A 70,622-nucleotide genomic window follows, 5' to 3' on the forward strand; every position below is an offset into this window, starting at 1 on the left:
ATTTTTGGTTCGATTAATTCAGTTTTTCTAAAAGTATAGAATTCGTTTGGTTATTTATAAAATTCAGTTTGAGTTTGATTCAGTTATTTCGATTTTTCGGTTTAGATAACAAAATTGAAAACAAGCTAATATCCTGAGAATAAAAGTGACGGATTAGAGTCATCTCCCGAGTCTATAGCCATTTAAAAGAATGCTGCAACCATTGCATTTCATTATGGATCATGTATGGCAAATTCAGAAAAGAAAGGAAAATCATATGAAACTGAAACCCCTAGAAAATAACAATAAAGTAATTATTTCATTCAATTGAAGAAGAAAGAGAGGAGATGCGACATTTGTTTGTTCGAATCATGTTTCTATGTACTTTTCAAATGGACTGTAACAATTCTTTAATTTTCCTAATTTATATATGAGCCAGCATCAATTTATATAAAAAGGCCCAATAGCCTAGTCTAGGATACGAAAAAGACTAGTCGATGGCTCGATGGTGGGAAAGCTTTTTCCATTTTCATACAAGTTTTGTTTTAAACATATCAGTTTCTAGAAAATAAAACGAAGATTTAAACAGTTGGGCTAATCCTAAATAATCGGGCCTTGGCTGTATGTTGTATCTTTTTATTCCTTGGCAACCAGCCCACAAAAAGAAAAAGAAATTGAAAGATATTAGATCCTCTTTCTTTTTTTTAACAACAATTCACAATAGAGCCTTGTCGTGTTTTCTTTTTGTTCAAAAAAAGAGTGTGTACAAATGTAATATTCGAGAATCTTTGTAAAAAAGACTAAAGTATAAGTAATCTTAATATTGACTGGATATAATATGCAAGCTACCTCCCCATACAAAACTTTTCATATATACCTCTACTAAAACCATAAGTTTACATCGTAGGAATAAACAAAAAAGTTTACACATCCAGTTAATAAATAATAAAACTGTAGTTATAAAGTGAATTAGATATACTTGTATATATTTGAAATACAAATATTTGAGCCGTAGATGAAAGAATCTAAAACCACCAAAATGATAGAAGCCAGAAGGGATATGAAACACATTTGAAGCAAACACTTACTTCCATTCCGAGATGAAGACACTCCTCCATGAACTTAAACCATGTGTAGACATAGCTAAAAGCCTAAAACAAAAGCAACATATTAATTTTCATACAAAAATCTAAAATTCTTTTGTTTAATTTGTCCATATGACATGCCCTGTTATTGGGATATGTAAGGATCCCATATACTAAGATTGAGTCATATCTTTATTATGTAAACTTTCCTATAAACTCAGGAATTGCATTGTATATATACGATCACCTGTTCAAAATACAACTCCCAAGATTGTATAATCGGCAGTTCAGCGTTGATTGAAGAACCGTGGTGATTTTCTCTAATTTGCTACAAAATCGGATCTAAACAAAAACAATTCACTTTTCTAAATTGTAAAGTTTAAAATCATTGTTAGGTTTAAACATATGACCTATAGTAAAAAAAAAAGTGAAATGCTGTGGGAAATGAAGATACATCATTCTCTTTTGGAACCTATGACCTGGAAAACTGTTAAACACCCACAAATCACTAGACTACGCTATGTGTTTTAAGGTCTTTATACATTTTTTTTTGTCAATAAGGTCTTTATACATTTAATATATATTATAAAAATAGACAAAATTATTATTATTTTTTTGACCGAAGGCATTCTACAGACAAAATTAGTCTCCTGATGATTCCGATTAAACTCCACTTTTTACAACAGGCTAAGTTCCGAACAATCTGAACTGAACACATATTTGTGTGTGTGTGTATATATATATATATTAAATTATAAAATATTTTGTAGATAAAAGAAAATTTTAGTACAACAAAACCTAATCAGTTAAATGAAGAGAAAACGAGGGTTTTGTCTTAAAGCCCACCAGAAAGATACGAATGAGAAAAATTAGGTCCCCACACCACACCCCGCATGTGGACACATTTCACCGTTTTAACAGTGACACCCAAACCGTAACCATCCATCTTCTTAATTGTAAAAACAGTTTTTTTTTCTAAAGTTTATTTATTAAAATAAACTATGACAGATAAGGACCTCAGCAACATACTTTTCTTTTCAAAATCATATATATGACATTAAAAAGAAAGTAGAAAACACAAAACCGGAGAGAGAGAGAGAGAGAGAAAGAGGTAGGGCTTTGTGTTATATACCATACAATATACATATATATACATATATTAGAATAGTGTCTTCTTCTTCATCATCTTCTTTACCATCATCATCATCATGCATGCATCTTCTTCTTGGTCCTTTCTTTAGTTCCGATTTATAGCTTTTTGACTATTTTTCCTTCTTCTTCTTGGTTGCTTTCTCTTGATCTCAGGTACCTAAAAAAATCACAACTTACAAATCTCTCTTCATTCTTTCAAAAGCTTACAAACAAAAGTAAAATAAACATAAACCCTTGATTTGTTTTTCTTTGTTCCCTTTATGTCTTTTAGCGAATTGTATTTTTTAAATTCTTCATGTCGTCAATCTATATGGACTCTTCCTGTTCTTAATTACTCTCTTCTTATTCTTCCCAAAAGATAATTTGATTTCTTTCACAATTTTTTAACTCTATTGTATGGATTAGTTGTAGATTATTACGTTCTTCCACGCAAAGAGGAAGATCTAAAGATGTCATCATCATCATATAATACAAGCGTTGTTCCTTCATCATCCTCGACTCAGCCGTTCTTCATCACCGGCTCCAGCGCCGGAGATAACGCCTTTGACCGGAAAGATACTTATATGTCAATGGTTCAACAACCTAACTCCTCGGCTCCACAACCCAAGAAACGAAGAAACCAACCGGGAAACCCAAGCAAGTACCTCTTATTGACATACATATATATACATCACTGAGTTTTAATAGATAATTAGAAGAACTAATAAACAGAAACCCTAATCATTTATATTCTTGTATCAAGATTTCATTATCATAAACCTTTTAGGAAAAGAAAGAAAAAAAAAATTCATTATATTGCTAGCGTTAGATCAAATTATATTATGAGTGTGTGTGTGATTTGGTTTACTTCTGTTTGTAATTGTGTGTCTTATTGGCTTGATGTAATCCTCATATATTAACATCTTGAATCCGGATTGGTGATTAAGCTTAATTGATCAAACAGATCCTGATGCGGAAGTGGTAGCGTTGTCTCCAACGACACTAATGGCTACAAACAGATTCATATGCGATGTATGCAAGAAAGGGTTTCAAAGAGAACAAAATCTACAGCTTCACCGAAGAGGACACAATCTTCCATGGAAGCTCAAACAGAAGTCAACCAAAGAAGTGAAGAGGAAAGTGTATATTTGTCCGGAACCCACGTGCGTCCACCATGACCCCGCACGTGCTCTCGGAGACCTCACCGGAGTCAAGAAGCATTACTATCGTAAACACGGAGAAAAGAAGTGGAAATGCGACAAATGTTCTAAGCGTTATGCGGTTCAATCGGATTGGAAAGCTCACTCTAAGACTTGTGGTACTAAAGAGTATCGATGTGACTGTGGTACCATCTTCTCTAGGTACGTAACTGATCTCCATCCATTTCATTTAAATAATTTGTCTGTATATGGGCTAAGTGATGAAACGTATAATATATATACGTGTGTGTAGTATCTAGATATACCCTCTTATCTAGGTAAAGGATATGACAGTGGACCATCATTTCTTTTGTATTATACTGATACTATTCTAAGTAAAAAGATGCATTCAACACTGCATGAAAACTTAGCTTATATACTAATTTAAATGAAAATATATACCAACTATATAAAATATCATCTGTAACTGAAATCTTATATATTCAGCCACGTAATTTGAACCTCGAGTACACCGTCCATAAAATGTTTAAAGTGACTACGTACATAGAATCTATCACTGATTCACAGTATTTTTTTTTTGGTTATTGTTTTCTGGGTCAACTATTTGTTTGGTTACTGATGAGTAGTGAATAGAGAAAGACAGTGAAGAGAAAGTAAGAAAGTTTAAAATATGCTAAATTTGGTCAGATGTATGAGTTGGATCTGTTTTTCCATTTCCCACTTTTGTTTTCTTCTTCTTCACTTTGCAGGTTCCCCTTTTTATGAGACTCCTCTTCTTTTGTGGACCCTGTCTTATCTCTTTCTCTCTCTAGACATATACATACATATATATTTGGTAAGAGTGCGTTACTAATTTCAATTTCATCACAGTGTTCTGGTGAAGACTTTAATGCCGTTCTAGGGTTTCTTTCTGTATTTTCATGGTTTGTGTTAAATACGTTGTCGTAGAATGTCACTGACTTGTATAACATTCCTGGGGTTTGCATTAAATGAGAAGCTCTTTCATTAAAGTAGCAATTGACTCGAGCTATAAATTCTTCTATGATTCTTTCCTATAAATGGTAGCCACAATAACTATTAGCATTCATTAAGATGATTCACGTCAATATATATATATATTGCAAAATCATATATATGCCAATAATTTTACATCCATCATTTTCTTGTTTACATATTTGTGTGAATTTTTTTTGCTAAGTATATTTGTATGAATTTTGGGTATTTATTTTGTAGACGCGATAGTTACATTACACACAGGGCTTTCTGTGATGCATTGATACAAGAAACCGCTAGAAACCCTACCGTGAGCTTCACGTCAGTGACAGCTGCTAGCAGTGGCGCCGGCTTCCGTGGATTTCATGGGAGACTCGAGGGTGGCAACGCTCTCTCCCACCACCATTTGAGTGACCATCCTAACTCCGGATTTTCGTCTTTCGGGGGTTACAATCTAAACATTGCATCTTCTGAAAATAGCAGAGACTTTGCTCCGCAAACGTCAAACCCTAACTTCTTAGTACAGAGCCAAGGAATGCTGACTCAACCGAACAACAACAACAACGATCAGAGTTTCATGAACCAACAAGGTCTGATCCAGTTTGATCCAGTCAACAACATAAACCTCAAGAGTAGCACCACCAACAACAGCTTCTTCAATCTCGGATTCTTCCAAGAAAACACCAAGAACTCAGAGACGGCTATTCCTTCTCTATATAGCACGGACTCTCTTGTTCATCACAGCGAAGAAAGCTTGAACGCGGGTTCTAACGTGTCAGCCACCGCACTGCTTCAGAAAGCTACTCAGTTGGGTTCAATCACAAGCAACGATCCTTCTGCTTTGTTCAGAGGCTTAGCTTCTTCGTCTAACTCGTCAAGCGTGGTTGTTAATGACTTTGGAGGAGGGCAGATTATGGGCAACGATAATAACGGTAACCTTCAAGGTCTAATGAACTCACTAGTGGCCGTAAATGGCGGTGGTGCCGGTGGATCCGGTGGCAATATCTTCAACGTGGACTTTGGAAACAATAATGTAAACATGAGCGGCTCGGACAACTTAACTTTAGATTTTCTTGGAGTTGGAGGAATGGTGAGAAATGTAAATCGCGGAGGGGCTGGTCGCGGCCGTGTTCGTGGAGACGTTTCTTTGAATGGTGAACTAAAGTTTCCGGAGTAAAAACATCCATTTGTAAGAACTTAATATTGCCTTATTATTATAGACTTTATCATTAGGTGATAACTTTGCTACCTTCGTTTGTTGTTTTCGTAATCTATATAGTATATATTATTAGATCTTTCTGAACTCTTTATGTATGATTTTGATTGGACTCTGTCTTTGTTTAGCTGTTATATAATAAAAAAAGGATGTAAATTTCGAGGGTTTACGGAATAGAAAGAGTTATGGGGCAAAATGGTGAAAGGTTAGTAGCTTCAAACGAAACTTTTAATTAATATGTTAGAATGTAAAAAACATATAGTATATCGTGGCCAAAAGTTTTCGAATATTCATTCGTATGCATGTATATTTAAATTAACATCCTTGTTAAATACTTAGTAATGTTTTGAACGTGATAGTGACTGCAAAAGTTAACTCCGCGGATGAAACTGGTGAAGACATCGCATTTTTACACATTTAAAAAGGCTAACTATGATGGTCGATGGCCAAATTTCATAAAGGTTTGATTGGTAACCCAATTTAATACGGCTGGGAGAATTAGTTTAGACTTCAGCTTCTTATGTATATCATTGATCCATGTTTCAATTTCTAATAACATGTTTGTGTGTCGATAGTAAGTTCGCATTAAATATTTGTTTGTTTATGTAGACGAAGATATCTTCTCTTTACTTTTTCTGGTGTGTTTTTAGATGAAGGTGCTTCAAGAATCTAGAGGCGTGGATCTCCATTCTTGTTGACTATTTTGGTAGCTCAGTTTTTCTGTCAGCGGCTTAGTCTGCGTATGAAGGGTGCAGCTGAAGGCGGCGGCGGCTGTTTATGTATATTGATATATACTTTATTAGAAAATATGTGTATATAGTGTACATGTTATTATATCTAAAAAGTATAAATTTATGTTTTTTTAAACCAACATGTATATCGACTGTGTAAATTATCGTTGCACCCCGTTTTGTTTTACAAATCTGATTAAAATAATTCATTTAATTAATGCGAAATTGATTATATGCATCACTAGAGTATAACTATAAATATAATTTGATTCATAAACTAGATTCGCATCCCACGCTGCACATGCAACTATAGCACATTCAAAGTAATAAAACGCCAACCGTATCGGATATATTCCAATATAAAGTCCAAACAGAAGCATCCAATATCTCCCTGTTATTCATATCATGTCGTAATGTATATTCATGCTATATAATATTAATAACTAACGAGTAATATTCTATATGTTTTGTATTACTTTATCTGTCCGGTTGGTTGCTTACTTGGTCATGACCAGTGTTCAAGAAAGTCTTATGCGCTAAGCAGGCGACTATTCAATTATTATTCACTGCCTAGCTCCTAAAACATTTAATCAGGTGCAGATTATTAGTTAGATAATTTAGGTTTGTAAATTATAATAAAATATTAAATATCTAATTTCCAAATTATAAATTTATAGTATTTACTTTTATAAATTTTATACTATAATATATTACCTATAAGATTATAATAATAAAATATATAATTTATAAGATTATAATAATATATATATAATTTCGTATTAAATTACATTTTAAAATTAAATGATTTTATAATTTTGTGGAAATATATTTAGAAAAAAAGTTTAATAATATTAGGGTTTAACTAGTGTAAATGTCGCGTTTGCGGGTGCGGCAGTGCATGTTTGCGGATGTATAGGGTTGCGTTTTAAGCTTTATTAATCGATTTGTACGACTGATACATCAGCTGAAAATTAATGCGTTTGTGGGATACTTGTGACTGATTTGATTATCAAACACATCAACGGCTTAACAATAAATTAACACCATTAACACTTTATATAATTAAATAATATTAAAATCATATTATTATAGTAAATATAAATAAATATATTTATAAATCATAGTATTGAATTTTTAAAAAGATTTTTTTTGGGTTTATATAAGTATATATATATATATATATATATATATATATATATATATATATATATATATGAATGACTAAAAATTTACATCAAATATTTTTGTTTTAAATTTGTATAATATAATTAAAATATAATGTATATTATGAGTATTTATATTATTTCAATTTGAAAATTTTCATTAAATACTTTTATTTGTATATTTATATATATTTTTTTAAGAAATATTTTTCTTCATTTTCTGCAACCATTCGTAACTAGACGTTAGTTAAAATTAGCTTTTTATTTTGAAACGTTTAGAACAGTGAAAAGTAGTATATAAATTTTTTATAATTTGTAAAATGCTAAGAACCGATATCACCCACAAACGTATTATATGTATGCTCTGATTTAAACGATAATATATCAACTTTTGGTTCTCAGTAAAATATATATTATCCGCTTTTAGTAAAATATATTATGATTGGTTAAGTATTTTAGTCTTATAGAATAATGGTTACAATCTTTTTTTTGAAGTATAATATGTGACAAATTTGACCTAAAACCTAGCTACGTGGAAAAGGCTATAACCTAATGGGTAATAAAAAAGTCGGCTTGGGGCCTTCGTATTCTGAGGACCAGTCTTCTCTGTACGCTTTAATTTTACCAACAAAAATTAAGTTTCACATGTATAATTTGTTTAAAGATTATATAGCTAATTAGGTTGCAGGATAGAACAAATAAAAAAACAATATAATGATATTGCCTATCAATAAAATGAACAAAATTAATTTGGCATACTTATTTTAAATCTGTCATAACTCTCATATTAGACATTAGTATCTTATATTTTTAATCTATTACGAAGAAAATTTTTCTAATATAGAATACGTTTTCGGTTTGTACATTTAAATACAGTATAAACTCTTTAAATTAATACTCTATAAATTAATATTACTAAAAATTTATATAAAATAATATAATTTTATAATCCCAAATTGAGTTTTTGGTTCAGTTAGTATATCGATAAATTAATATCCTCTATAAATTAATAAAAGAAATTATAGTTTTGGTATAGTCCCAACATTATTAATTTATAGAGGTTTTACTGTAAATGCACCTGGACCAAAAAATCCTAAAATGTCTATGGTAACTGGATATCTTCAATAAAATTCAGATTATATTACAATATATTCAACCAATTGAAACTCGGTAAGAGAATACAAATCGATCCCACAAAGATTTTAAATAGTGACCAAATGAATAAGGATGAACATTGTTTTCTTAACTTTCATAAGAAATAATACTATCATCTATAAGAACTATTTTTTTCCTTCACACTCTTTTGTATTCTTTGTTTAGAGTATTACATTGCAATTTTTCACTGAAGGTCTAACCGACAATCATAATAAGAATACTATGAAAAAATAGGAAAAAAGTAGGAAAGAACGGATAAGAATAAATTAGTAAAAATGCAAAAATGATGCTTTCTTCTTAAATTTAATGTAGAACAAATTTTCTCTTAATACCTTATAAATGAATGAAAAAAATGAAAAAAGTATTCCTCATAGATAGTGTAATTTATTAGAAACGTTAAAAAATTAGGATTTGAATAGAGAGTGGACGAACCACATGGTTCAGACAAAAAAATAGACTATCCACTTTCACATGGCCATTCACCCAAAACACTGATACACTAAAATTACATAGCATAAAATATTTAATAGTGAACTGTACAATATTAATTTAGCCGTACAGATTTGTAAGAAAACATATAAACAGTAAGTGATTTTTGAAGTTTGTCATTTTTGTAGTGGTTTAAGCATTTTTCTACGTATCAGTTATGTATGATTACTGAAAATATAGTACTTATTTATTATAAATTAACTGTATGGTTATCTTTTTTTCTTTTTAATGATGTGATATTTTCTTAATTATATCACAAATTTTTTTATCACCATTGTGTTATTTCTTCAGAAATGTTAAACTATTTTACCAAAAATATAATTTTAAGGCATCTAAAATTATATATATATATATATTCAATTCAAAATCTCAAAATAATTATATATATGCTTAAATTAATTTTCTATGATACTTTGGATAAAAATTATATTTATCCCATTTATAAAGTATTTTTTAAATAACTACTTTTAGTCGTAAAAATAAATAGAAAATATGTTTTTGCTAAATCCATTTGATCCACTAGATTCATTCGGTCCGTTTAATCCGCTAGATTCGCAATTCTTGATCCACTTTTTCCATTCGGAGCCTTAGTTTTCTTCTCAGTTCATTTGGTCATCCACCACTCAAAACTTAAATTTGAGATTGAACAATCTTCATTCTCATTCCTACCATTTTTTTATTCGTTCCTAGTATTTATTAGTATTTATGTGATGGTTCCCAATTAAAATCTAAGTCTAATACAATTTGATTCACACTGGTTGTTTCTAAAAGGAAAAAGGGTCCGAATCGATATGATATTGATCATGCAATACGTTTTATTTTTATTTTCTAGCTGGTACATGATTGCGTGTGGAATTACAACCATGAAAAACGGATACAGCATATATGTTTCCTAGGGAAAATTTTCTGGTCCGGATTACTTACAGAGTTACAGATAAAAGTAAATAATTGTTGACAAAAAAAGTAAATAATTAATTTTTCATGTTTGGGAATCAGAGAAAATTTTAGATATATATATATTAATAGATTTATATTGATTAAGATGGATAAGAAAAAAAAAAGAGAAAAGCATGTGAATGGCAGAGTTGTCGCTCATGTGAAAGTTAGAAAAAAAAATAAAAAATTGGCCCGTGATGAAACTGTCGAGTAGAGTTTATGAATAGTACAAAAATTATTCAGATTTTCTTCTGCGTATTCTTGGTCCACTTCATTATGGGATAGAAATATATATACATACTGGAAAGACAATTGGAGACGATATTTGGATAGTTAATCACACCATGGTAGCTGTGACAAAAAAAAATTTTAAAAAAATACACCATGGTACATATATACAGTGTCAACCAAAACTACATATAGCAAGGCCAAAAAGTGATGAGATCTGATCAGGACGTCATACATCTACGTCCCAACCGGCAAAAATAGCTCTGCAAACAAAGCATATTATGTCGTCTCTCGCATATGATTTCAGGAGATTGGATTTACTATTTTTTGTGGGTTCGAATGTCTCAGTTTTTGGGTCCATCAATTCTTTCACACTGCGTCTACCACATGCAGACCGAGATTCTAAGGAAGGACGCTTCGCCAATATTTTTTTTATGGACATGTCGCGGTAAGGTATTAATTTATCAATTTTGAAGATCGAAGTTCTTTCTACTTGATTCTAAAAGATTAAACTCTTATTTTTTGTTCTTTAGTGTTAGATATGTTTTGAATCTTGTATGACGAGCCCAAACGATATAGGATCATTCATATATAGGTTGCGTATTTTCATCTAGTTTATCTTTTTTTTTTGTAAAATTCATCTAGTTTATCTTTATTAAGTTTAGATCCGTAAACTTTTTAGTGAGACAATTTTCGAACCGGGATACTTTTATTTATATTTTTCCTTGTGTATTATCAACGTAATCTAGCTTCCATTTAATAAAATTCTTCTTTCTCTATAGATGTACCCAATTGATGATGAATCACATTAAATATCTATGTAATTTACTTTCTTTTGTTTATTCATCTGTTTTTGCATTATTGTACAGCAACCATTATAGCATTTAGCGCCTACATTACTCTTATCTGATATTCTTCAAGGAACATGATCACCATAATCTTCTTTTTTTTTTTAAAAAAAAAGAAGAAGAAAATGAACACCATAATCATATGGCCGGTTCCTAAAATCGAACTAGAACAAAATTCATGTATTTTATTTTTAGTAACTTTTATCAATGAATTGAAGGTTGCCAATTTTAGAGGTGGAATATAAAAAAAAAAATGTAAAAGCAATAAACAATAATTCTATTAAAAATCAGTCTCTTGGTTCAAAGTTTGACTGCTACCTTCTCAGGACATAATTTGTAATATTCCATTTTTTCCAACGTAATATTCCATTATTACGTCGCCAGTTTCTGAACATAAACAAACTATTTTATCGTCGATGGTAACGATATGAATTGTTCTTCAAGTGTATTCAACTTTGGATATGATGAAATTAACATGTAGTTAAAAAAACAAGAGAGCGTTTTTTACATATAGATTTGATTAACCATTATATATACTTTGAACGCTTTTGATTTTTTGACAAAATATATATATTCAGAATGAAAAAGAAGAAAAGAGATGTCTGTTTTTGGTGAGACAACGGTACCACCTCTCCCTCTCGTTGCACGTCGATGGGCCTCCTTACTTGCATGTATATATGTCCTACATTGTATATATGATATTATCGTTATTGTTATTCCCCATTTAAATTATTACGACAATGACTTTATAATGCTATTATTAATATAACTAATTATTCCAATAATTCTAGATATTGTCAACAATAATGTATTTTTTTGGGCCAAGAAAACAATAATGTATTTTTTGGTCAAATAACCATAATGTATTTTATAACTTAATGGTTGTCAATTGAACCATAATGTTAGTCAAGCTTTAATCACATCCATATGGCTGGGATTGAAACTTTGTTTGTCTTAGTGAGTTCTTTTTAGTTTTTTTTGTGGCTCCCTAAGACACACTTGCTTTGAGTAGCGACTTAGATACAGTAGGTTTTGATTCATCAAGCTGAATGTATCTCTCTGCATCATTATTGATTTAATGAAAATTCACATACTTAACAAAAAAAAAAAAATTCAATTTTAATAAAACAAATTCTAGAAATGGATTAAAACTTCATAAATATACATCACTCTCCCGGTCTCCCTTTCCACAAAAAGAAGAAATATATATTAAAAACCTAAGAGGACAGACACCAAAGAGTTATTTGTCTCAGGGATTGGACTACACAAATGTGTTTCGAAGCTCTTGTAGTTCAGTCCGCGGCGGAGACGTCTTTGTACAGGTCAACGGTCCTAGATTTTGCGTTACAAAAAAGACGATTGTCTATGAACTGAAGAAAGAAACCGATCAAATATTGAACGGGTTTCAAAATGTTGAACGGGTTATGCCTTCACTCAAACAAACAAAAAAATTGAACGGGTTTCAAATTCAATTACATAATTTTAATTTCTTAGATATTTGAAAAACTCAAAAGAAATCTAGATCCAATGAAATCAGAAAAAAATATTATTTTTTGCAAGGACAAATTATATATTTAAGGAATACATGTTTTCAAACTAAAATCGGAATCATACCAAATAGATTTGCATTAGAATTAATTTTATGTTGATGCTACTTTTTAACCGAAAAATTATAGCATCAATAATGCAGACTCGTGAACGTTGAAACAGAATTGTTTATTTTGGACCGTTAAATTTAAAATATGATGGGGACAACCCTTTAGGATATGGTAGGAATATGTTACATACAAAGGCACATATTTATGCACATGTGACATGTATGTATACATGTATCGAGATATTTAGAAAGGGGATCAGAGGACATACACTCGTGACATTGCCAGCTAGTGAGGATGACAAATGAAAAGAAATTGAAGAATAAAAAGGCAAATAAAAGAAAATAAAAACAAAAAGACAAAGAAACTTAGCAAAGGCTGCTTGTACTCTCCAACTCATTGACTGCCCCATGCAATGATAAGACGATAAATGTGTCAGCCAAATATAAAAATCGAAACTGTTATTTTAACGAAATAAAATAATACTAAAAGCAGTATTCACATCCAAATTATTTGACCGTAATATACAGAACATAGACTTAGAATTGACTCCACAAATAATTAAATTATTATTTATCTGAACTACATAAGCCATTATAAATAATATTATATAATCTTCATAATCCAAGAGAATTTAGAACTGCAAAACTATGTAAAATATTATTATATAAAAAATTCTTCATTATGAAACAATAAACTATAAACTCTGAATATTGTTCAGGAGAAATCCATTTATATAAAACTATAAAGGCAAAATATTTTACAAAAAGAGAGCTGAGTTTAGATAAATGTAACTATTTATTATTACTTTTCTGATAAACTTAAATACTGAGAGACTACTTCAAATGGGATTTTGATGACGACATGCATACCTGAAAGATATAGCATGGACGTACTCGATGAATTCAAAACCTTTTAATTTTTTCCCTTGGCTAGAAACTTGCATGATGGATTCCATACGGTGGTGAGCTTGTCGAACCACCACCACCAGGATTCACATTCATGCTGTTTCTATCAGCGGAATCCGACGAAGAGCCAACTCTTTCTCTACCACCATTCCCATGTTGCTGCTGCTGTTGTTGTTGAAACCCTGCGCTTCCACTCATGCTTCTTACGATCTGTCCAACTCCAAGAAAGTCTCTAGTCATGTTCTGCTTATCAGCGCTTAGTCCTTTGTTCACTCCTCCGTACGTACCAAACTGAGAATCTACTCCATTAGCGCTGTTTCCAGTTGCGCCAGGGTTGGAGAAAGAGTTCATCAAATCGTGAAGATTACTCTCGTTTTCTCCGTACATTCCACTCCCAAAGCTTCTTAGAATCGACGAGGCATTGTTTGTATTGTTGTTGTTGCTGCTTGAGGTTGATGAACCCATTTGAGCAGCTTTCTGAAGAAGAGCAGTGGCTGACATGTGAGATGCTGAATTAGGGTTTTGCATTGACGAGCTAAAGAGTGAAGGCACTGCTCCTGAATTGATTCTGCCTGCTGAACTCATCAGATTGTTAGGGAAGAGACCAGTACTTCCTCCTCCGCTTCCTCCAACAGCATTTTCACCACCAAAATGGTTTGAAAGCATATGGTTAGCCGAAGGAACAGCAGCAGCATTAGGGTTGCTTGTACCAGAAGCAATTCCGTTGTTTCCAGATAGGAAGCTTAGATTGAAGAGATTGGAGGAAGGAGAATTATGGTTATCATTTGAGAACTGCATCAAACTCTGTTGAAAATTCATTGGAGATGGCTTGATGTTATTGCTTGCAGCCAAAAACCCTTGTTGTTGATGTTGATGATGGTCTTGCTGATCATGAAAGCTAGGGTTTTGCTCTTGCATGAAGTAACCTGAAGCATTTGCAGCAATGAGATCAGAGGAAGATCGTGAGGCGCCCCCTCCACCTCCTCCGCCGCTTCCAAGTCGAAGAACGTCACCGGACTGATGATCAAGATTTTGTGGGTTCCCAATGTGGGGCAAACCAAGGATCATGCTTGGCGTGTTGTTGTTGGAGTTGTTGGTGGTTTGTCCGTAGGGAAAGTGGTGACTTGGCAAAGAAGTCAAAGAAGTTGGGTGTCTCGCACTCTCTTGAGCCAACGCGTCACAGAAGGCTCTATGTGTAATGAAACTGTCTCGCCTGCGACACACCAAAAACAAAAAGAAGAGTAATGTAACAACGGAGTCTATTGGATCGTCAGGTATATTAATCAAATGACGAAATAAGAAGACATATTACAGTTTCAAAAAAAAAAATTAAGAAGATATATTTCAAAAAAAAAGACATATTTTGGGAAAGGTGAGAGACAAATATTTATAAATATAGAGAGAGACTCTTCATGTCACGTAGCTTCAAATAGATTCGCGTGTAATTATTGGATCTTGAAAAATAGATAGATGGCTAGAAAGTCACTCTCCTACTCTATGACACATCATATTATTATTTCAGCTATGTAATTTTAAACAGCTTGCACAATACACACTCACATGCCTTGATGTATTTACGAATAATGCACGTAAATACATAAATAGGAGTACAATGTTGTGTCACACTTCAACTACGATGATGTATGTCCGTGTCTATATGATTATGTGTACGAGCAACATGTATAAATCAGTATACATGCAGTAAGTAATGAACATAAATATTATTCAATTCCGACCAAATATTATGCCTAAGATATGCTCGTCAATGGAAACTAGTAATTTAATGTGTATGTATATGTTAATGTATATATATATATATATATCTAAATGAATACTTAAAAGAATCAAATAGGTAGGTGAAAAAAAGTTAAGTTTCACAATAGTAGCAGTATATGGAGAGAATGATTGTCAAATGAATATCTGAATCTGTCTTAATCCTAGATCCTGTAAATCCAATAAATGCAACTTCAGCATATATTCAATGAAGGACTAATATGTTATGCATAAATGGTTAAATAACTAATTATGTATATAATTATCTACCACCATATTTTTAATACCTTCGTTCCATTTATAGAACTCCTCTTTACTGACGCGCGCACACACAAACATAGCAATGCCAACCAAGACTGAAAAATACTCCTAATTTGAAAATGTTTTTAATATACTAGTTTTTGTTAAAATTTAATATATTAGTTATCACTTCTATGCAGTTTGAAGCCATTTTGTGCAAAATGTATATAGTAATTAATCAAAATAATTATGCGGTGTGTGGTTATATATGGTGCAGATTACACCCGATTCATGAAAACGAGTAATATGCTAGTAAAATTTGCACATAAGAGAACAAACACTGTAGCAACAACTCTCTAGAGATATTATATGGTTTAGCAGCACGTGAATTGCCCATATTATAAGAATCTTTTTAAATCTAAGAAAAAAAATCTAAAAATATATTAATAAATTTTATGACAGAAAATCTGGCGGTGTTTCCAAGGTAAAATATATAGAAAACACAATAAATAAAAAAAGAAATTAAATTGGTCCTCTTTGGTTTTGAGTTTCTGCCAGAAAGCATCTTATGAAATATGGCAGTTTCAGTCATATACATATATATAGGTATATGCACACACATTCACGTGTGCTCATGTATCCATTTTATTTTTATAATTTTAAGTTAAAAGGAAAAAAGAAAGAAATTACTGCACGAAAGAAAGCGATAAGAGCATCGAAGACTTCGAGGCGAAACAGAAAGCGAACCTAAGAAAAAAAACCCTAGTCTATGAAGAATGACCCAGACACACATTCACACCCATATCATATAGGATTAATTATAATTTAAAGAGTTCAAAAGTTCAGAATATTTACCTGGAGAAGAGTGTACCACAATCGCAACGATATTCTTTGGTACCACAAGTCTTGGAGTGAGCTTTCCAATCAGATTGAACAGCGTAACGCTTAGAACATTTCTCGCATTTCCACTTCTTTTCACCGTGTTTACGGTAATAATGTTTCTTGATTCCGGTGAGGTCTCCGAGAGCACGTGACGGGTCATGGTGGACGCACGAGGGCTCCGGACAAAGATACACTTTCCTCTTCACTTCTTTGGTCGATTTTTGCTTAAGTTTCCATGGAAGATTGTGTCCTCTTCGGTGAAGTTGTAGATTCTGTTCTCTTTGAAACCCTTTGTTGCATACTTCACATATGAATCTGTTTGTAGCCATTAGTGTCTTTGGAGATAAAGCTATCACTTCTGCATCTGAATCTAATAGAAAAGAACAAAACATTGAGGGTAAAATTATTAATTAATTAAAAGAGATTTTATATTGCATGGTATGTAACTAATTATAATCTCAATCTTGGAAAATCAATAACTTGTGTTTGCTAATTTGCTTATTTCAAGATTTGGAAACTGAGAAAAAGGATAGATGAAAAAGGGATCTCTATTTTTTACTACATAATGTTTTAAAAATTGATCACATGATTTTATAAGATTAAGATGATAAGATTTCAATTAAGGGATGGTAATTAGCTTACTTGGAGTTCTTGGTTGGTTTCTTTTCTTTTTCTGTGGTGGAGCTTCAAGGGGTTGCTGAGGCTGCGGTGGCTGGTGGTGAGGAGGAGGAGGAGGAGGAGGAGGAACGGCTGCAGAGGAATTAGGAGGAAGCAGGTGAGACTGTTCATCTTGTCGAACTCCAAAGAAGGAAGCAGCAGAGGATGAAGAAGCAGCCATGGATTCTTATGTGTTCTGTGTGATGGTGAGAGAGAGAGAGAGAGAGGAGACAAGAAAAAAAAAAGAAATGAAATGAAACTAGAGAGAAGAAACTCTTTAACATTAATTTTTTTTTGACTTCCACTGATATCTTATCTCAATAAAGCCCTAAAAATGGGATATTCCAGATTTTAAAATAATAATTATTAAATTTTCTCAGCGATTTTTTTTTTAAAATAAATAAAAGTATATGTCAGGTAATAGAAGAGAAGATGAAAGTGACAAGTGAAAACGAGTACTAGGCTAGTGAAAAAATGTTCACACCCAACTCAATAGCCTAGAGTATTAAGAGTTCATATTAAGTTTTTTAAGGGAATCTATATAATCAAATTAAATCAATCTACCTTTGTTAGTTTGGTGTAGGTTTAATCTCTTGTGTATATTGATCTATATTACATAGGATACTAAAACTATATACATGTTATGCATTTAAGAAAAAGTTTGTTTTGTTTGTTGCGCTATTGAACCAAACTATTATAATTAATTTGGGTGTCGAATATAGACACTAACACCAATACAGAGCAATTGATTATTTTCTTCTGAATATGTAAATTTTAGAAAGGAAAATGAGAACTACAGAGGTCGGTGGACCCAATCCTTTTGCCACATAACGACAGTGGATGGTGCGTGAGACAAAGCCTCAACAGCTCCTCTCCCTCGCTAACATATGTGAATAATAAATTAAAAGTGAAATCGGATCTAAAAAGTTTTTTATAAAGCAGATTACCATAGTGTTTGACACTAATTAAATAATGTAGAAGAGCAAATCAAAAGGTTGAAATGATCTGCGTACGTGATTTCAATACTGGAGTAGATCCAACATTGTAAAGTTTTCGAGTTTGAAAATGAACTAGCTATTTAAATTAACATAATGTAAGTTTTCTACTTCTTCATTAGCGGTTACTAAAACTAACCACTATATTATATATAACTAAAAATCACTAGTACTAATTCTAAGAAAATTCTGATTTATGGGTTACACTTTGTTTTTATCCTTTTTTGCCAAAGTGCATCCCATCTAGTCTAATTATTTTTGTAAAGTTTTACAAACTCTTCTCATATTTATATGAAATTCAAATCCTTGGCAAAAAAAAAAAATCGTCAACTCTGTATTTTTATCTAACATATATATATAGACAGGTCTCTCGACTTTCCAAAGGTTACTACACAAAGCATCTAATATTTGCTTATATTCTTAACAAAATAAGATTATTTGTCACAATCGTAATCATCATCTCATATGGGTCTCTTCTTTTTTTTTTTTTTATCAATTGGGGTCTCTTCTTTTTGTTTTAAAATGTTCCTATCATATCATATTACACTTTTATGAATGTATGTATATCTATGTGTCATGGAAGGTTAAAAAGAGCTATTCCAAAAGGTAAAAAGGACAAAAGGAAGAATGATTGTATATATTTTTCATGTATGTGGAAAGTAAAACCAAAAAGGATACTCCAAAATTTTAACTATATTTCGTTATATTCTCCCATATATATATTCAAGCAATTGGGTAAAAACAAATCAAACAACTCTATATTATGATTCCCGAGTGATAGATCCAAACATCTTTTATTTATTCAGATAAATTACAAAACAACTAAATTCACACATAATTTTTCATAACGTTGCTGTTAATGTCTATTAGTAATATTTTTCTTAAAGATGATATAGGTTTACAGCAACCGGTATATTGTGCAGAAAATTAATCTGACATACTGCTATTTAAAAATAAATTAGTTAAGAAATTATTATAAACTTTAATTTGCTTATATGTATGTTAAGATATTTACAAACAGTCTTTAACATATTTATTTAAAAATTCAGTCTATTCTCAAAAGAAAGAGATCAAGAAAATGAATCCATTGGTAAGAGTTTTAATTGAATATGTTTTTTTTTTGATGATGATGATGATATGACGTTATGGTTTTATTTGAACAATTATTTTTGCTATGCAAAGAATTTTTAGGAAAAGGAATAACAATTGCTATTCCCGATAACAATGACACTTGAACCGTAACCTTTCCTCTCACATACAGATTCGAACATAAATTCTTTCAAATCAACAGTAAGTACATCTAAAAATATGAAAACAGTGCAAGATTTAATATACGATAGAAAAAGAACTCCACCTCTTTTAGCTCGTCGAGTTTGAGGTAAGATTTGGAAGCGTTGCTATCAGTTGCGTGCTTCTAAGTAGGGATTAGAGGGCCATATATATATATATATACAAACAGCGTGTAATAAATGGGTATGAGCAAATTTAAGAAGAGTTAATACAGTTTTGCTAATCATTAATTACTTTAATAAATCACTTTCAAAGTTTTCATATTATTAGCTAAATTTCGATTTGAATAAAGTTGTTACTGTAACTACCATTCATAATTTCATTTATTAAAATTACTTTAAGAAAACAACAACAATAGGCTCTTTTTAAACAAAAAAAAACAGGCTCTTTAAATATTTTCCATTCTAGCCCCCCACTTGTGAGGAAATTAAAAAAAAAAGACAAAATGTTTTTTTTTATTCAATCAATTACTATATTTTAAAAATTACAACTCAATTTTTTTAACCAACAAAATCATCCTTTGTTAGACCATCTCCAATATCTTACTCTATTTTTACTCTAAAATAAAGTAACTCTATAATAGAGTTTGAGTTTGTTCGAATGGTATTCTATTTTAGAGTAAAAAATAGAGTGATAAACAATAAAAACAAATTACTCTATATTTTGAGTAACCCTATTTTACATTTTATTATAGAGTGAGAAATAGAGTACTATTGGAGCATTTTTTACTCTAAACTATATTTGAGAGTGAAAAATAGAGTGGAGTTGGAGATGTTCTTGTACACGACGCTATTCGACCAAAAAAAGAAATATATACAACGCTTAAATACGAATTTGGATGTGAATTTCTTTTTTTTTTCTTGGATGTCAAATTTCTTAATATATGACATTAACGTTGAGATGTCAAATCTTTTGCTAAAAACCCAAAACTTTAAATCTATATAGTCCAATTCCCTGGTTCCAATTGCAAACGAAATTTACACCAATGGGTGTCTATGACAATATTATGCTGTTGAAATAAGATTTTTTGAAACCATAATTATCTCGATCTCTATGAAATTTATTTTTTTACCACATAAAATTTTGAAAATGATGAAGTTAAATGATTAATTTGGGTCCTATGTAAGGAAAACAAATTTTTGAGGCAGTAACATAATTCAGATAAAGTTATGTAATTTTATATAATTTTCTGAAAACAGACTAATATATGGGTATTTTGTCAAATTTTATTTTGGAAGTTTATGTGTGATTATTACTAACAAGTTACAACAGTTAATGCCACGTGTAAGTCATGGAGAGCCTATAAAATTTTCATATCTATCTAAACATATGTTTTGCCACTTGTAAGTTAATGAAAAGCTATAAGTCTCTCATATCTTTTTAAGTAAAATATATAAATTATTAAGAAAAAATTGTGCCGGGTGTAAGTCATGGAGAGCCTATAAATCTTTCATATGTAACTAAGAAAGCATATGACCGCGTGTAAGTCATGAAGAGCCTATAAACCTTTCAAAGATGGTATCTTGAATAACAATATTGTCGCGAACGTTACAAAAATTGCCTTTTAATGCTAAACTTTGTTCTTCACTCTGAGTTAGTTTGAGCTTAATATTTCACTTTTTGTTTGTTCTTTTCTTTAATTGACTTATCTTTCAAGGTCAGAATCTTTATATCAACAAGAAATTGAGCAGATATTACAATAAACCAAAAACTAGTAGACCTTAAAATGCTAATTAATTGGCTGATTACATGAACTCATACCTCGAGATATTATATGGGAAAAAAAGAGATATTATATGGGTTATCATTACATAAAATGGAGGGAATCTTGTATCTGACGTTCAAAAGATTGCCTATCGTTTTAATGTGAAACATAACTATGCAAAGGCACTAAACATTACATTAATTCAGAAAGAAGTACAAAATTAAATTCGCTAATGTATCAAGCCGAATGCATATAGTGTCCTGTAGTTTGAATTTTGTTCAAGTAGTCTGCCTTGGGTTCGAGAGTTTAACTGAAATGTACATATAAGAGTGTTGTTGATGTATAGATCGCACGAAACAAAGAGTGCTGCAGAAGAATGTCAAATAAATCTTTAAGAGAAGTTTGATATCTTCAATCTAGGAATGTTCTTATTTACCTTCACATATATGGTTTTGTTGTCGGAACTATCTATGCGAATGAAACAAGTTCTTATAGGACTATCATAGACAAATCTTTTTTTAATATACCAATGATCGGTTTAATTAAAACAAATGCCCGATATGTTGTTAATATTTGTTCTAGTTTATTTCGATGCTTCTAATTCTTCACATTTAATTTCAAATATAAAATATTCCCACCGGTTTGGAATTGTGCAGACATATTAAAAACATTTAATTTTATACATTTTCTTAACAGAAACATCATAAACTATATAACTAACCATAATTAAACTAATAAAAATCAAGTTGCATAATATAAGAAGTCATATAGCATACAATCATTAAAGTTAACATTAAATTTGAAAACATCATGTAATTTGAAACAAAAAGTTTTCTTCAAAACATCATCTATTTAAAAACAAGGGGAGGGGGTATAGTTTTATTTTAGTTAATTAATGTAACCATGAACCAAGTTATTCACTCTTTTCTTCAGAACGTCAAGTTATTAAATATATGTGTATAGGCTGTTGACAAAAAAAAAGGTGTATAGGCTACGTGCAGGTTGTTGCGGCACATGGTGGTTTCTTCTCTTGGACTAGGGACGTAAATTTGTTAGTTCATATAATTTGTCATCACATAAACGTGTACCCACTTCATCATTTTTCATGTAACGATTTCCAGTAGATCACTTACATGAGAAACTTCTTATTTTATAACTCTGTTTAAATTTCATATTTCTTTCTGCCAGTTTTTCAATTGCATAAAACAATCTGGCATTAACCGTTTGTAGTTTGTCCACCAAGCGTCAATTTAAATCTTGCATGTTGAGATTACACTTTGAACACATAAATGTGCCTAGAAAATATTTGTTAAAAATTGCAAATATTAATGAACAAGTACTCCTCATTACTAGAGAAAATGGGCTCTTCTGGCACAACAAACAAGACATTTGCATTATGTGTTCCTCTTTGAGAACGATCGATGATTTTTACAGAACTTGGCTTCCATCATTCTTCTTCTTCATGTAACAAAAACAGATCTCTATATACATTTGTAAACACATACACACTTCACTCTTGGGATTCTCCTGGTGGCTCGCTCTCTTCGTCGTACATAGACTCATCATATCTCCGAAGTGAATCAAGACTGCAAACAAACAAAAACAAACATGATTTCCTTAAACAATCGCTAGTAGAAATAAAACAAGATGGATTCAAATTTTTAAAAAACCTGCAATTCTGAGGAACTTTCCAAGAGAAACCAGACTCCTGTTTAAGATGAAGTGGTAAAGCCATAAAGTCTCTCCAATCTTGAAGCATGATTCTAAGATCATGAAGCTTACTATCCATACCAAAGCAGCAATTCGCATGCATGGTACGAACCAGATTCATATCTTTGCTTGGCTCACAGAGTCCACCAAAATACGCCGTGTTCAAGAACCTAATCCTAAGCCCGATCCGGAAAACAAAAGGCTCCCTCTTGATGAAGTTAAGAACGTCCTGGTCGTGATACCCCGAGTACCTGATCCGTGAAGCGTACCAGTACTTGTAGAAGAGTATAGTCCTGTTATTAGACCGCACAAAGCTAAACCCTCCGTTAGGTCTATTCTCTAAATCATTCGACCTTCCTAAGTAATGGTCACAAGCGATCTGGAAGTCAGCGTATCTGTAAAACCGCGTAAAAGGGTTTCTGAACCACATCACATCAGCATCCTGGAGAAGCAAAGAAAACCAAATCATTTCAAGAACATGAAACCTGAACACACTCGTTCAAGAAAATGTTTATACCGTGAAGACAAAGTTGTAACCCAGTTCAAGAACAGAGCGCAAGAAGTCGATTCTTCTCCACATCATCTTCAAGTAAGAACGAGTCATGAAGTAAGCCTCCTTTCCCGAGAAATCAACACCTTCTGTTTCGAGACTGAAGCAATGCTTGTGAAGCTCTCGGCAACGCGAGTAAGCTTTAGCATCCAGGGCAATGATCACCAAATGGTTTAAAAGCATGCCTGTTCCTTCACCGATTCGAAAACTCTCGAAGAAGAGATCGATAACAGAGCCAGGAGCAGCCCAAGCTTCGTTCAAAGTCGTTAGAATCACTGTGTTGTCTCGAGTTGCAGCTCTACGAAGAACATCTTCAAGCTTAGGCTCCTCAAGCTCCTAACATCATAGCTTAGGTTTAGATAACATCTCCAAATCAAGAGATCAAACTCAAATGCTAAACCGGGGCCTCTAGCTCTGGTGGTAAAGGACCCTCAGCTGAGGTATCCGCCATTACGAATTCGAGTCCCGGCTATCGAGGAATTAAAATTTAGGCATCGCCGGCGACACAGATTAGTCTCTTGTGCCTAAGAAGTCTTTGGGGGAAACTGTGTATAATTAAAAAAAAAAAAAAAAAACAAACAAACTCAAATGCTAACTTAGTTTCTAAATTTGGGAATCTTTCTACATTTCTTGAATCATCTAACATCATAGATTCAATGAACCGATCAAAGCCTAAATCAAGAATCGTACTCTACATTCGTCGAATTTCAAAATGTTCTGGTGACAATGTGAAAGCGAAGAGGAGGAAGAAGCTAACCAGAGACTGGAAGGAATCGAATGAGGGGAAAATGCGAGAGAAGATCGAGGAGGAGGAGCGAGGGACGGCGTCGAGGGAATCAAGGGATCGGTAGAGGACGAAGATGGAGATGGAAATGGCGAGGATGAATGTAACGGCTCGGCGTAGGGGACGGGAACACGGCGGCATGACGAAAGAAGCTACGGCGGAGACGGAGGAGCGGTTAGCGTCGAGGGACGAAACGTGGAGCTTCGTCATCGTCTTGAGCCTCGAGGGAAGACGGTGCGATAGATTCATCTACACCGACCATCGTCGGCACCGACGCCAAAAACTTAATTTTAAGACTTTATTTGGGTTTTTTTCCTTTTTTTACTATTTTACCTAGAGAAATTACTGGATTGATGGGATATCAATAAATGATGTATAAATAACTTTTCTCTTCCCTTTTTAGTTTTAAATCTTCCAGATATGAAATAAATCAGCATATTGTTTTGATTATATGATTTAAGTTTTGGAACTGTGTTTTATTATTGGGTTAAATTCATTACTTGGTTTCAGTTTGACATTAACGTTTATGTAAATTTTATTTGTTTTGATTATATCAATAAATGTTGTATAAACGTCAAGTATAAACTTCCAAAAATGAAAAAAAAAATCAGCATCTTGTCTTGGTTAGGATTTAAGTTTTGGCTCTGTGTTTTATTATTGGGTTAAATTCATTATTACAGGTTTCAGTTTGATATTTAGTGTTTATGTAAATTTTATTTTCAAGATTTGCTCCATTAACTTTTAATCTCTGATAAACAAGAAATCCTAGGAGTTTAACAACAAAATCATCTGAAATGTTTTCACTGGGACTAATCTAAGCAGACAGATATTTATTTACTGGTTTCAGCTGCTGAGGAGAGAAACTGAAAGAGTAAGGTTGAGATCAATCTTTGGTGAAGAAGCAAAGCAATCTTTGAAGACGAATGGTGCAGAACAAGTGGAGACTGCTTCACTCGTTTCGCTCACTGATGACCCGTTGCTTCTCCATTGATGATGGTTCAAAGACAGAGACAGCGACAAATCTTCCTCTTCTTGTTCTTTCCCACTGTTCTCCCATTTGTTCTTCTCCTTCTCTGTCTTCTATTGAGGACAAGACAAACAAATAAATCAGCTTCTAAACCGGACAAGATTCGGATTGTGTTACCCCAATTTCAATAAACCTAAAAAGTTATAATAAACCTAAGCCGGAAAAAAATCTGAGTTCTAATGAACCTTAAGTTCCTATGACAACTAGGTAACTAAACCGGACACGACTCGATTTTTAAATTTCACCCAGTTTCAGTCAAACCGGTTAAGACAGCAAATCAAAATCTAATGTCCAATCTAGAATCGAAGGAGAAACATTATTGAACCGGCCTGGATTTAATTTTGCTTAGGCTTCAAAATTAAATCCAAAAGTATATAATGAGAGTATATTTTACTTTTTTTTTTCTGAACAACTAGAGTATATTTTACTAATTAGATGAAACTACACGTTGACATAAAAGTTAATAAAACATACCTTGTGGCATTGATGTGATGGAAACGCCGTCGTTTCTTTCGTCTTCTCCATGTTTATGATGTGAAGAAAGTCATCATCATCATCACCACCACCAGACTGTGAAGTCTGATTCTCTCTTCTTCCTCCTCTGTGCCAAAGTAAACAATATTAAAAAGTACAATTCAAATACAGACAAAAGGGTATATTATGATAGCTTCACTGATACAAAATTAAAAACATGTCAGAAAATATAAATGAATAAAAATTTACCTAAGAGAAGAATGTGAAGAAAGAGGAAACGAGTGAAACCCCAAAAGACAATCATTCCTTGAGGGTAAAGACAAGTTGTCATGAAGATAATCTTCTTCAGTGTCTTGTCTTCTTCTTATTGAAGATAAAGAGCTTTCCTCTGTCCCCAAAAATGAAAAAATAATAGACTATAATGAATATTCCCTTGATCAATAAAAATAATTTGTTTTAATATAAAAGAAAGCTATATGTATTTATAACAATTGTCTTATGAATCATGACACTAGACCAATAGTACATACTACAAACAGATGCTGTAAAACAATTAAATTCCATCCATTATTATAGTTTTGATGTTAACAGTTCAGATTAAAATCAGCGGTCCAGTTCTTCTATAAATCATATCATTTCAGAATATTTATGGAAAAAAAAATGGACAAAAAGTCCATACCTGATTTGCCCAAAGTGAGTTTAGAACCTCTATACATCTGTTGTATGTGATGAAAAAAGAAGAGACAGGGATTTTAATATTCAAGATACTATGAAAAAGATATAAGGCTAAGAGAGAACAAAACTAACGTCAGGTAAATCTATTACCTGGAGATGGCTCTTGACATGTGAAATGGTGAGTCCCCTCACATCCATCATCTTAAGAATAAGCTTTGGAGTGGCTCCTGTTTCATAAAACCCAACATAAATACAACGAGAACAAAAAGATTAAAAAGGTAACTATGATGATTCTTTATGTTGACTATTCATGAAAAAGGTAATGAGTAACTTTAATATTTTGTAGAGCATGAAACATAATTGCAAAAGTGTGACTTGCGAGCATGGTTCAGAAACTTGACGAAAATTATTCTTGAAGGATGATGACAGAAAATAATGAGAAATTTTCAAACTTTGGACGAAATATCCAAAAAAATAATAATAAAAAACTCCAAACTTTAGATATAGGAATGAAACAAAGTAGCAAAAGTATGAAGGCATCGTTCAACAACTTGACAAGATGATAAAAATGTTTATACTTATTAGAAATTCCCTAACAAATCCAAACTTGAAGACATATGGATGAAACAAATTAGCAAAAACTGTGAGGTTTGGTTCAAAAACTTGACAAAACAATGAGAAAATTCCAATCTGTTTCGAAAAAGATCCAAAAATTCAAAACTTAAAATATATATATTTAAGTGAAACGAAGTAGCAAAAAGTGTGAAGCTTTTCTTCAGAAACTTGAATAAAACAAAGTAACAAAAGGTTGCATTTTTGTCGAAATATTGAAGGAGAAAAGAAACGTACTATGTTGGCCACCAAGCATATCGACGGCGTTTAGGAAACAACGGTGGAGCTCCGGCGTCCATCTGAGTCGAGGCACTGGAGACCGTACGTATGGCCTAACTCTGCCGCCTCCGTGACCGTTAAAGCCAACGTCGTTGCCGTTTCTTCCACCACACGTACCCATTCCTTCACAAATCAGTCTCAAGAACCCTAAAACGTCTTTTAGATTTGGAGCACAGAAACCAAGAACAGAAGACAGAGAAACGTAGGAGAGGATTTGTGGGTATGTGTTGGATTTAAAAGAGCAAGTCTCTTTTGTTTTCTGAAATGGTTTTGGCTTTTTCTAAAAGATGACTGTCTCTTTTTCCATCTATTCTTTTTGTCTTTTTGAATGCACTCATACATATATATATATATATACACCCCTCTTTACATATATATCTGCAAAATGCCAAAAACTAATTATTAGACCTTTTTAGAAAAGGTTCATTCATTTTTATTTGCCGGATATTCCATTGTAGTTGTGTTTAAACTGGAATTGTAATTGATTTATGTTTCGATTTTGGATTTTGTTTGATATATAGTTTAGATTTAATTTGAAATATTAAATTCTAAGTAAAATTTAATATCATTAGAAATTTTCTGATTTGAGCATCATATAAAAAACATTAACACAATTTGGATAAGGGCAATTGTCAATAATAGCACCTTTTGAAATTTATGTCTCAAAAATAGCATTAGAAGGAGAAAGTCACAAAAATGACATTCATTAAAGGGTAAAATATCCCTAATACCCTTGGTTTAAAATTAAATAAACAAACAAAAATAAATAAAAATAAATAAAATAAAAATGAAAAAAATGAAAAAAAGATTTTTTTTTATATAGTTTCAGATTATATGTTTTCAGATTCGAAATTTTTACAATTTTTTTTTTCTCGAAATTTTTTATTTTTTTTTCAAATTTTATTTTTATAATTTAAAAATACTTTTTAAAACTGTTTTTAAAAATTTTTTTTTTTATTTTAATATTTTTTTTTTTATAAAATTTTAAACCCTAATTCCAAAACCCCACCCCTTAACTCTAAACCCTAAGGTTTGGATTAATTAACCCAAGGGGTATAAATGTATATTTACCTCTTTAATGAAACATATTTTTGTGACTTTGAACCTTGAGTGCTACTTTGGGAACATAAACTTGGTTTGGTGCTATCCTAGTCTTTTTCTCTTTGGATAATTATATTTACAAATCAAAATTTGAATCAAATTATGTAAAATATTATTTCAGCTTAAGAAAATCTAAAAAAAAACGTAAGAAAATCTACACTGAAAAGAGCTAAAACCATAGGTTTATGAATTGTTCACGACATACGTGAAGATTTGGCGATACTCAGATCTCGTAAAGACATTTTTTTTTTATAACGAAGGTATAAAAAGTAACCAGCTGGAATGTTTTAGTGTTTTTATTTGGTACTTTATAAATTTGTTTATTAAGAAAAACGAGGTGAGATTTGTTTTTTGACGTAGCTACAAGGACATAGCCATATATAATCTACAAAAATGGTAATTATACGAAAATTGTTTTGGCTTTGGTTACATCAGCCTTGACTCTTGACCCCATTATTATTATTATCTTAAAATATATAAATAGTTTAAAGAGATGCATATCAACGTACCAGAGAATCAGAGATATCTACACAAGGCTATAATATACAACTTGCATGCAAAAAAAGAACTGACTACTTTTGATCATCCAATACTAATCTCTTGTCTACACATGGGTCTATAATATTTACCTTGTAGGGATTTGAGATTTACCCCAATGAACAAGTTTCGTCTAACACTTCATCAGACTTTTTACTCGCTCTTTTTCACCATATATTGCCCCAAATTTATATAGGCCAGCTGCTGCTAAGCTTTGACCATAGCATTAATAATTGTTCCTATTTTTGTTTTTCGTTGGGGTTTCGTGTTTAACTTTCTGATTTCAGAAACTTACAACGGTCCTTCCTAATATCTTTTGGACCACCGTTTTGACTTCGTTCCCTCCCCCCCTAATTCTCTATTATTATTTGTGTTCTCTCATTTCCCATTCATTTTGTTTCTATATAGGTTATTGCCTACGGTTTTGGCACATCTAAATATTCTATGAAAAGTTATATATTTACATTGCATATTGTATCTTTTCGAATAATCATAAGTATTAACAAAATCAACGTTAGATTTTAAATAGTTGAAAATCAAAACTCCTGAAGTCCTAGAAGAGATTTTAGATCTAATAATAACTCTATAAACTTTAATCTAAAAGGATAAAGATTTTTCTTTGACATAACTTATGGTTAACTCAAAATGAATGAACCAGAAATTATTTTAGAACATTTTCTTATCCATAACAACTCTGCCATCTCAACATGTAAAACTGAGAGACTTCTGATGTATCCACTGAATCCAAATGATTCAACATCCATTATTTTGATCTTTAAAACTCTACAATAAACCACTAACTAGGTCACTGTTGATTCATGAATCATCAATTTGACAAGTTAGGAAGTATTCAAGAAATCAATTTGACAAGTTAGGAAGTATTCAAGAAGACAGCCTCAATGAAAGGATCATCAGGTTTCTTCTTCTTCTTTCTCTTTAAGATTTGCCTTTCTCCAGTATTTTTTCAAGAGAAGCAAATTTTAAAAGTGTTGACTAAGAGGTGTCTTTTCCATTAAAAATTTTATCATTCGTTATTTTCAAATGTATCAAATGGTTCATGTGATAATATCAAATTGTGGTTCCACTGAAAACATCTATTACAACAAAATTTTCTTCTATATTTTTCTTTGTAATAAAAACCTGTAAAATAGAGATGAGTTAGAAATGCTTTTAGGCCATATATAATTAATCATTTCTCCAGTTTTCTATCTAGGGATCCAATTAACTTGTGATAATTTTTAATTTAATTACAAAATTCTGGATCTTAATAGGTTCTCTTGTCCCGAATAAGTTCGTTTCAAATCAACTTCTGATAATACTTTTAGTGAGCATAAATCATCCCTCGAAAAAATATTAAAGAATACAGTATATGTAATCTCAGTCCCTCCTTTTACCAACACCGTCCGACTACATGCATGTCTTATAAATTCCATTCGGGACAGATTTCATACTAGTAGTATTTCCTTTACAAAAATCATAATACTTTATTAATTATCCCACGGTTGGTTACTCGTTACTCACATTACGTGTACGATTTCTCGTAGTATTATAGATAATAGATTCCAAGTTATTTATAAGACAACTCACACGTGGTTTCGCGCTATCAAGAAGTGCAAAAAAATTTGAAAGCCTTTTTTCAATAAAAAAAGAAGTGCAAAAAAATATGAATATTAATTTAAGAGGATAAAATAATAAACAAACTTAACAAAGTTATTTATTGAAAAAAAAAAAACTTAACAAAGTCGTCGTCTTTTTATTTTAAACAAAACTAAGACCTTTACCCAAGGAAAAAAACATAAATCAGACACAATCAAATAGAGGTGTCATTGACCTTTAACGTAGACTACTATGCTCTCTCTCCCTTTTCTTCTCATTCAATACATTCTCTATATTATTATAAACATGTGGAATTCTGCGTATATACCAAATCGCTTTATATACCAAATCGCTAAAGCGATTTAAGAGAATTTAAACAATGATGCCCCATGGTTGAGAAAAGATTAATGTTTGATTAGACGGTAATTGCTAATTAGAATATTATATTCAGTCACCAGCTTTTCAAAGATACCGAAGTTACGTATATTATCTATATATTCACCAGAAGAATGTTACAGAAAGCTAGGTTATGATCATTGTTCAAAATAAATAATCAAAAGAGAGACAATACAAATGATCAAACTATTGGACTAAGATAACAAAGTCTCAAAAAGGCTACAACTTGAGAGATTTGTAGCCTTCTTGTATTCCTTATAAAACACTATTAACATCCAAGACTACAAAAATTTCTGGATCATATTTCCTAAACTGATATTTAAATTAACTGTCATATGGTTCACCCGTCATGCATAGACTGTTGAAGTAAACACTGAAATATTTTTCCTAATATATAAACGGAAGTAGTTAAAAAGAATGGTTTTTCCTAAGGTTGTAACTAATATAAATACTGATTATTTGTATGCCAAATCGACTATTTATTAAAATTAACGCGCTTTCGCTTTAGACTATATAATAAAATTTACAACACAAACAATAAAAGAGAACAAATTCAAGGTATTGTGATATAAGTTTCATTCAGTGATAAAAAAATAAGGAAAAGTGGGATAAAAAAAATGAAAACAATACATTTAATGAGTGTGGCAGTTGACAAATAGCTCCAAGAGAAATTGAATGAGTAAATTGACTGTAGAGGTCCATGATTCATGGCTTTACCAAAATCAAAACATTCAATAGTTCTCTTTGTTTGTTTGTTTATCATACCAAGACTTTATACATATATGTAAAGATAATGTAACCCAACTGGATTTGGATACCAAAACGATGAAATTCTCTTTTTTTTTTTGTTATTTGGATGTGCAAATCTCACCAAACTATAGATTTGATACCTGTTAATATTTATTTTTTTGGGGGGTCAATATTCTCATCACCCACTGATTAAGTTCAGTCATAGACTCATAGCACATGCGAGCACAAGGCAAATTCCGAGACAATAAATAAATAATATAAAAAGGGTGCAATCCATAAAACACCTAGAGAGAAGGGAGAAGAATTAGCCCTTCACACTTGAGAACAGTAAACAGAAGAACAAAAGTGAAAGATAGTAGTTTAAAAGTGTGATTTAGGAATGGATGGGCCACAAAAGTCTAATATATAAATTACAAAGACAAAGTTTAATGCATGGCTATGTGAAAAGTTTAGAGTAGTGAGTGCATAATTATTGGAAGTAGGACCAAACAACTCTTGACTTTTCATCCTTCGGGATTGGAATTTAGGTTTAATATGTTTTCTTAGCATAACCTCTTTTTGTTTCAAAAAAGCATAACCTCTTTTATTCTCTCATTCCATGTTTTTTGGCCTTCTCATCATATATCACGGAGATACGCTACAAAGTAGTAACATGTGCATCCATCTACACATTCGTATAAAATAAGTTAAATTGTAGATTATTATATGAAAGTTAATATTTAGGGTCAAATATAGGGGATTTCGCTTATCTTGTTGAAGACATAGTTGACAAACGAAAAATGTTGAAGACAATTTTTTGGCTGAATAAATTTAACTCGATGTAAATGTGGAACCTATAGAAAAGCAATTGTTTATAATTGGCTGAATAAATGTATAACTCGATGGTTGACAAAAAAAAAATATAACTCGATGAAGACGATTGTCTACAAAATTTAGCAAAAAAAAAAAAAAAACGATTGTCTATATTAAATATAATTGGCTGAATAAATTTAACTCGATGAAATTGTTTATATTGTATATAATATGTTCCATTTTCTCTCTCTCAAAGATTAAAGATAGAAAAACGAACAAAAAGATGAGTGTTTGCATCTTATTTTTTTTCTTTCTGTGAAACAGTTTCACAAAGTTAAACAAGAGGAAGAAAAAAAACGAAAAGAGAGATAATCTTTGAACATCTGAGAATGTAGCAACAAATTTTTCATCACCAACAAGAAGAAAATACTGAAAAGCAGAGCCCCACCTTCTTCACAGTTCCAGAGATTCCCTGTCCAAATATTTCAGAGTATGAATTAGGACACAGAAGAAGAATGAGCAAAAGAGTCAGGTGAAACAAAATCATTGACATGCTAGAGAATCTCAGACCAAACATTTAGTACGGGTGTCTGTCTATAGAGCAGAGAAACACCCGTTACTGTCAAATCATAGTGGCAAGGACAATGAACATTGTAGTACTCAATGGCAAGTGAGAAGGTATAAATAAAGAGAATATTCATGTAGCTGTTGTGACACTGACCGACATATGCATATACAATCCACCGAATCAAGGAGTGTGTATCTGCTTTGCAGAATCTTTAAACCAGAAGATGTTCAGACACAGGCCTAAATCTGTAGTGAGTGCTGTAATTTCACAATGCTTCTTACAGATTCATATAAGTACAACATAGTGACTAGCCACGATATCTAAGAGACAGTTTACAAGTTCAAACATTGACCAAGCATAAGAGTTTGTAAGCCTAGAAGTGGGATAACATAAATGTTCAGAGGAATGTATCTTCTGAACATATGCTATATGCATATATAATCAACCAAATAAAGGAGTGTATCTTCTTGCAGAATCTTTAAAGCAGAAGAACAGAGCTAAGTGTGTAGTGCGTGCTGTAATCACAAAGCGTCCTAAGGATTTATAAATAGCAACACCAAAGTAACTATAGCCATGATATCTGAGAAACAACTTACAAGCTACTACTGAGTAGTACTTTAAGCTAAATTGAGTGCAAAAAGAACTCTCTAGGACTAACAAAACCTGCAGAGAGTCGAGTTAACGATGGAACTAGGCTTATCCAAACTTGAGACATCACTGATTGAGATGGCTTACAAGAACAAACAAATGCAAAGAAGAACAATTCGTCAAAGAAGACTCTTTCCTCAAAACTGAATCCAATATTAGTCAAATGTTCAAATCTAAACACCAACCAATCTCATTCAATTCGGAACCAAACCTAAACCGAAAAATGGAACCACGAATATCTAATTCAATCAAATCACCAAGAAGACCCGATGAACCGGAGACTAAGACACACATTAGTGCGTTCTGTGATTCTTCATAAGGATTTAGCAAGTAACACGAAGTGACTGTAGCCTATCTGTGACACAATTTACAAGCTCACACAATAACCAAGCTTAAGGCTTTCAAAGCCTACAAGTAAGAGAACATAAATCAAACATAATATATATAGTCTAGCAAATTTGAGCTGCGTCCTGTTAATCAGCGAATCTCTTCTTCCGGCTTAGTAAAAAAGCAGAAGAACAGAGCTAAGTGTTCATTGCCTGCTGTAATCACAAAGATTCCTAAGGATTTATAACTAACAACCCCAAAGTAACTGTAGCCATAATATCTAAGACACAATTTACAAGCTCACACACTGATAGTGTTAATTACTTCCTACTTAAAGACTAATGTATTAAGCTTTTGAGTGTAACAGGAAACAAGACTAACACAACCTGCAGAGAGTCGAGTTAACGATGGAACTAGGCTTATCCAAACTTGAGATAGCTTACAAGAACAATCAAATGCAAAGAAGAACACATTTCTCAAGCATGATTGATCCAAAAAAGGCTTATGCTTGTGGTGTAAAAGAAGACTCTTTCCTCAAAACTGAATCCAATATTAGTCAAATGTTCAAATCTAAACACCAAACAATCTCATTCAATTCGCAACCAAACCTAAACCGAAAAATAGAACCGCGAATATCTAATTCAATCAAATGGAACCGGAGACTAACCGGGAAGCTGGAAGATCGAACCGAGGAGGGGCTAAGCATTAGCGGTCTTAGGGATAAGAGGAACACCGTTCCCTTGTAGCTTATTCTGTTTAGCCTTGGCTTCTTCCTCGCGGATCTTCTGCATCGCGAGCATCCTCTCCATCACGAGCTCGTACTCGCACTTCTCGTACACGTGGCGCTCGTCCTCGCACTTCCACGGGAGGAAGAACTCAGCCTGGCGACATTTGTTGAGCGGCATCAGGAGATGAGCGCACTGATCTCTGTATCCGAGCGGTACTTTGGCTGCCACCATCTCTTCCTGCGTTGCGATCATCTTCTTCGATGAACCTGGAACCTCCATTTTCCTCTCGCGATCCCTAACCTCTCTCCTTCTTTCTCTTTGGCGACTCCGATTTGCTTGACCCGGACGTAGTCAGGTTTTTTTTGTTCCGGGTCATAGTTTGAATGGGCTCAATTGATTTACTAAGCCCAAGTTTTATTCAATGGTCTTTTACATTTTTTCGACAACATTTTAAGTTATACAAAAGATGAACGAACCACTGATGGTGGATTCTGAGAACTGGTCTTTACTTAGCCAAAAAAAAAAATCATAAACTTTTAGTTTGATTTATTTTAGCATTCAATTGTTAATTTTTTTTTATTTTGATCTTGTTTTTACTAAATTGTTTTAGATATACAAAAATCAACTGTTAAATCAATTTTAGCAGTTAATTTTTCACTTATCTAAAACGATTTAGTTAAAAAAAAGATCAAATAAACTATTTAAACGGTTAAAAGTGAAAATTTAACATTTTTATGTTAAGAAAAAAAATCTTCACATTTTTGTTTTTTTTTGAACTTTTTTCTTTTTGTCATCTGAAATTTATTAAACATGAAACTAAATTTTACAAAGAAGTTCAAAGATAGGCAAAACGTAAAATAAAGAGATACAAACAGTCCACAATATACAACAAAAAGTCTAAACCAGGTAAACAAAAACCCAAAAAAGACTACGAGGACGGCCTAAACAATAGGCCCATTTGTTTATAACCCAATAGCAAATCGGGAAAGCTGAGTCGACATGATTGCTGAGATACGTGCACTAATGGAAGAAAACACATATTTAAAAAATACAATTTTTACTGACTCAACACCAACAGAGAATCTTCGCCGGAGATTCAGATCTCCTGAAAATCAGCGCATCCACAATGAAGAAATAACAGCTCAACAGAGCACCCGTTACAAAGAAAACCCAAAGCAGTTGAGAAAAGAAACAGATCTTCGTTTCCAGAAAAGAGAAGAAACGATTGCATTCAATCGATCTTAGAAAACCAAATTATCCTGAACATGTAACACGAACATTTTTAAACTTCAATTTGGTAGTTTTCTCAAACAACATATTTTTCGTTTTTTTTTCTTAATATATATTTCATATAACATGCATAACTTGTAATCGTGTGTACATATACTAATTTAACACTACAAAATTTAGAGAGTTATTGACTTGTTGGTTAGAAGATTGTAATTGATTTAACACTGCAAAAGCAAATGTGAGAAGACTGTTTGGAACTGAAAGAAACGAGTACACAAACAGTTTAAACAGACACAATTTACACAAGAAAGGAAACAAACTTTGTATGTAATGGAAGGAGAGAGAGAGAGAACAAACAACCACATTATAACTTGGACGCCTTCTTCTGCTTATACCTAGCGGCAGAGAAGAAGTAAACCGCCATGTTCACAAGGCTAAGCCCAGCCAAAAGCCAGAAGTAGTAATCAAGATGACCCGAGTTCAGATTATCCGATATCCAACCTTGTTCACCGTTCCTCGTCGTGAAATAAGTCACCAGCGTGAGGATCAACGAACTCAAGTAGTTCCCAAGAGCATTGGTCAAAAGAGCCAAAGCACTGCACAAGCTCCTCATTGCATCAGGTGACTGATCATAGAAAAACTCAAGCTGCCCTATGAAGTAGAACACTTCCGCCGCACCGAGGATGAAGTACTGTGGGATCTGCCATAACACAGATATGGGGACAGGAGCTCCAGACTCAACCAACCCGAGCTCGTTGGCTAAATGGAGCCTGATGATCTCGACAATCGCTGCAGCTGCCATACAGAGAACAGAGACGAATAAACCAACCCCCATTCTCTGTATCTCAGTGAATCCTTTGTCTACTCCAGTGAACCGTCTAGCTAAAGGGACGATGAACCTGTCGTAGAGAGGAACCCAGATGATGACGCTAGCTGTGTCAAACGTCCCGAGCGCTGCAGGGGGAAGCTGGAAAGATCCTATTTTGCAGTCCATTGCTCGGCCTTGTTGAACAAACATCGTGGACATTTGCGCGTATACAGCTGAGAAGATGATACCAGAAGCCCAGATAGGGAACATTCGTATCAGAATCTTGAGCTCTTCGACTTGAGTGACAGTACATAGTCTCCACGAGTTGGAGAAGTCCCCGGCTCTGGATTCTTCTTCTGAGATAACAGCAGCTTTGTCAAGATACCTGCATCAATAGAGACCCCATGTTAAACAAAGCAAAGCTATATATATACTCGTTAGGATAATAGATGTTTTAGAAAAAAATTTGGTTCACAAAAATAGATTTTTTGTGTTTTCTATGAAAATGTTGTAAATTTTTTAAAAAATTAATTAATTTATTGGTTAAAACTTATTGAAAATTGATAATAACAAAAAAAAAATTATATATTTATTATAGTGATTTAATGTGTTTTCTTAGTAACCCCAAGACCCTTGTCTTAGCTATCCCTGGAACAAGGGACCTCTAACACAATGGCATGGCTCCTTTCAGTTGAGCTAGTAAAGCAAAGCTATTCATTCCCAGGAAGAAGATGAAACTTACTGGCAATCATCGGTATGTTCGATTTTTCGACTTCCAGCAATAGCAGAGTTCTTGTCCTGCGTTTCATACAGAAGCATTGCGTCTTCAGGGACTGTGAGAGTCGATTTACGGAACGAGGCGACCACCACTTGGGAGATCCGAGTGATAGGGCTGCCTCCAGGCTTCTGAAACCTGTAAAGAGGCGTGCCAAAGAAGAAACTTGCAATGGCTAATCCCATGAAGACGGTTGGTATACCAAAACCTAAACCCCAGCCGCGGTTCTCTTGGATCCAGACAAGAAGACTAGAAGAGACTAGCGCTCCAATGTTGATGGAGAAGTAGAACCAGTTGAAGAAGGAAGCTTTCTTAACTCGTTCGCGCGAGTCCGTGTCATCGAACTGGTCTGCACCGAAGGATGAGACGCATGGTTTGATGCCTCCAGTGCCTAGGGCGATCAGGTAAAGCCCTCCAAAGAACATTGCGTACTGTGCTGGTGTTGCTGATGGACAGAAAGTGCCAATGCATTCCGCTGGCTTTAGTGCCGGAACTGATGCTGAGAGAGTTAGTGCAGACATGCCCTAAACCAAAAACAGAGCAAAGAAAACCAAAACTCAAACTTCAAATCAATTGTGTGATAAGACACAACCATTGAAAAGGTGCTTACGATGAAGTAAATGCCGGAGAAACAAGCGATGGTCCAGTATCTGCCCCAGTAAGCATCGGCTAAGACAGCACCAATGAGAGGGGTGAGATAACAAGTCCCCTGCCATGTGGTGACGTTTCTAGCAGCGGAAACGTTTCCTTGGTGGAGTTTAGTGGTGAGGTAAGTGATAAGATTCCCAGCAATACCATAGTAAGCTAGCCTCTCGCAGCATTCATTACCTACACATTAAAAACATCATCCTCATAAGGTTAAGATACATAAGGAATAGGATTGATATGAAACAAAATGTACCTAAAATGAAAGGACAAGCTTTCCAGTTGCCTGTCTTCTCCTTAAGTGGTGGGTTTCCATGAAGGTCCACTGAACCATCTTGAGCATACAGTTTTGGTTCCTGGTCAAACAAAAGTCAAGATTACATCTTTTAGCCAAAGACCATTGCAGTGAACAATAATAGCATCAAAATAGTTTTAACTAAAACATAATCTGATCTGCTCTGGCAAAGTTTATACATTTGGAATCATAATCACCCTCAAGGGTTATAAATAAATACATGGAAGGGAATCAACAGCAATTACCCAGAAAAATCTCTCAACAAACAAACATGCATAAGATCATCAAACTCAAGCTCAAGTCAAGATTTTTGGAGAAATGAAAACCCTAAGAGAGAGAGCGAAAAATCAAAATCCAGATTAACCTAAATTCAATCGATTAGAAACAACCCCTAAGAGCGAAATTGATGATCAAACCTGCGAGATTAAACCTTCTTCGATGAGAGGAGATTCTTCTTCAATGGAGCCCATCCTTCTCGCTTCGATTTAAGATTCCATCTTTACTCTTTATTTATTTGGAAGACGTGACGTGACGTGATTGTTTTCTATTTTAATTTTCCCCGCGACTTTTTTTTTAATTAATTGTGAAAATATTAAATAAAACGGATAATATAATAAGCAAACTAATATAATAAGCAAAGTGTACAACGACAATCTGATCTTTTGCGATAACGATTTCTCTGCTTCTTGACGACGTAAAGATAAGACTTGTGGGTCGACTTGTCCATTTTTTTCAACTTGTATTACTCTAACCAAGAAACGATATATGTTTATTTGTTGCTCTGTTTTCAAGTTTTTTTATTTTTTCCAACTTGTATTTACCCTAACCAAGAAACGATATATGTATGTATTTTATTTGTTTCTCTGTTTTCAAGTTTTTTTTCGTTGCTATGTCTCTCTTGAATTAGTTAATGATACAATTATTTTATAATATAAACAAATTTTTTAAAAACTTCTAAACACGTTTTTATTATTTGCAGATATATTTGGATCCGTTTGACAAAAAAAAAAAGTAATGGGTTTTTAAACAACCCTTATTGGGCTACTCTAAAACCTCCAGTATAGGATTTAAAGTTTAAACCTATGTAGATTCTTTAAATCAATGTTTGACTCGGCGTTATAACTGGATCAATAATCGGATTGGTCCAACCGATTCAACCAAATTTTAAATTTTAATTAAATTTATATTAAGTAACTATATATATATATATTTATATCATTGTTAGAATCTAAAAAAAAAATATCATTTTTATTTTATTTTTTCCTCTCAAAATAACATTCTTGTATGTTTAAAGTAAATCATAGATGAATATTTCTTTTTAACATAGATGAATGTTATTTTGGCATACATTAGAATAAATTTCATCTTTATCAAAGATTTTTTTTTTAATTTAGAAGAAAAAAGTATAGATAATAACAAACTTCCCTACCAAATAGAGCAAATAAATTAACAAATTACTGGAACGCCAGATTATTTGTTATTTAAAAATAGATTAATGAAATTGTATTTTGGGCAATTTTCTCAAATAACATTTTTTAAGTTTTTATCACAAAATAGCCCTAAAACAATGATCAAAATAGCTTCTTTTTATTTTGAAAATTTTAATTTTAATTTTTAATTTTTTATTTAATTTGAAACCCTATCTCCAAAATTTTACTCCTTAACTCCAAATCATAAATCTAAATTAGTTAACTCTAGGATAAAAATATATTTTTATCATAATAAAAATTATTTGGTCATTTTCTTTATTAAAACTATTTTTTGCGATAAAAACTAAAAAATGTTATCTGAGGGAATTTTTTTTGTATTTTTCTACTTGTAAATAAATGGCCTTTGAACCCCGTTAAAGGGCCTAATTTCTCCGTTTCCGGTTTTACTTGTTAACTTGGTCCGAATGTTATTGAGCTTTTAAGCCCATTGAACAATAATCTGGCGTCGTGTTGGAATTAGAAGACCAAACAAAAGACAGGCGTGCGTGTTGTTTCATAGGGATGATCTAAATCATAATTTCTCCACTTCATTTCCATACTTTATTTTATTTTAAAACCACTTTTATCTTTGGGATCTATGGTATTAATCATGATATTGCTTTGACGGACTAAAGCCTAAAGTGCTTTTCACACTTGGTTAAGGCTGCATTCTCTAATATGGACACACAGAACGTTTTTTTTTCACACAAGACATGGTTCTCCATACTTTTTCAAATCTATACATTGTGATGATAAAAAAACATCTAGTACTTATGGATCTCGAAGAAACAGATAATATCATATATAGACGTTACATATTCAAACTAACAATGGCAAAAAAATGGCTTGATAAAAAAGTGGCTTGCATTGCATGCCGCGGTAAAAATCTACGCCACGTTGGCAAAAAGAGAGACAGAGTGTGTGTTGACTGTTTGGTAAGAAAAGTTTAAAAAGCTGAATGTTAGAGCAAGAGCATTAGAGGTTCAAGAGGGAGGTTCACACGTTTTACGAGAAAAAAAAAATATTAAAAAAAGCAAAAGTGATGAACTCACCCCTTCTCACCTCTTCTGCATGATACCCTCTCTCCTAAAGTTCATCACTGTAGCGCGGGCCCCACGACACGTGGCGGCCTGCGATTGGTCAATTTTTTTTTTTTTTTTTTTTTTTAAAAAAAAAATCAAAATGAAAAAAAGAAAAACTTTAATAATAAAAAATTAAGAAGGTGAACCCCAAAGGGGGGTTCACTGATGCTCATGCTCTTATTGACAAGGATTTAACAGGAAACAGAAACAGAGTACTCACCAATCATTTGAACACAGTAAGAAACAACAAGAAAAGAAAACGCGTGCCATTCACGACATCTTTGGCCCCTCTCGAGCGAGGCGTGATTAAGTAAAAAATATTACAAAATTATGTATATAATAAAAATAGAAACGTTTAATATTTTATTTCATACATAGATTTGCAGGTGTTCTTCTTTCACCCATTTTAACTGTAGATAACCTGAAAAACTCAACGCATCGGATTAGCGGTAGAAAGCAGTAAACGATAATAAAGAGTAGTAACTGATACTGATACATGAATAATAAAAACAATGAAAGATAACGGTATAGAAAACTTGAAATTACCGATTTTGATATCAAAATTTTATATTATTTTTATGATTAGGCAGTAAATTTCGTAGTACTGCAATATAAAATGATCTCAAACCCAATATTTCTTCGCATCACATTACATGCATTGATATAACAATCTCTCTTGTTTTTTTTTTCTACCAAAGGCTTAAAAATCGCTCTGGTTGTATTTATATTTTCCTTATTATATTGTATAGATTTGGTTCTTTGATTGTATTGAATTCGTTCGGTTAATTATATCGAACGATTATTTACATGATATACAGCATTTCCTTTGACTTGTGACATAGTGCACATCATACATAGAATTATTGTGTCTCCGTTCTCAAAGGTATTATCCAATTATTATCAACCTATGATTTAAAACACCATTTTGATTCTTCAAATAGTTTTTTAATCATTTGAACTTCAAGTCATGCTTGGTTGACCATTGACTTTTACCCATTTGAACATAATTAATAATTTCGCCACTACATCTACATTTAAAGTTTATTGCGAGTAAAATGAGCTGCTTAGTGTTACTGTTTTTTCTCATTCACAGATTAGTTTGAGCATAAAATGGTCACAACGTATATAAGCAGTCGTAGTCGTAAGGCAAATGACATACTCCTTCCGTTTCAAAATAGATGATATTTTATGGAGTTTTTGATTTTTGTTTTTATATTTTAATAAATTTTTTAACTTTATAGTATGTTTTGTGATTAGTTGAACAATTTTTAATTTATATTTTAATAATACTTTTTAGATAAAAAATAAACTTTTTAATAGTTGTGCCACATCCTAAAACTGCATGTATTTTGAAATATAGAGAGTATTAAAAAGAAACTGAAACAAAAACAAAAATTATACAAGTACGAGCGAAATGGACTCCAATTTTATTGTCATTCGTTTAGAAAGTTTTTTTATTACAATATTTAATATATTTGCTCTTATCACATATTTTCCTCATACATTAGGAAGTTTGACGTTTCATGCCTATTTAGTAAGGTTAGCTGAAAACCACCAGCCCAGAGAACTATTACAATTAATATTTTAATAAGCCATATATACATCTATTTATTATACAAAAGACACTACAGATCAGGCTAGTGACAAGAGCCGTCAATTAGAACATCTCCATTCCAGTCAATAATTTACTCTAAATATAGAGTCGGAAATAAAGTATGAACAAACAATAAAAACTCATTTCATTTATGAAATAATCACTTTTTTTTTCATTACTCTATTTTGCAGTAAATTATGAAGTGGGGATAAAAATGGTCTTAGTAAACAATTTGTATATGGTTTATATAATTTAGTATTTTATTTTAATCTATTTAATATATTAAAATTTGTTATGATTTTAAAACTTAAAAAAATATTCAATTTTGATCTACATTTTCAAAGCGTAGTATATTTTTTTTTTACAATTTTCATATAAATTATAATTGTATCCAGAATTTTCTAAATTTTAATTTTTATATTATTTTTAGAAATTTTATGTACATTGTTTTTGATTAATTATTTTTAAAATTTAAGTTTTAAATTTCAAAAAACACTATAAACTATACCATAATGATTTTCTTAATTTAGATATTTTAAAAATAGATGACATAATTATAAGAAGTTTCTTTTTTTTAGTTTATTACATGTGTATAAGTTTAGATTTCAATTTTAATTTTTTGAAATAAAACAAAAACAATAATTTGAAATGTTAATATGTTCATATTAAAAATTTAACAGTAAATTTTAACAAAAATTGATTATAGTTATTATATTAATTAATATGAACTACAACGCAGTATCATATTTTAAAAAATAATATTTTACTTTGAGTAAAATAATCCTGGTAAGTTTAATATGCATTTTATTGGTTTAAAATATTTTTATGATAATATATGTTTATATAAAAAATTTATCTATGTTTTAAATTTTCTATACTCAAATTAAAATTTTCTATAAATATAAATTTATAGTAATTAAAGATTAAAAATAGAATAGTTTTTATATGGCATGTTTTGTATTTGTTTTAGTTTTCTTAATAAATAAAATAAAAATGAGGTAATATATCTCTTAACTTTGTCTCACACTTATCAAAATTTGGTTTTATAAAATTTCAATATTAATGAGTTAATGTGTTTGTTAAAATCATCTCGTATTTGATTAATATAGTATTATTGATGAAATAATCCATCAAAAATTATAATTATAAAATATCAACTGTAACTTATTCCCCTCATGTACTTTAAATAATATGAACATGAGTTAATTTTAAATATTTTATTTATATCAAGTAAATATATATCTTTCAGTTGAGTCATTTTGTGCATCTCCAACTTTTCCGAATTATCTATCTTATTTATCTAATTTTAATAACTAAATCTATTTTATTTTATTTTATAAACAATAATTAGTTATCATTAATTTTTATTTTCTAATAATTTTATAAATAAAATTATATTGTGAAATCTACAATTTTTTTCTTATTTTGTGTGTATAAATAATTTAATTTAATTTATAATTTAAAATAAATTAATAGATGAACTAATCTAATTAAATTTATTTTTAATTTAATATTTACTAATCCTATAAATTTCAATAGTATTATACATTTTATATTGTGTATAACTAGAAATAAACAATACTAATGTATAATAATAATTTAATAATGATTAAAAGTTCAATTTTTATTTATTTATCAAATTTTAATATTATTTTTTATTAAACTGTATATTTATATATATATTAAATATATGATAAGTGTTAGTATTAGATTGCAATCTTAGAAAAATCTGTATAAATATTTTATGTTATTTTTTTTAGAGAATATTTGAATATTTAATTAAATTAATTGAATAATGAAATTGTTAGGCTATGTATTATAATGTATAGTTAATACAAAAATCTAGATTTGGTAATATCACATAATAGATCAAAGTTTTTTTTTGGTGCAAAGTTAGATCCAAATTGTGCTTTGTTTAGTATTGGATTTTTTAGTTCATTCTTAAGCAAGTCACTCTGGTTGACGAATTTACTCTTAAGACGCAATGAAAGTTTAAGATTATATTATACGCCAATGATCCAAATTGCACCACAGAGACGATAGCATACTTTTAGATTTAAATATTTTCAAAAAGAACAATATATCGTTCAATTATTTGTAATAGCTCGACGTGTAAATGCGCCTCTTAAGATATGGTCAATAGAAGATATTTGTAAAGAGAAATTAGTACTTTTGGTCGTGTGCGTATTAATTATTATTTATACATGCATATTAGATGATGCCTTCTTTGCATTTACATACATGTACAATTTACAATTTGTTTTCTTCTTGAGGGGGAGGGGGATAAATGTACAATTGGTCATGAATATTGAAAATTCGATTACATACAAGGATATATAGTTCAGGTTCATTCTTCTTCTTTTTGTTAAAATCATGTTTTTTTTTTGTAAAATTAAAATCATATTTATGAGGACAAGTAACCTCTATAGTTCAGAAATCCAAATCCCAAAAAGTCTCATACTATATCGAAATATATCTATCTACGTAGTTTGTTAGCTAGAGCGGTCAAATAGACAAATGTTCAAGAGAAAACATTGAACAAAATTCATATAAAAACACATATATAAGCATTAGTGCTAGTGACTGAAAAGAGAAATTGAGTAAAGAAGTATTTAAACAATATTGGGGGCAAAGGAATCATAACCTCTCATGGCACTAAACCACGAGCTAATTGATGTTGTTCCTTTTGTGGGCCTTTTCCACGATTACTCTCCACTATTCGGTCCTTTTTATTTATTTATTAAAAATAAATAGAATCAATAATATATACTCCATAGTCATCAATAATGTGAAATATGCTAAATCATAAATCACACCATATAATGGTGATAAGATTTGCACTATATTTATTGTAATGGTAAAAGTTCTAAGAACAATTATTCCTTACTAGACAACTAGTGATCTTAGAGAAATCTTCTCTTGTGCATCGGAATGGTAGCTAGATTAATAACCAACTGAAGTATTTAGATATATAATATTTAATTATTTATCAATGATATAACATTTGGTTTTCTTGGAATTTTTTTCCTAAATTTTTTTTTCTTGGAGAATTCAGTAATGTAGTTCATATATATCAAAATAACAAAGTTATATTAATATATCAGTGTAGTAAATAACATGTATATTCTTTTCATAAGAAGATAATGACTTATAATATTGTAGAATAACTTCCACAATCAGTAATTAAAAAAATATATATAATAATAATATTATTGCAAAAATCTACTAGATGTAATTAAACTGTACTTACGAACATAATCATTTTTTACTTACTACTTCACAAGATTGTAAATTTATCCTTTTGAAGAATAACTATAAGTCTTTTCTTGTCACGATTAGTTGTCTACCAAATTATCCTCTCTTTTTTTTGGTAATCACCAAATTATCCTTTCATAGGTGGATATCAAATATTCAACCTTATATTATGCTTAGTTTGTAAAACTCCTCAAATAATCTTGGTGGGAGATGGCGATGTAATGATAAAAATTAAAAAGGATGGAGTGTGTGACTTGGAACATTATATAAAGGCTACATTTAGGGCATATAATATGATACTAAACTAATAGAAAGCATAAAATGTACAAATAAGTGAGCAGCATAATGGTTACACCATAAAGTTTGTTATTGTAATTTGTAAAAGTCACATCTCTCTGTTCGTTCCCCCACGCCTCTGCCTCGACAGGGAACCCTGGATCAAACAATTACAAATCTCACAAAAGAAAATAAAAACACATTTCATATGCGATGCATATGATGATTATGTTGGTCCCATTTATTTTGACTATACATCTCTCCATATGAAATAGAGTGCTCTAGCCTTTAGTTTGCAACCATTCAAAATTACAAAACTTAACTGATTATAGACTATAGTTTCTGTTTTAATAGTGTGTTACCTTATCAATAACCAAGTTTTGAGCTTCAATAGTTCTTTTTTTTTTTTTTGATTAACCTGGGGTATCCCAGGCCCATGGAGAGGCCCAGACTAATCCCCAAGGAGAGGTGCAGCCCACGGATAGACCCTCTTTCCGGGTATTCAATAGTTCTTCCCAAATCGCAAAGTGTTTTACCCAATATCCAGATAGACATTGTATTGAATATATTATCTTCTCTATTAAAAGAGAAGTACCATTTTTATCTACAACAAAATAGTCATACTATAAGTCTAGGTCCATATATTCAAATAATGTTTTTATTGTTTACATTAGTTTCTATAATGTATAACATTTCTAAATAATAATAAGGATATTAATAACCAATCCATTTTAACTATAAATTTAAATTTTAGTTTTAGAAATACAAATCTGTTGAGAAAAAATCTACCAAAATCTTTTAAAAAATTTAAATATTCTTTTAATTAATGCACTGATTAATTTCGTAATTAGTAGTATAATTATAAATTAATTTTAATTAAATTTTTATTAGAAACAAAATAATGAAATTATATGCTAATTTTTAAAATTTTATAAGTATATTCTACATTATATTAAAATATAATTAATTAATGAATTACATATTAAAATTATGTTTTTTGTGCAAACATATTAAAATTATGTTGAATTGGTAAACCAATATATTTTGAAAAATACTTTTATTAAGATAAATAAAAAAATATCATTTACCGTTTAAAGTGACTAAAATATCATTCATCTTTTAAAATGATTAATATTCATAAATTAAGTAATAACTTTTACAAAAAAATAAAACTGTTAACATATATTAAATTTTAATATTTAGAACTATATATCATCTATTAAGTTATTTTTAAAATGACAGCAATATATTATCATAAATTATTATATACAAATAATATAAAATTTTATATCTATTAATGAAATTTTATCCGCATGGGTGTGCGGATTAGAATCTAGTTGCGTTTTTATTTTTGATATTCAGTAGTGGTCATATTTTCAATATATTTTTGGCTAATGCGGACCCTCAATACAAAGCATGAGCCTCTAGTTTTCATAGTGTTTATAACAATACAATTTCGATTTTAAATTCACCTAGCTCTAGAATCTAATGCTAACAACTAAAACAAAGCATTTTTAAGCAAACAAAGTTACCGTTCCAAACCTAACACATGACATTTTAAAGTCAATATATGCTAATTTTCTCAGAAAACATTTTCTTACACTAATTTTCTCAGAAAAACATCACATGTAAAAAAACGTTATTCGAAAAAGAGGTTAGTCACTCTCAGAAATGATATAAAGATTATAAGCATCAATTATAAAACAAATTTAAAATTAAAGCAGCTTTTTCTTTTCTTTGAAAATTCCCTTTTCTACCCCTTTCATTGCTTTAACATTGATATAAAAATTAAAAAAAATGTTATTCGATAAAGAAGTCTTTATATCTATAACTTTCTTCACTTCCTTCTCCTTCTCCATTCAAACTCCAAATGACGAATCCACCAAACCGGGTTTGGATCCAAATCTCCTTCATCTTCCTCCTTATCCATGTCTCTCTATCTTCTTCCTCCGACCAGCCTTCTATCAAAACCGATGCACTATCACTCCTCTCCTTCAAAGCAATGATACAAGACGATCCAAACAACATTCTCTCAACTTGGACCCCTAGAAAGTCCCCTTGTCAATTCTCTGGCGTCACTTGTCTCGCTGGAAGAGTCTCTGAGATTAACCTCTCCGGTAGTGGTCTCTCCGGGACCGTTTCTTTCAACGCTTTCACCTCTCTTGATGCTCTCTCAGTTCTTAAACTCTCTGAGAACTTCTTCATTTTAAACTCAACCTCTCTTCTTCTCCTTCCCCTGAGCTTAACCAACCTCGAGCTCTCCTCCTCCGGTTTAGTCGGAATCCTCCCTGAAAACTTCTTCTCCAAATACCCAAATTTCATCTCCATCACTCTCTCTTACAACAACTTCACCGGGAAGTTACCCGAAGATCTTTTCTTAGGAAGCAAGAAACTCCAAACCCTTGATCTTTCTTACAACAACATAACCGGTTCAATCTCCGGTTTAACAATCCCTCTCTCCTCATGCGTCTCCTTGTCGTCCCTCGACCTCTCCGGGAACAGTATCTCCGGCTACGTCCCTGTCTCGCTTACCAACTGCACCAACCTCAAAAGCTTGAACCTTTCTCACAACAACTTCGACGGGCAGATTCCAAAGTCCCTCGGCGAGCTAAAAAGCTTACAAAGTCTGGATCTTTCGCACAACCGGCTCACCGGTTGGATCCCGCCGGAGATCGGAGACGCTTGCGGGTCGTTACAAAACCTCAGGATTTCTTACAACAACGTAACCGGCGTGATCCCTGATTCCTTGTCTGCATGTTCTTTGCTACAGACTCTTGACCTCTCCAACAACAACATCTCCGGTCCGTTCCCGGACAAGATCCTCCGGAGCTTCGGATCTCTTCAAATATTGCTTCTCAGCAACAACTTCATATCCGGTGAGTTTCCGACGACGCTCTCTGCTTGCAAGAGCCTCAGAATCGTTGACTTCAGCTCGAACCGATTCTCCGGCGTGATTCCGCCGGACTTATGTCCCGGAGCAGGTTCGTTAGAGGAGCTGAGAATCCCGGATAACCTCGTCACCGGAGAGATACCTCCGGCGATATCTCAGTGCTCGGAGCTCCGAACGATTGATCTAAGTCTCAACTATCTCAACGGAACAATCCCGCCGGAGATCGGAGACCTCCAGAAACTCGAGCAGTTCATCGCATGGTACAACAACCTCGCCGGAAAAATCCCGCCGGAGATCGGAAAATTACAGAACCTCAAAGATCTCATCCTCAACAACAATCAACTCACCGGAGAGATCCCACCGGAGTTTTTCAACTGCAGCAACGTCGAGTGGATCTCCTTCACGAGCAACCGGTTAACCGGAGAAGTCCCTAAAGACTTCGGGGTCCTTTCCCGGTTAGCTGTTCTTCAGCTCGGAAACAACAACTTCACCGGACAAATCCCTTCAGAGCTAGGGAAGTGCACAACACTTGTCTGGCTTGATCTCAACACAAATCACTTAACCGGAGAAATCCCTCCCCGGTTAGGTCGTCAACCCGGTTCAAAAGCTCTTTCCGGTTTACTCTCTGGCAACACAATGGCCTTCGTTAGAAACGTTGGGAACTCATGTAAAGGTGTTGGAGGTTTGGTGGAGTTCTCAGGGATCAGACCAGAGAGGCTTCTTCAGATACCGTCTCTTAAGAGCTGTGACTTCACGAGAATGTATTCAGGTCCGATCTTGAGTCTCTTCACAAGATACCAAACCATTGAGTATCTTGATCTCTCTTATAACCAGCTCCGAGGTAAGATTCCATATGAGATCGGAGAAATGATCGCTCTTCAAGTCCTTGAGCTTTCTCATAACCAACTCTCCGGCGAGATTCCTTTCACCATCGGTCAGCTCAAGAACCTCGGCGTGTTCGATGCCTCGGATAATCGCTTGCAGGGTCAAATCCCTGAATCATTCTCCAACTTGTCTTTCTTGGTGCAGATTGATTTGTCTAACAACGAGTTGACCGGTCCGATCCCACAGAGAGGTCAGCTTAGCACGCTTCCGGCGAGCCAGTACGCGGATAACCCGGGACTCTGCGGTGTTCCTTTACCGGAATGTAAAAACGGGAACAATCAGCTACCCGCGGGACCGGAGGAAGAGAAACGTGCTAAGCACGGTACAACAGCGGCTTCTTGGGCGAATAGCATTGTTCTTGGAGTGTTGATATCCGCTGCGTCGGTTTGTATTCTGATAGTTTGGGCTATCGCGGTTCGTGCGAGGAAGCGAGACGCGGAAGATGCGAAGATGCTTCACAGTTTGCAAGCAGTTAACTCAGCCACAACTTGGAAGATTGAGAAGGAGAAAGAGCCGTTGAGTATTAACGTCGCGACGTTTCAAAGACAGTTGAGGAAGCTTAAGTTTTCGCAGCTTATCGAGGCGACAAACGGCTTCTCGGCCGCGAGTATGATCGGACACGGCGGGTTTGGTGAGGTTTTCAAGGCCACGCTTAAAGATGGAACATCCGTGGCAATCAAGAAACTGATTAGGTTAAGTTGTCAAGGAGATAGGGAGTTTATGGCGGAGATGGAAACCCTAGGGAAGATCAAACACCGAAACCTCGTACCGCTCTTGGGATACTGTAAGATCGGGGAAGAGAGACTACTCGTGTACGAGTTTATGCAATACGGTAGCCTCGAGGAGGTGCTTCACGGGCCAAGAACGGGCGAAAAGAGAAGGATCTTGAGCTGGGAAGAGCGCAAAAAGATTGCGAAAGGAGCAGCCAAAGGACTATGCTTTTTGCATCATAATTGTATACCTCATATAATCCACCGTGATATGAAATCAAGCAACGTGCTTCTCGACCACGAGATGGAAGCTAGGGTTTCGGATTTTGGAATGGCGAGGCTGATCAGCGCTTTAGACACGCATTTGAGTGTGAGTACCTTGGCTGGCACGCCAGGTTACGTGCCACCAGAGTATTACCAGAGTTTTAGATGTACTTCTAAAGGTGATGTGTACTCAATAGGAGTAGTGATGCTTGAGATATTGAGCGGGAAAAGACCGACCGATAAAGATGAGTTTGGTGATACGAATTTGGTCGGTTGGTCGAAGATGAAGGCGAGAGAAGGGAAGCATATGGATGTGATTGATGAAGACCTTCTGAGTGTTAAAGAAGGTTCGGAGACTCAAGAAGGTTATGGAGGAGTGATTGTGAAAGAAATGTTGAGGTATTTGGAGATAGCTTTACGGTGCGTTGATGATTTTCCGTCAAAGCGGCCTAATATGTTACAAGTGGTTGCTCTGTTGAGGGAGCTTCGTGGGAGTGAAAATAACAGTCACAGTAACAGCTCGTAAAGACATGAACATGACGATCAGTTTTTTTCTTCTTCTTGGTCTTGATGAATTTGTCTTGTTTTATTTTATTTTATGAAAAATGTATGTGTGGACCCATGATTAACAAAAAAATTATATATTACCTTTGTTTTTTGTGATTCACTTTATTATAAATACACAGCTAGGGTATTAATGAAATGAGTATATTTTCACAAAAAAAAGGTAATGAAAATGATATTTGCTAGATACAAGTTGGGTTTGGCTAAAGCAGCATCCACATACATATACTTGGGTCATGGACTCGTGGAGAACAGCAAACGGAACTCCTTAGAAGCATCAGGTCCATGATGACTTTTATACTTCAGCCCCATGAGGATTTAGCCACCAATATTAACGAACATGTCAATTTGATTGATTAAGATAGTTGAGTTTCAAGTCTTCAGTGCTTAAACAATGTCTAAATTAAAGTAAAAAAAAAATGGTTGTTTTATTACAAGATGAATGAATTACAGAACTAGAATAAAAATATCTTGTGCAGAAGAAGATCAGGGAGAGTTCAATGTCGCTTAGATCGTGCACTTGGCAACGAAGATTGGCACCAAGTGTTTTCCCACACTGATGTGGAGTATCTACTTAGATGGGGATCAGATCACAGACCTGTTCTGGTACGAATAAAATCAAAAGAGTCGACTGGTCGTAGAGGCTTCAAGTTTGATCGGAGATGGCTAGGGAAAGAGGGATTCGCTGAAACGGTAAAACACGGCTGGGGGCAAGAGGATCCGAGAGAACCGACTAATATATTTGAGAGGATAGGCCGGTGTAGAAAAGCAATCTCTAAGTGGAAAAGAAAAAACCCATCAAACAACTTGAAGCTGATCGAAAAACTCAAGATGGAGCTGGATAAAGCACAAGGTAATGATAATATGTCCAGTGAGGAAGAGCTAGAGCTAAAATGGAAATTATGTGAAGCATACAGAGAGGAAGAACTCTTCTGGAGACAAAAAAGTAGAGCCATTTGGCTTAGGGAAGGAGATAGGAACACGAAGTTCTTCCATGCGAAAACAAAACAGCGCCGAGCCCGGAATCGTATCACCAAACTGATGGACTCACTGGGAAACTGGGTGGAGACAGAAGAGGGCATAGAAGGATTAGCTAATAGCTATTTTGATACTCTTTTCACAGCTTCAGAACCGAGTAACCGAGATGAAGCTTTCCGGTACATTACCGCGACGGTTACTCAGGAGATGAATGCAACCTTGATGAGAGAGCCGAATGAGGCTGAGATAAAAGAAGCCGTATTCGCTATAAACCCAGAAAAGGCACCGGGACCTGATGGAATGACCAGTTTATTCTATCAACGGTTCTGGAAAATAGTGGGAAAGGAAATCGTGAAAACGGTTCAAGCCTTTTTCGCCTCTGGAGAGCTAGACGAGCGCATAAACCAGACCAATATCTGTTTAATACCAAAGACGGAGCGTCCAAAGAATATGTCGGAGTTCAGACCAATAAGCTTATGCAATGTAAGCTATAAAATCATCTCAAAAGTCCTCTCATCGCGTCTGAAGAAAGTGCTTCCGAAGCTAGTTTCAGAAACACAATCGGCCTTTGTGGCTCGTAGACTTATTACAGATAATATCTTAGTGGCGCAGGAAATGTTCCATGCTCTGCGTACGAATCCAAGCTGCCAAGGAAAATTTGTAGCGATTAAAACAGATATGAGTAAGGCGTACGATCGAGTAGAATGGAGTTTCCTAGAAACCTTAATGGAGAAAATGGGTTTTGATGATAGATGGATCCAGTTGATCATGCGATGTATATCATCAGTCTCTTACAAAGTCCTCATAAATGGAGAAGCGAAAGGAAACATCACACCGTCGCGTGGCTTGCGACAAGGCGACCCGTTATCTCCCTTCCTCTTCATACTATGCACAGAAGTTCTGATATCGCAAATACAACATTCAGAAAGGGAGAAGAAGATCACGGGTATAAAAATTGCAAGGGAGAGCCCACCGATCTCACATTTACTCTTCGCGGACGACAGCCTCTTCTTTTGTAAGGCTGAACAAAGCGAATGCAGTGAACTAATGAGACTCATCGACGTCTACGGAAAAGCCTCAGGACAACAACTGAATAAGTCAAAATCTTCAGTTATGTTCGGTTCTAAGGTTGTGGCGTCCTCAAAAATTGACCTGAAAAGGTCGCTTGATATCAACCAAGATGGAGGGATGGGCATGTACCTCGGCTTACCAGAGAAAATATGTGGATCTAAGAAGCAAGTCTTCAGCTTTGTACAAGAAAGACTAAACGACCGTACTAACTCGTGGTCATCGAAGCTGCTATCCAAGGGGGGAAAAGAAGTTCAAATCAAGTCTGTGGCCCAGGCTGTCCCCTCATATGTAATGTCCTGCTATCTTCTTCCATTAGGAATTACTAGAAACCTTACTAGTGCAGTCTCGCGGTTCTGGTGGACTACAAAAAGTGAAAACAGAGGTTTGCACTGGGTGGCTTGGGACAAGATCTGTATTCCTATGGATAGGGGAGGACTGGGATTCCGAGATTTCCATGACTTCAACCTTGCGCTATTAGCCAAACAACTATGGAGACTTCTCAAATATCCAAATTCTCTATTGGCACGGGTGATGAAAGGAAGGTACTATAGACATACAAATCCAATGAACGTAGATAAAGCCTCAAACCCATCGTATGGCTGGAGAAGTATCCTAGCAGGGAAACAAGTCCTACTACAAGGATTAAGGAAGAGAATCGGAAATGGGTATGAAACTAGGGTCTGGGAAGAACCATGGCTCCTTACGTCTCCTGCAAGACCCCCACTATGCTGCGACAATATCAGAGACGATCATCTACGAGTTCACCATCTCATCGATACAGAGACCAATACATGGAACTCAGATATGTTGCATACCTTTATAGCAGCCGCAGATATACCTCGGGTTGAATCGATACGGGTGAGTCGCACAGGAAGAAGAGATTGCTACAGCTGGGACTTTACTAAGTCCGGTACTTACACGGTAAAATCTGGTTACGCAGTAGCTCATGATCTTCGGACACGAACACTCCAGCCACTGGTGTCTGAACCCAGCACTACGGATCTTAAAAAAGCAACATGGAAGATCAAAGCGCCAAGGAAACTGAAGCACTTTATCTGGCAAGCTATCACTGGATATGTCGCTACGGCGCAGAACCTAAAAGATCGCCACTGTGCACCGGACAGTACCTGCGTTCGCTGTGGAGCGGATTCTGAAACTACTAATCACACTTTGTTTGAATGTCCACCCGCCCTACAGTGTTGGGCTCTGTCGCAAATTCCTACAGCTCCGGGGTTATTCCCGCGGCAATCTCTTTTTGAAAACATAGATTATCTACTAGGGAGAGCAAAGGGACAAGGCGTAAATGTGGAGACGACGAAAGTCTTCCCATGGATAATGTGGTATATATGGAAGGCGCGTAATGAAAAACTGTTCAATAACAAGGACATTACACCACCGGAAACGATCCAAACCGCCATGAGAGAAGCAGAGAGCTGGACGATCGCGCAACTTACGCCAGAAATGGAAGATATGGGGATGAACGAGGCACTCGAGGACGTATCAACAGAGACCCAAGCTCCGGAACCACCAATATGGAGATGTCAGGTAGACGCTTCATGGATAAGTACTCGGGAGGCTACTGGTCTAGGTTTCGTGATAATAAATGCAGGAACGACAACTCTGTTTGGGGCAAAGAGAGTAAGCACGGCGGAATCTCCTCTACATGCAGAGGCTGAAGGGCTCGTATGGGCAATGCAGGAATCGCTAAACAGAGGATACATGTCAGTGCACTTTGAATCAGATTGTCAACAATTAGTGAATCTATTACAACGAGATGAAAAGGAGTGGCCGGCATTGGCATCAGAACTGGATGAAATTAAAGCTCTGTGTACTAGCTTCGACACTTTCTCTATTGCGTATGTTTCACGGTCTCTCAACATCCGTGCGGATGGCCTAGCAAAAGGGGTCCGTTCACGCGATCTCAGGGTTACTTATGTTCAAAGCTGCGCTCCATGGTGGCTAGCCCCTGTTGCTAACCAAATGGATGCAGTCTAAGTTTGGTTTTTTATTTCGATGTCAAAAAAAAAAAAAAAGAATAAAAATATCTTGTAACTGGTCATATATTGTTTCATTGTTCTATAACTTCGAAGTATGACCGGTTCTGGCTGGGTCTGTTGTTCGGTTCGATGCGTTCTCCAGCCTCCGATTCGGTTCATCAACTGTGTCGGGGGTGGGGGGGAGGTGGTTCTTTCTAGTAGCAATAGATTAAGTGATTGAGGGGCAAAAGAAACATTCTCATATGTTGTTAAAGGATGGCTACTTCTTTAGTTGAGCTACTTCTCTGGATCTTTTATTAGATCGTTATGGCGGTTCCGTTTTTTTCATGGTTTCCTTTTCCACCGTTTTGTGCTCGCCCAGCACAATAAGAGCTTGGTTTGACAGCGGTTGTTTTGTTGGCTTTTCTTTTCAGATAGTAGATTTTCACTTGAAAGCTTTGGTTGTAGAGACTCTCGCGATCAACGAGTGCTTTTGCGAATGAACGGTTTTTATGCAGTGGTGTGGAGTCGCTATCCGTGATGCAAATATTCCGGCTAGATCGGTGCAATCACAACACACGATTGTATCTTTATTTGGGATCTTCGGTTTTCACCGGACCGATCTTTTTTGTTCCTTATGCATTTAATTGGGTTTTTAATTTGTTGTAGTTGTTCGCATTAGAAGTGGTAGCCAAAAAACGTTGTAGGTGCTTGTATGGTTTTGGAATGGCCTTTCTACTGTCAGTAGTGAAAATGAGCATTGGCTAGGCATCAGCTTCTTTGGACATATTCTGATATTCCTAGCCCAACACAAACAAATACTTAACTGCAAAACTCTCAACTTTTATCAAAGTATTTGAATCTAGCATGGATATTAAAAATACATTACTGGATGTTGATCTTTTTTTTAACGTCCACTGGATGTTGATCAAATCATAAAAATGTCTAGTTTCTTTTTGGTGAAGCATCAGTGTCTTGCTACTGTGAGAATGTATAGCGCATGATTTTGCGTATATTAATAGTTACCATCTGCGGGTTACCATATAAGTATATAACTATGCGTATTATTTTACTACAAAAAAAAGGAAGAGAGAAATTATAATAGTCGATTCACTTGTGACAAGACATATCGAAGGGGGGATGATGAGTGGGTCTCATTTTAAAGGGTACTTTGGTGAACTACAAAACTGAGAAAGAGATGTTGCAGGCCCGGAGTATATTTGTCTCTGCGAACCATATACTGCAGATATACAACTCAAATAGTTTCTCTTTCCTCTGTAACATTAAGAGTAAACTAGATTTTGACCCGCGCTTTCAAAGCGCGGGATTATTTTCGAAACATTCCAAATTTATTTGATATAAATTTGTATTTTAATTGTATCTACACTTAGATATTACGAATGAAACATTATATTCAATGTTTTGAAACCCGATCCGATCCGCAGTTAAATTGCCAAATTCGATAGTTCATAAGTAATCCATTTTAGTTTAAAAAAAATTGTTATTTAAAAATTCTATAAAACCCGTAACAACCGCTAAAACCCGAGATCTGGTTATCGGTTGAACTGATAGATGACCCAATATATAATCCGGTTTGATTTATTATTATATTTTGAGTATTGCAATATATATTCATGAACGTTCAGAAGAATAGTGAATATATTATGAAATTGATATTCCAATTTTAATACAATTTTAGTCCAACTAAAATTCCATCTTGTTAATGGATTAATATTTGAGTGGATGCATATTAAAAATAAAATAGATTTGAGCATCAATAATGTGTATACGTCTATTACAAATTAATGATTTACGTTTTCAAAAAAAAGTATAATTGTTTATTTAGTTATTAGATACTTTTTGATGTTTTGTCTATGGCTTATTTTAAATTTTAAATTTAATTTCATTATTCGCATTAGAAATATAAATATTTATAATTTTAATTTTGATATATATTTTAATATATTTAGTTCTTAATTTTTTTATAATTTATATATATAATTTTATTTTTAAACAATTAAAATATTGACTCTTACTCTGTGGCTTCGATTTATGTTAATGTAATGTTTATGATATATTTGTGTTAATATATTTGTTCAATTAGTATATATTTGATATATATATTTTATGTCTGTTTGAGTAATCCGTAAAAAATATATTCATAAAACTATCAATAGTAACATGTTTCATCATATAATTACTGTTAATATTTATTTTATAATATGTATTTATATATTTTTTAGTACTCTACTATAAGAATTATATTTTTATGTATTTGGTGAGGGTTTTGAACAATTTTTTTTTTTTGCATTTGGATTAATATTATAGTTGTATATATACGAATGAATATATATATATATATAATTATTTATTACATTAATAACTAAAACATAATTGATTAGTTATTTGAATTTTGAATTAATATAAATTAAATTCATTAGTTTAAAAAATAATAGATTAGTTAGTTAGTTCCTTAATTTTAGGTATAATGTATATTTAACAATTAAATTAGATATGAGTAGAATAATAGAAAATGTAATTAAATATAATTGTCCAACCTATACTATTTGTAAGTAGATAAAAATTGCTTATGTTTTAATAGTATTGATAAATAAATTTGTCTTACTTTACCTTTTTACTACTGTATTAATTATTATTTTCTATCGTCCTTTTTATAAACTTTCCCTGGAAAAAACATCCCTCAAGGTCCTCGCTGTAATTGATAAATGATAGATAAAGATACTAAATCCTCAAAAGAATTATATTTCGGTAAAATATCCTCAAAAGAAAATATTGATGCTTTTTTTTTGTTTTTATATGTGGCAATTTTGTATTTTGTTTCTTATAGCTAACAATGCCACAATGCATGTTTCCTTTCCTGTGTGCCTGACACTTTCTTACGGCCTTATCTCATTTGTGTGGGAAACAAATTTGATTCTTATTACCAAACGTAAATTATTTCGTATAATAAGGGAAACTGTAACTTAAATATAATATATATGTATAAGTTAAATGAAAGCAAGCAAATACTATATTTACAATAATATCATAGAATATATATAATACCCATAGTAATTATAGACGGCTAAAAATAGCATATTAGTTTAAATATTCATATATTTGATCCAAAAAAAGGTTTAAATATTCATATAAATTTATAGGTTTAATTTGACTGCAGATGATTTTCTGCATTGCATGTTGCATGTCTTGTTTGAAAAGGTTTATGTTAGTATGATATTGAATTATTAGAGGAAACAACGGAAAATGGCTAAGTGGGAAAATAACAAAGAACAAATTGCGACATGGGCAAACATTATCTAAGTATACATATAAAGGAAGACGAAGAATCTTTGAAGATTTAAATGTATCTGAAATTAAATAAGAAAAGAAAAAGAAAAATCAAATTTACTAGAGCAAATATAAAAACAAAAGTGAAAAATACCAAAAAAATGCTTCAGGTTTCAGTGCAAAACACAGATATCGCAGGAGAGGGTCCATCTACATAATTGAGGAAGACTAAATAGTAGTAATAATTAAATGATTTAAGCAAATAAAGACAAACCTCATCAGATTCCTTTTTATAATAGTTAATAAATACATTACAATTTTGCCAGCGAAAATTAGTTCCAAAAAAAAAAAAAAATTTGCCAGCGAATATACATAATTTATATTACTATTTGACGTGAAACACATTTCATGATGTTTTATATAAAAACGTACTTTAAACAAAATGTCAAGCTCGAACTTCTGTAAATATAACAAAATAAATTGAACCTTATGCTTCTGTTTTTCTTACCCATAGAAGCAAGCAACAAAGCAAAGCAAAATGATTTTGGAACAAGGTAGTGATTTAAAAAAAAAAAAACAAGGTAGTGATTAAACATTCTAATGACAGAACTACCCATATGGGTAACAGGGTAAGGATGTCGACTCATGCATCCCATCAAGGAAGTGAGGGGTATATTTGCATGACGTGGAAGTTAAGTATATGGTTGTTTCTTTGTGGGAAGTATGAGGCAACCATGTGATCAGAGATTTCCATGCTAAGCCACTTCTAAATCCAACAACTAATATTGGCAAACTTTAATATTAGCTTTGGTATAACCAAATCTAACAACTAAATATTCTTATAAACTTTTGTTTTTGATATCAATGACAAAGTAGCTATGGTATAAATTGTTTTTTTTTGTCATCGCTATGGCATAAATTGATATTAGGTATTTTATACGTATTGAATTTTAGGGTTATATGATAGTTCTGGTTTTGGGGGAAAAATTATGAGATAATTCTTGTGGAGTAGTAGAGAAGGGGCTACAATAACAGCAGGTCTTTAGGATTGAGAAAGATAAGCATTTGAAAGTTAGGGGAGTAGAAGCAAATATGCACATGCTCCTCTAAAAAATGCGCATATCATAAAAGATAAAAAGCTAAACTCTTTTCCTGTTGCACGTTCCATTGTTTTTCCTTTTTATTTTCATTCGATTTATAACTCCAGCACCAACTTAGTATCATAGACAATTCAATTATATTCATAGTTCCCTGTTTTCGGTAAATGCAATTATAATTCACAAAATCTCAAAGCCGCTAATTACATGCATATATCTATTACAAATACCTAGATACATACATATGTATTTATTGACAAAAAAGAACCGTGTTGAATAAATCTTCGATAGTGAATCCATCATTTGAACACATGGTTAGACATTATTACATGCATTGTTTCAAATTAACGAGTTATATAAATATATCAATGCAACATGTGTTTAGCCATTGGTATAAAGAAAGCCTAATATGTATGCTCTCTCTATATCTCTCTACCTTGTGACAAACATAGCTGCAGAACCTGTAAACCTCCCTACGTGTTGACACAAATGATGAAAGCAGAAATAGTCGCTTTCAATGCAATTGATTGCACTTTAAATGCAAAGAGAAAATAAACGCCATGATTTTCAGTGCCTTAACCCACTTCCTTAGTTTTCTCAGACATACATTCGTGTCGTTTCTCATTTATTTCTCCAAGTGCTCAGTAAAAAAGTCTTTATATCCTCCTAATTCTGCATCAAAGTTGGTCCCAAAAGATGTACAAAAACCTAACCCACCTCAGATTTTACATTTCTGTAGTGCTTCTTCACTCTCATACGCAAACGATCGTCTTCTTTTGATATTTTGTACATTTTTGTTTTTTGTATATATAGACTTGCCTCAATCAACCTCTTTAATTCTCTTTTCACGTATCGACATTCATTTAATATGCTTGTTCATACATCATAGACGTGTCCAATCTATAAATACTTGGTAGGAAATATGAATCATCACTATAATGTATCAATTAAGAAATTTGAAATGTATGTATTCCGTCCCACACCACTGTAATTCCATACCGTCTTTTTGTCTCCATTCATAACCTATAAGTCATCAAATGGTCTTGAAAAATGTCTAATTTTTGTGTGGGTTTCCGCTGATACACCTTTTAAGATAAAGTTTTGAATTTCTATATATAAATGCAGTGATTTACCAATTTAATTGATCTCTTCCAAATGTGAGAAAGTGAATATTAAATGTCACGATTTTCCTCCGAAATTTGACTCCACTCAATCATGTTTTTCCGCGTTGAAGAATTGGCTATAAATTGATTTTTTTCAATCCAACAAATGACAAAACAAATAATTTGATCTATCACCCATAGGCCATAGATGGACACGGCTAAGTGTTTCAAAAAAAAAAAGCAATACACTACTATCCTAATATATAAAAGGGACTAAATTCAAGGTTTTTGGGAATATCCACCTCAGCCAAAATATTCTCATCCAAAAAAAATTAGAAATAGATATCATTTAGAAGATAATTAACTAGCATATGACTTTTGATATTTATAAAAATTTCAAATTTGTAACAGCTAATTTATTAATAGACTCATATATCTATATTGAATTATGTTCTATTTTTAATCGTTAGACTTCAAGGATAAATAAATTATTAATTTATAATATATAGTTTATAACTTTATATTGTAGTTATAAATAAAGAGAAAATAACTAGGGAGGATGAAGAAACTCATGTAAAATTATGTAATTAAAATGGTAAAATGGTGAGTATGATGAAGTGAATCTAAGAAAATTTGTTGTACAAATTATGGTGCTTTTTTCGTCCACTAAAATGATTTAAAATAAAATATATATTCACATAAATAAGTCAATATTTGTTATTTTTTTTGGTAAGATGTTAAGATTATCATTTTCTGAAAGGTTACACTGTTGTTTTTAAACAACTTATTACAACAAGGAAACAAAAACAACTAACAACAACTCAAAATAAAAAAAACCTTAAGAACATATACAAAAAACATAATTATTAAATTATCCTACAGTCCAAAGAGGCAAAGATGACTGATGCCTATTAAATTAATATAAAATAGTACACAAAAAACATAATTATTTATATAAAATTAAATTGATACCAGTACAAACTTATTGGAAAGCTAACATCAAACAATTAAAAAACAAATTATAATCGAATCTAAACAACACTCAAAATTATTTCAGTAAAATAGTGAATGTATTTATATTGTACTATGACAAACTCTAAAATCCTTACATAAGGATTCAGAAAATATTGGATCCCCACCTACACAAGAAAATTGTTGATAAAACTCCAAAATAGCATTTTCTTTTGACCCAATTTTTTTTTTCTCCTTATCGGTTAAGAAAGATAAGAAAATTTCAGGGTAGCAAACATTCTCTAGAATTTCTCTTAGATTCGAACCCATAGCTGATGATAGAACTAGAATAGATATTTTCTGTTTCCTACTCACACGAGCCCATATTCTTGCTTTTTATCAATCTCTAATTCTAGCCTGCCCCCCCAATCTGATATTATGGTGCCGGTATAGACCGAAATCCCGTTATGATCCAATTCTGACTGGTAATAGATACCAGGACTTTGTAATATTTGATTGATCACAACTCGGTATATTCCGTTTACTATAGAAGTTCCAAGGGAATTCATTAAAGGAATGTTTCCAATAAAAATTCTTTGTTCTTGCATATTCCTATTGGTTTTCCAAATTAATCCCGCGGATACATATAATTCAGAAGAATATGTAAGTAATTCATAGACAGCATCTCGTTCTTTTATCAGAGGTTCTACCAATTGATATGTTTCCACAAATAATTGAAATTCAATTTCGTGATCTATATCTTCAATTTTTGGAAATTGCGAAAGTTCTTCTATTAAATTAATGAATGATGCCTATTAAATTAATATAAAATAGTACACAAAAAACATAATTATTTATATAAAATTAAATTGATACCAGTACAAACTTATTGGAAAGCTAACATCAAACAATTAAAAAAACAAATTATAATCGAATCTAAACAACACTCAAAATTATTTCAGTAAAATAGTGAATGTATTTATATTGTACTATGACAAACTCTAAAATAGTTCGTATTATAGATTGTTTCCTTGATTTCAATTTTTCATATAACAAATTTCATTTTCAAAATTTACAGATCAATAATCCCCGCGTAACGCGGCCAAGAACCTAGTATACATAATAGTCTGAATATTGAGAAACTCCTGAGTATAATCCTACAAAATCTGTTGTGGATTATTTTTTTTAGTATTTTTCGTGTGTTATATGAACACTATACTTATATGTATATGTACATATGCTGGTTTCGTTCCAAAAAAGTATATAAACTGTTTTATTTCTTTTTTTCTTATTTTAGAAAAAAGAACTGAAATGGATTTAGGAAGATATGTGGAAATAAATGACTATGGGAGTGACTGGTTTTCCAGCTACCACCCGCAAACGCAGTTTTTGCGGTTGGTAGAGGTTGTCGGCGGTTTGCAACAATCATTCAAATCATTTTAAATCGCTTTAAACCGCTTTAAACCGCTCTGAATCTCATAAATTCAAAAGCTGGCTCCAGCTAGCGTTTGCGGCTGCGGGCGGTTGCGGGAGAGTAAAATTTTTATCTTTTTTTTTAAAACAATATATATATAAAAGTAAAAATATTTAATAAAAAATTTAAAATTGAAATTATGAAAATATTAAAATATATCTATTATATTTTAATTAATATTATAAAATTTTATAATAAAAATAATTTCAATAAATTTTCAAAAATTAAAATTATAACTTTCTAAATATAAATTTTATATTTATTATAATTTTCTGATTTTTGATATTTTTATAATTATACTAAATGTAAATATTGTTAATTTATTATTTGACTGTTACCGCATTTGGTAGTTAACCAGTAATAAGTCACCCACAAACGCACCAATTTTTAACCGCAGTACCAGTCGTACAAATCTCTTAAAACCGGTAGAAACCGCAACCGCCCGCATCCACAAACTCTCGCAACCGCAACCGCAATCGCTGCGTTTGAACCAGTCAGACCCTATATTTATAAGAAAATGAGTAGATAGAAAATTTGCTAAAATTTGTAATAACAACAAGCGAAAAAAGTTCGGACTGTTTTATCATATGAATTAGATCAACACTTTTTGTCCGAATCTAACGAATGATGAAACGATGTTTGTTTATGCACCTCGTTATAAGTGTAACGGTCACGGACCAAAACGACATCATAATAGTACTTTACCATCATTCAGTCTCAGTATATATAAACTCATGCCAAGCAATTATATAGCTTACCCATTTTGTATTTAATTTAAGTGAATTCCTTTTCCAAACCTAACAATTAATTATTGCCTACATGTAGGTTTTATTAGCCTGTTACATTGATTGCTTCCATCAGTAAAATGTTTGAACAAGCTCAGTTTAAGCTTCACGAAAAATATTGTGGACATACAAGCACAAATAACTCTCTTTTTTTTGTTCAAAGCACAAATAACTCTATATACACGAAAGTTATAGATTTGACCAAGTTCTTATATGTGGGCGTAGCCACGTAGGCTAAAAACCACGTAATTAATACAAATTGCCAGTGTAAACGTTCTAAAATGGTAAATGATAAAGTGATACTGCAAATGGTTCTATGAGCATGGAATTTTATTTTTCAGCGATTACAATGATTAACCATCACATAAAATATAGTAATAAAAGAGGAAAACTAGGAAACCCACGTAATTTAATAAACAAAATTATCAGATATAATGTTTAATTTTTCGTAGTTTCTATATATTAAAACCCTTATCAAACTCTATGATCCCTCTCCGTCAGTATTCGCTGACGACATGTAACTCACCACAAGAGATGTCTCTTCCGTCGCTTGAAACTGTCCTTTACAAGTTTGACAAGTAACTTGCATAAGCGTTGAGCTTATCTTCTTCATAGATTGTTCCTTTAAAAGCTTAGCTCTCTTAAGCTCAGTTTGTGCTTGTTGCCTTATCTTCTTCGCATTCGCAAACTCATTTTCCGCTATCTCTCGCTGTCTCTTCGCTTCTCTTTTAGCTTCCTCCGCGTACGCTTTCTCCTTCATGATCTCTTCACTCGCCATTAGTTCTTTTATGCGATCAAAGTTGTTGTAATGATGATAGGATGATGATGATGGAGCAATGGAGAGGTTTAAGTTTGTGGTATCATGATTATGATGATGATGATGATGATGAAGAGATGGTTCTTTAACTTTGTGTTGTTGGTTTTCTTGATTAGGGTTTAGATTTGGCGTCGATGGAAGAAGCTGAAGTTCAAGGTTGAGATTTGATGAATTGGTGAGAAGTAAAGGCGTTAAAGATGAGCTTCTGATATGAATTGGACGTCCTTCTAGAGGTAGAGGAGTCGCAACTGTAACCGCACCACCGTAATTCGTTTCGCTAGATGGAGTGCTTGCAGTTGAGGCGGTTCTAGAGGAGCAGGCGGTGACAATGACGGCGGTTTGTGGCGGTGGCGGCGGTTCATGGTGAACATTCCGTACGGAACAGTTATCTTGATGTTCAATAAAACTCTCCACCCTAAAATAAAAGAAAAGAAACTTATTAAATGACTTCATATGATATTAGGGTTGTGAACTGTCAAAGTGATTATATATTGGTAAACTTATAATTTAATAATGAGTTTCCCTGTTTAGGCTTATGAGATAACTTAGACTCGTAATAAATACTATATTAACACGAGTTTGAGTCCACTAGAAAGCCTAAAAGTGTGTAATTTCTATAGAGATGGGGGGGGGGTCAATGTCATTAACCTAATTAATTATAAGTTTCTTTTTTCTGGTCAATAAATAATTAAATTTCTTTTCATGTCATAAACCAAACAAAACAGTCAAATAGAAATCTTAAGAGACTGATGCATATATATCAATACACACAGTTAGTAAAATTCCTGAGGGATGGTCAAATCAAACAAAACTATTTGGTCCACAAATATCAAACTTGGTTCCGGGTCGCTAGAGCAATTTTATAATGTACGACATATAATTTTATTTTGTCCAAAAAAAGATACTTAATTTTATCAAATCCAGTTTCTTGTATATTAAGCAATTTTTTTTTATCAAATTCGTCCAAAAGTTGGCATCTTTCATGAATAATTGTATAATATCAATAACTGATAAAAACGGTCCAAAATTCAAATTGGAATATTTTCTGATTAAAAATCGAATTATAGTGAGAAGAACAAGAAGTTTTACCTGGAGAAGACACGACCACAGTCACAAGAATGGCCTCTAGTGCCACAAGTTTTGAGATGAGCTTTGTAATCTGATTGAACAGCATAACCTTTAGAGCATTTCTCACAAACCCATTGCTTATGGTTGCTGTGTTTTCGTCTGAAATGTTTTTTTATTCCGACAAGATCTCCAAGAGCATGACAAGGATCATGGTGAAGACAACTGGGTTCAGGGCAAACATAGACTCGTTTCTTCACCTCTATGTTGTTGTCTCTCTTCAGAAGCTTCCATGGAACCTTGTGACGTCTTCGATGCATCTGGAGATTTTGATCTCTTTGAAACCCTTGGTTACAGATCTCACATATGTATCTATCTGATTCAAGAAGAGTTCTTGGTGATAGTGACACAACTTCTGCATCTGGATCTGAAGAAAAGAAACAAAACCTATTAAAAATGTAAAACTCATGTTTTAATTTCGAGTAACATTAATACTTTGAGATTTTTTTTTAAGTTTAAATTAAGGGGTTTAAGAGCCCATTAATACCCCCCATAAATTTGCAATTGGTAATATGAAACATAATGAAACTTTAAAATAAAACCCATCACAAAACATATCTTTGATGAAACAAAAACTTTTAATGTGGTTTAACTTAAATTCTAACATATCAAAAGAATGTATTTAGTTGAACATTAACAAAATGTGTGTTTGGTGGAGTTTAAGAGAAAACCAGGTAAAAGTACCAATGATGCCCATGAGTTGAATTTGGACATAAAGAAATAAATTCAGAAAAGATTGAAACTTAAAACTAAATTTATAGTGGGACTTCATTATTACCTGGTGTTCCTGCAGGTCTTCTTTTCCTCTTTTGAATGGATGTCTTTGTGGTGGTGACCCCATTTTCTGAAGAAGAGAGTAAAGGATCAGAAGAAGAAAAAACCACACAACGTGTGTTAGCAGTGTTCTTCTTGGAAGCAGCATCATCCAACATCACCACTGCTCCTTGATCTGTTTTCATCAGTCGCTTCTTTTCTTTCTCTCTTTCTTTTTGACTTTATTGTATTTGGATTGTAGAGATTGATTTGATGAAACAAGACCCAGAGACAAAAACAAAAATAAGAATAAGAAGAGATTTTGAAGATAGTGGGAGGTTCAGCTTTTACAAGTTAGAGTAAGGAGTAATAAAGAGAGAGGAAGAGATAGGGGAGAAAAGTTCTCTTAAGCTTTCTGCATCAAAAGCTTTTCAAAACTTTTTCTTAGACACTTCAAAGTTCGCTTATGTTAAATATTATGATGAAAGCTTTTCTTGGGTCTCTCTCTTTCTCCCTCTAGTTCACTCTTATCTATTTCGAATCATTAACCTTTCTCTCTCATACACTTGAGAGTTTGGAGCAAGTTAGGGGGGCATTGATGCCTATATTGCCTCTGCTTATAAAGCTCATTGCACTGTTCCATCACTACATACACTGTTGGAGAGAGATAGAGAGAGGGATGTGTAAATTAGGATTTACATTTGGATTTTTATTTTTGTTATTTTGTATTTATATTTAAGACTTTGTTTCTTAGAGTATGTTGCATATAATGATTTTTGGCTTGGACCCATATCTTGTCTGTTTGATGAATTTGTCTGATTCCTTGAACCTTCATTAATTATTTTTAATCATTGTAAAAACATTGTAAATATATCGTTGTTGTCACGATTTACCTGACGTATGAAAGAAACAATTTAAATAAATATATTGTTTTCATTAGCATACTATAATTTTATATGGAATTTATATTTCCATTAATGGTAGACTCAGTAACTAAGCGGCTATCCATTCCTATACAAATTTGTATCAAATGTAGGATTACCAAATATAGTGCAGGTTATATATATATATCAGTAGTCTTTCTTAATTTTTATTTGCAAATAATGGGAAATATTTTATATTGATATATATGGCGCTCACTTTATAGATGAAACAACTAAATAACTAGGTTAACATAATTAGTTTTTAAAAAAGGTTAATTAACATATTTATAACATATAGCCTGATTAGTTTTTTGACTGTCACTCTCAAGTCCTTTAAATAGTGTGATTATACATCACTTATACATCTTTGCGTTCCATCGTTGTTAAAGCCAGAGGCGTACTTACTATTGTTTGAAAAAGGCTTCTGCCTTAGGCCCCCGAGAAATGTGTAATTTTTAGGGTTTCTAATTTCATAAAATTATTCTATAGAGCTAAATATATAGATTTAGGTAGATTTTTACCTGATTCTGAAATTTGACTTTTGTTTTTGATGAATTATTTTATTCTAATCAATTTCAATATGTGTTAAAAATGCAAAAAAATTAATTGAAGAACTGACAGGATCTAACTCACAGTTATGATTTTCATTTTTCCTTTGTTATTTACTATAATCCAATTTTTTCCTTACCAAAAATTAGTTGTTTGTATTTTTATTTATACAGTATGATAGTTTGATGAAAGAGTTCATAGAAAAAATAAATGATATGTTTTAACATACATATTTTTTATCTATCATCATTTTTTAAACGACAAAATGTTGTATATTTTATCTACCATTATTTTTATTCAATATTTTGTTAGTATCACTTTTATTTTTATTATTTTATCATTTGTATTTAAATGATTGTTTTCTCTTTCTAAAATACCAAATTATTACTTTAATTTTCTCTAAAAATAGCAGTTTTCTACTTATAATTTTAACCTTTACTTTTATATTACAAATTTAAAATGGTTTCTATCACAATTAAAATTTATATTTTCTAATACGTATTACAAAAAAAATATTTTTAAAATTTGCCTTGAGCCCCCAAAATTTGTCGCACGGCCCTGGTTAAAGCAGCCCAATAAGATCTAAACAATTTTAGAAATTTTGGCATTGTTAACTATATTGAAATGATATGTCATCACTTTTCAAAGGTTGGTCCACAACGAAATGACTACATGTTAAGATTCTTTTCAAATTACACTTGGAAACAAAGGAGAGGGAAAAGGTATATGGTTCTTGTGAATAATACAAGGATAATTGTATAATTGAATCAAAAACCAAACTCTATAACTTTCAATTATTTAGACAAAACTATTATTTTTTATTCGGCTTATATATTGGATGTACTCTGCCCATACAGTTAAGGGAAGAATAGAAAGAGTTTTTCTTTAAAAATGGAGTAGTATATAGTAAAAGACAGTCGCTCGATAAATCTAAATACATGCATAGCATAATAATTGAAGCCAAGAACAAATATGAAAGTAAATTAATTTATTAGTATATACTATCAATATAAACTCTACTGGATCTCAAAGAAAATAATTTTAAAATAAATTATTCGAACTTGCACGTGACATTACGTCTTACTCACGTGACCTTTTTCTCCACCCTCCATTGTCGTTTCCTTTTAGGCTTTTGCCTTTCTTCTTTTAGTCATTTCCTTAAGAGGTAGGTTTTATTAACAGATCTAAAAATGAGGGGGAAATTTATTTTACAACGAAACAGTATGAAATTATATATGAATTTTAGTGCTAAAACTCATTTAAAAGATGTAAAATTTTATCGTATTATGATCTATGATGATACATATTATTTTGACAAAAAAAACTAATTTGACATATTACAGATGAAGGGATTTTAACATATTCCCAGACAATTGTTTAAAGCGGTTTTAGATTGAATTTCTAATTAACATCTTTTAACTTAGACTATAGAGTATTTCATTAAAAAAATTGTTTTTACAAATGAGAGTTCTGAAAAAACAATATACAATACGTGTTATTATAGACGTATTTATTTGAGATCGGTTTTGGTGACTAAATTTTATTAATCTAGGAAAAATTATATTATAGCAAATAAAATACTTTACGTAAGTATTTCAATACTTTTATAAGGCCTGCATAGATGTAGAAAGAAAATTAGGGTGACATTTGATCCAAAAGTAAAAATTTATATAGAAGATTAAAAGTTGAAATTTACATAGAATTAAAAAAAAAAAGTTATAACTCTTTCCAGGACTGTCTCCTTATATGTTCAAATTTCCTACTAGAAGATACATATGATGTGTTAAAAGTTAAAACGTCTGTTGTTCGAAAATCATCCATTTTTCATATTGGGACAATGTTAATCTGAATGCTCCCGTTACATATGCTAAAAGACAGTCTCCCTCTTTGAATTGGCTTTCGGATATTGACGTATATAAGCTTAGAACCTTAGCATATAGATACTGAGTTTATAATATAAAACTAATTGAATAACCATATAATAAACTGAAAAGAAGATGAGAATACTGAATATGAATATGAAATTTGAGTTGGAAAGAGAGATCAAGTCACATGCTCCAAATTTACAAAGCAAAGAAATGCCATCATCTCCCCCAACTCCTCTCTTTGATTCTCTTTATCTTTTCTTCTTATATTCATTTATGTATACATATAATTATTTTATTTATATGGAAAAAGAACATTCCCAAATCATCATTAGTCATTTTATTCGGATATTTTGGTCTCATGGCTTCATCCTCACGTTTTTAAGAAACTATTTTTGAGAAAAAGAGCGGC

General features: G+C 32.6%; 8 protein-coding genes across 17 annotated transcripts; 2 read left to right on the forward strand and 6 right to left on the reverse strand.

Annotated features, from left to right (window-relative positions):
* The first annotated feature begins 2,083 nt into the window (after positions 1-2,083).
* Positions 2,084-5,651, forward strand: LOC106369356 (protein indeterminate-domain 4, chloroplastic-like). 5 transcript variants are annotated; one of them, XM_048781291.1, is made up of 5 exons: positions 2,157-2,175; positions 2,370-2,431; positions 2,622-2,852; positions 3,160-3,556; positions 4,589-5,651. In XM_048781291.1, the coding sequence occupies exons 3-5, from the start codon at positions 2,666-2,668 to the stop codon at positions 5,523-5,525; spliced, it is 1,521 nt and encodes a 506-aa protein (XP_048637248.1). In that variant the 5' UTR covers positions 2,157-2,175; positions 2,370-2,431; positions 2,622-2,665; the 3' UTR covers positions 5,526-5,651. The 5 variants fall into 5 exon arrangements, with proteins under 5 accessions (XP_048637246.1, XP_048637250.1, XP_048637248.1 ...); XM_048781289.1 differs by lacking the exon at positions 2,370-2,431 and having other exon boundaries at positions 2,084-2,175; XM_048781293.1 differs by lacking the exon at positions 2,370-2,431 and having other exon boundaries at positions 2,152-2,175; positions 2,628-2,852.
* A 5,907-nt stretch (positions 5,652-11,558) lies between these two features.
* On the reverse strand, positions 11,559-17,470 carry LOC106369359 (protein indeterminate-domain 5, chloroplastic). 4 transcript variants are annotated; one of them, XR_007339945.1, is made up of 4 exons: positions 17,155-17,455; positions 16,486-16,882; positions 13,582-14,830; positions 11,559-11,796 (listed from the first exon to the last, which is right to left on the reverse strand). XR_007339945.1 is itself a non-coding variant. In XM_048781294.1 (3 exons), the coding sequence occupies exons 1-3, from the start codon at positions 17,348-17,350 to the stop codon at positions 13,642-13,644; spliced, it is 1,782 nt and encodes a 593-aa protein (XP_048637251.1). In that variant the 5' UTR covers positions 17,351-17,457; the 3' UTR covers positions 12,849-13,641. The 4 variants fall into 4 exon arrangements, 1 of the variants encoding a protein (XP_048637251.1); XR_007339946.1 differs by having other exon boundaries at positions 11,727-12,446; XR_007339944.1 differs by lacking the exon at positions 11,559-11,796 and adding an exon at positions 12,849-13,112 and having other exon boundaries at positions 17,155-17,470.
* Positions 17,471-22,454: 4,984 nt separating this feature from the next.
* Positions 22,455-24,500, reverse strand: LOC106369360 (uncharacterized protein At4g15970). Of its 2 annotated transcripts, none has more exons than XM_013809523.3 (4): positions 24,177-24,500; positions 23,387-23,752; positions 22,830-23,311; positions 22,455-22,745 (listed from the first exon to the last, which is right to left on the reverse strand). In XM_013809523.3, exons 1-4 carry the CDS (start codon positions 24,450-24,452, stop codon positions 22,670-22,672), a joined length of 1,200 nt encoding a protein of 399 aa, XP_013664977.2. In that variant the 5' UTR covers positions 24,453-24,500; the 3' UTR covers positions 22,455-22,669. The 2 variants fall into 2 exon arrangements, with proteins under 2 accessions (XP_013664977.2, XP_013664976.2); XM_013809522.3 differs by having other exon boundaries at positions 23,387-23,755; positions 24,177-24,498.
* A 437-nt stretch (positions 24,501-24,937) lies between these two features.
* On the reverse strand, positions 24,938-27,592 carry LOC106369361 (putative Myb family transcription factor At1g14600). Its single transcript, XM_013809524.3, has 6 exons — positions 27,229-27,592; positions 26,530-26,606; positions 26,384-26,420; positions 25,954-26,092; positions 25,705-25,831; positions 24,938-25,283 (listed from the first exon to the last, which is right to left on the reverse strand). Exons 1-6 carry the CDS (start codon positions 27,389-27,391, stop codon positions 25,047-25,049), a joined length of 780 nt encoding a protein of 259 aa, XP_013664978.2. The 5' UTR covers positions 27,392-27,592; the 3' UTR covers positions 24,938-25,046.
* A 5,046-nt stretch (positions 27,593-32,638) lies between these two features.
* Positions 32,639-35,072, reverse strand: LOC106369362 (NADH dehydrogenase [ubiquinone] 1 beta subcomplex subunit 7-like). Its single transcript, XM_013809525.3, has 2 exons — positions 34,653-35,072; positions 32,639-32,914 (listed from the first exon to the last, which is right to left on the reverse strand). The coding sequence occupies exon 1, from the start codon at positions 34,990-34,992 to the stop codon at positions 34,684-34,686; it is 309 nt and encodes a 102-aa protein (XP_013664979.2). The 5' UTR covers positions 34,993-35,072; the 3' UTR covers positions 32,639-32,914; positions 34,653-34,683.
* A 1,108-nt stretch (positions 35,073-36,180) lies between these two features.
* LOC106369364 (protein NRT1/ PTR FAMILY 8.3-like) lies at positions 36,181-39,079 on the reverse strand. Its single transcript, XM_013809526.3, has 5 exons — positions 38,883-39,079; positions 38,428-38,527; positions 38,137-38,354; positions 37,494-38,050; positions 36,181-37,136 (listed from the first exon to the last, which is right to left on the reverse strand). Exons 1-5 carry the CDS (start codon positions 38,934-38,936, stop codon positions 36,308-36,310), a joined length of 1,758 nt encoding a protein of 585 aa, XP_013664980.2. The 5' UTR covers positions 38,937-39,079; the 3' UTR covers positions 36,181-36,307.
* An 8,884-nt stretch (positions 39,080-47,963) lies between these two features.
* On the forward strand, positions 47,964-51,554 carry LOC106431579 (serine/threonine-protein kinase BRI1-like 2). The gene has a single exon (XM_013872371.3). The coding sequence runs from the start codon at positions 48,013-48,015 to the stop codon at positions 51,415-51,417; it is 3,405 nt and encodes a 1,134-aa protein (XP_013727825.2). The 5' UTR covers positions 47,964-48,012; the 3' UTR covers positions 51,418-51,554.
* A 12,916-nt stretch (positions 51,555-64,470) lies between these two features.
* LOC106431542 (zinc finger protein SHOOT GRAVITROPISM 5) lies at positions 64,471-67,757 on the reverse strand. Of its 2 annotated transcripts, none has more exons than XM_013872337.3 (3): positions 66,899-67,757; positions 66,085-66,487; positions 64,471-65,410 (listed from the first exon to the last, which is right to left on the reverse strand). In XM_013872337.3, exons 1-3 carry the CDS (start codon positions 67,077-67,079, stop codon positions 64,660-64,662), a joined length of 1,335 nt encoding a protein of 444 aa, XP_013727791.2. In that variant the 5' UTR covers positions 67,080-67,757; the 3' UTR covers positions 64,471-64,659. The 2 variants fall into 2 exon arrangements, with proteins under 2 accessions (XP_013727791.2, XP_022543694.2); XM_022687973.2 differs by lacking the exon at positions 66,899-67,757 and adding an exon at positions 66,805-66,874.
* Positions 67,758-70,622: the final 2,865 nt, after the last annotated feature.

This window comes from Brassica napus, chromosome A6 (assembly GCF_020379485.1).
Source record: "Brassica napus cultivar Da-Ae chromosome A6, Da-Ae, whole genome shotgun sequence".
Taxonomy (NCBI): Eukaryota; Viridiplantae; Streptophyta; class Magnoliopsida; order Brassicales; family Brassicaceae; genus Brassica; species Brassica napus.

What these genes read in the sequence shown, in the direction of transcription:
- LOC106369356 (XM_048781289.1), top strand. Translation starts at nt 2,666, where the DNA reads ATGTCATCATCATCATATAATACAAGCGTTGTTCCTTCATCATCCTCG. An exon ending in AAACCAACCGGGAAACCCAA is followed by an intron (nt 2,853 to 3,159) that starts GCAAGTACCTCT and finishes TTGATCAAACAG; the next exon opens with ATCCTGATGCGGAAGTGGTA. An exon ending in TGTGGTACCATCTTCTCTAG is followed by an intron (nt 3,557 to 4,588) that starts GTACGTAACTGA and finishes TTTATTTTGTAG; the next exon opens with ACGCGATAGTTACATTACAC.
- LOC106369359 (XM_048781294.1), bottom strand. Translation starts at nt 17,350, where the DNA reads ATGGCTGCTTCTTCATCCTCTGCTGCTTCCTTCTTTGGAGTTCGACAA. An exon ending in AAACCAACCAAGAACTCCAA is followed by an intron (nt 16,883 to 17,154) that starts GTAAGCTAATTA and finishes CTTTTCTATTAG; the next exon opens with ATTCAGATGCAGAAGTGATA. An exon ending in TGTGGTACACTCTTCTCCAG is followed by an intron (nt 14,831 to 16,485) that starts GTAAATATTCTG and finishes GGTGTGTCGCAG; the next exon opens with GCGAGACAGTTTCATTACAC.
- LOC106369360 (XM_013809522.3), bottom strand. Translation starts at nt 24,452, where the DNA reads ATGAATCTATCGCACCGTCTTCCCTCGAGGCTCAAGACGATGACGAAG. An exon ending in GTTACAACTTTGTCTTCACG is followed by an intron (nt 23,312 to 23,386) that starts GTATAAACATTT and finishes TTGCTTCTCCAG; the next exon opens with GATGCTGATGTGATGTGGTT. An exon ending in AAAGTTCCTCAGAATTGCAG is followed by an intron (nt 22,746 to 22,829) that starts GTTTTTTAAAAA and finishes GTTTGTTTGCAG; the next exon opens with TCTTGATTCACTTCGGAGAT.
- LOC106369361 (XM_013809524.3), bottom strand. Translation starts at nt 27,391, where the DNA reads ATGGGTACGTGTGGTGGAAGAAACGGCAACGACGTTGGCTTTAACGGT. An exon ending in ATGTCAAGAGCCATCTCCAG is followed by an intron (nt 26,421 to 26,529) that starts GTAATAGATTTA and finishes CACATACAACAG; the next exon opens with ATGTATAGAGGTTCTAAACT. An exon ending in ACTCACTTTGGGCAAATCAG is followed by an intron (nt 26,093 to 26,383) that starts GTATGGACTTTT and finishes TTTTGGGGACAG; the next exon opens with AGGAAAGCTCTTTATCTTCA.
- LOC106369362 (XM_013809525.3), bottom strand. Translation starts at nt 34,992, where the DNA reads ATGGAGGTTCCAGGTTCATCGAAGAAGATGATCGCAACGCAGGAAGAG.
- LOC106369364 (XM_013809526.3), bottom strand. Translation starts at nt 38,936, where the DNA reads ATGGGCTCCATTGAAGAAGAATCTCCTCTCATCGAAGAAGGTTTAATC. An exon ending in TCTCCGGCATTTACTTCATC is followed by an intron (nt 38,051 to 38,136) that starts GTAAGCACCTTT and finishes TTTTTGGTTTAG; the next exon opens with GGCATGTCTGCACTAACTCT. An exon ending in GAACATACCGATGATTGCCA is followed by an intron (nt 37,137 to 37,493) that starts GTAAGTTTCATC and finishes CTATTGATGCAG; the next exon opens with GTATCTTGACAAAGCTGCTG.
- LOC106431579 (XM_013872371.3), top strand. Translation starts at nt 48,013, where the DNA reads ATGACGAATCCACCAAACCGGGTTTGGATCCAAATCTCCTTCATCTTC.
- LOC106431542 (XM_013872337.3), bottom strand. Translation starts at nt 67,079, where the DNA reads ATGAAAACAGATCAAGGAGCAGTGGTGATGTTGGATGATGCTGCTTCC. An exon ending in AAGACCTGCAGGAACACCAG is followed by an intron (nt 66,488 to 66,898) that starts GTAATAATGAAG and finishes TCTTTTCTTCAG; the next exon opens with ATCCAGATGCAGAAGTTGTG. An exon ending in TGTGGTCGTGTCTTCTCCAG is followed by an intron (nt 65,411 to 66,084) that starts GTAAAACTTCTT and finishes CTTTTATTTTAG; the next exon opens with GGTGGAGAGTTTTATTGAAC.